We start from the raw sequence: 72,089 nt of genomic DNA on the forward strand, positions 1-72,089 counted from the left end.
CGAAGGGGAGGGCCAGACAGGTGGGGAGTGGGAGGGGGGTCCTGAAACAAAAGGGGGGGTCAAGAACGACACGGGGGTGTCCTGAAACTACAAAGGGGGTCCTGAAAAGACAGAGGGGGGGAAGGGGTCCTGAAGCAACACGGGGGGGGGGGGATTACTGGAAATCCACTGGAAGGGGAGGGGTGGGTCTGAAACTGGAAGGGGAGGGAGGTCCTGGATCAGGAGGTAGCGGGGGGGAAGGGGGGTCCTGGAACTCAGAGGGGGGGGAGTGGCGAAGCGGGAAGGGAAGAGGGGGGATGGGAAGAAGTGGGAGGGGATCCTGGAACTCGGATGGGAAGAAGTGGGAGGGGGTTCTGGAACTCGGACAGGGGTGGAAGGGGGGAAGAAGAGGGGGAGGGGGTTCTGCAAACTCTCGTTCTCATACACTCTCGGTCTCACAAAGAGTCTGTGTATCGCACATATACTCTCACACTCACTCTCTCACACACACTCTCTCTCACACACACATTGTATCTGTGTGAAACACACTCTCTCTCTCTCTCTCACACACACACACTGTATCTGTGTGAAACACTCTCTCTCTCTCTCTCTCACACACACTCACTGTGTCTCATATACGCACTCGCACACACTGTCATTCTCACACACACACTCGCACCCAGTCTCACTCTCTCTCTGTCACACACACACACACACACACATTCGCACAGTCACTCTCTCACTCACTCACACAGTCACTCTCACACATACAGTCTCTAAAACATACACACTCCGAGGAAAACCTTGCTAGCGCCCGTTTCATTTGTGTCAGAAACGGGCCTTTTTTACTAGTTACTAATAATAGCTCTGCAACTTCATTTTTCAGTACTCTGGCATGTATACCACCTATTCTTGGCGATTTGCTACTTTTTAGTTTGTCAGATTGCCCTATTACATCTTCTAGGTTTACAGAGATTTGTTTCAATTCCTCCAACTCATCACCATTGAATACCATTTCTGGCATGAGTATATCCCCCACATCTGCCTCAGTGAAGACTGAAGCAAAGAATTCATTTAGTCTCTCTGCTATGGCTTTGTCCTTCCTGAGTGCCCCTTTTACCTCTCCGACATCTAGTGGTCAAACTGATTCTTTTACCAGCTTCTTGCTTTTAATATAAAACATGGTGCAAATATATACACCTAAATTAGGTGCGTATCACTGTTATTCTATAACAACACTCGTAAATGCTAGGAATGGGCATGTTCCACCCATGACCCTCCCATTTCTGCACCTTTTTTTACTTGCACGTAAATTTAGGTGTGAATCCCATGCCTAAATTTACGACATAAGTTCCAATTAAATTTAATTGGTGCTAATAATTGCTGTTTAAAAGGTCAATTATTGGCACTAATTGACTTGTTATTTAATTAAATTGCATGTGCAATTTGGACTTGTGTCCAAATTTGCATGTCCAATTTTTGGCAACTTTTATAGAATTAGGGAGAACATATGCAGTTATTAAAATGCATTAACTGCAAATTTTAGAACACTTTAGTAAAAAGGGTCCCTTTTGAGCTTATTTTCAAAAGAGATTGCTGGCCATCTTCCAACACAAATCGGGAGCTGGCCGGCGATCTCCTGATCCCGGCCAAATCAGTATAATCGAAAGCCGATTGTGGCCGGCCCAACTGCTTTTCGTTGCGGAGCCGGCCAACCTTCAAGGGAGGGTACAGAAGGCAGGACGGGGGGCGGGGTGGGGGCGGGATGGGGGCGTGGTTACGATATAGCTGGCTTCACCCCATAATGGAAAAAAGATGGCCGGCTCAGACGAGCATTTCACCGGCTGCACTTGGTCCATTTATTTTTAGGTCCAAGTCACAAAAAAGTGCCCCAATTGATCAGATGATCACCGGAGGGAATTGGGGATCACCTCCCCTGACTCCCCAGTGGTCACCAACGACCTCTCACCCCCAAAAAAAGTTTTTTGCCAGCCTGTATGCCAGCCTGAAATGTCATACCCAGCTCCCTGACAGCAGTATGCAGGTCCCTGGAGCAGTATTTAGTAGGTGCAGTGCAGTTCAGGCAGGTGGACCCAGGCCCATCCCCCCCCCAGCTGTTCCACTTGTGGTGGTTAATGTTGAGCCCTCCAAACCCCCCCAAATCCCACTGTACCCACATGTAGGTGCCCCCCTTCACCCCTTAGGGCTATGGTAATGGTGTAGAGTTGTGGGGAGTGAGTTTTGGGGAAGATTTGGGAGGCTCAGTACCCAAGGTAAGGGAGCTATGCACCTGGGAGCTACTTTTATTTTTTTTTTTATTTCTAGAAGTGCCCCCTAGGGTGCCCGGTTGGTGTCCTGGCATGTGAAGGGGGGCCAGTGCACTACAAATGCTGGGTTTGATATGGCTGGGGCCGGTTTCCATTATGGCTGAAAAATGAAGCCGGCCATCTCCACTACACCTGGTGATCGATTTAGCCGGCCCCAACCATATTTCGAAAATACGGTTGGCTCCACCCCCTTTCGGAGCCGGCCCCGAGGACGGCTGGCCATCTATTTGGCCGGCGCCGTTCGATTATGCCCCTCTTTGCCTCTGTGGTTCATTCCCAAGACATGACTTTTAAAGATTGCATCTGTTCTCTTCAACACCTAACATGTGGTGTATATTTTGTACTTCTTTTTGCATCTTAGTAAAATTCAGTTTTCTGCAGGACAGACATGGCTCCCTGAATTCCCTGCTGTGGGAATAATAAAATTGACTCTGTTTACTGCTGCTTCTGTGGTTTAGTTTAGTATTGATCCGTCATTAGAAAACAAGCATTAGAGAAGTGAAGATCGTGAATTTAAACTGAGGTTCTAGAGAAAATGGATTTTGAAAGTCACCTTTATCAATAATGAATATCACACTTTAAAACTGAGAGCAGGCAATAACTGATTTTGAGAAAAGGCCATTTGATCTAGTTGAAATTTTATTAAAAAAACAAAAACAAAAAGGGTAATACGATGCCAAAACCTGTTTTGGAATAGGAATAAACAATGCTATTAACGGTGCCTGTTTCTTTTAAAGTAATAAACACTGCAAATGGCACAGCATTCATTAAGTGGATCAGAATTGTTATAACATTATGAACTACTGAGAGGGCATTCTTTCCCATTTTGGCCAATTCTATATAGAAGATGCCATCAAATGTAAGTGCCAAAACCACCACAAATAACCAGAATACTAGCATATATGTGTGCATGTATGTGTATATATGCCAGTTATACACTATTCTATAAGATGGCTGCATGTTTTTATATATGTGCAGATATATTTTGACACCATTTCTTCCTTTCATACATTTGTACTGGACTGTTCACACAATAAATGTAATGTGTGTCATATACAGGGCTTTTTTTGAGGGGTACTTGGGGGTTATGAGTACCGGCACCTTTTCCATTGTCTGCTAAAATTGACCCATGGACCCCAAGTTTTAATGAAAGAGCTCAGGCTCTACACACCAATTCTGCCTTGTCGTAGATTCTGTGACTGGTTGCAGGGGGACTGGCTTTTGTGGAGTGGATCCCTCAGTGATCACCCCACCCCTGAAGGATGGCCTAGCATTTGAGTACCGGCACCTTTTTTGCTAGAAAAAACGAATTGGTCATATAGATTTTTATGATTTTATATTTATGTGATTTTATGAATGATTATAGTTTTATACCCCTGAAGCAGCCCATGAGTGGGTGAAACGTGGACCATGTCAGGTTTTGTTGTAATAAAGTTATTGTGTAGACTGTACTCCTAGATCTGCTTGTTTTTCTTGTTGCTGCTGTTGTGGGTCTGAAGTGCCTCTGAGGTACTGCCTAAATACAATGGCAAAAAAAAAAAAATGGAGCAGAACAGACAAAAACAGTCCAAAGTAAGTTTATTAATAATAATCAAACCAACAATGTCCGACACAGACTGTGTTTTGCCCAAACATGGGCTCCTTCAGAGGTATAACACTACAATTAATCGTAAAATCACATAAATATAAAATCATAAAAATCTATACGACACACATTGCATTTATAGTGCAAGCAGTCCAGTACAAATAGATAAGTCCAGTTTACAGCACCGGTTGCCCCTGAAGCAGCCTATGTGTGGACAAAACATAGCCCGTGTCGGGCATTGTCAGTTTGATTATTATTAATAAACTTATTCTGAACTGTTTTTGTCTGTTCTGCTCCATTTTTTTACCATCTTGGATTCTGCCGATAGACTGCCCTGTTGTTTCCTAAATACAGTGGCTGGCAGGTTGAAGGTGTATATACACATGGGTGGAGTCTGGACAGAGCATGGATGGAGCACACATTTACACCAGCTCTATGTAACATATAGGCAGGTATACACCTAGTTACACTGGTACTCTAAAATGGAAAGTAGAAGCATAGAAACATGACGGCAGATAAAGGCCATATGACCCATCCAGTTTGCCCATCCTCTGTAACCCCTAATTCTTCCTGTTCCTAAGCAATCCCACATGCTTATCCCATGCCTTTTTAAATTCATAGTGCTAGTGGAGGAGTAGCCTAGTGGTTAGAGCACTGGTCTTGTAATCCAGGGGTGGCCGGTTCAAATTGCACTGCTGCTCCTTGTGATCTTGGGCAAGTCACTTAACCCTCCATTGCCTCAGGTACAAGCTTAGATTATGAGCCCTCCAGGGACAGGGAAATATCCAGAGTACCTGAATGTAACTCACCTTGAGCTACTACTGAAAAAGGTGTGAGCAAAATCTAAATAAATAAATAAAACTAGCCAATTAACTCAGTACCTAACAAGGGGCCAAACTTCCAATCCACTGAAGGTGGTGATACACTTGCAGTTGTTAAATTCCCTCTTTTGCTAGACACATACCCCTGGATTCTATATAGCATGACTAGATTTCTGCATGGAAAGCTCTGTATGGATTTCATAACGTGCATAACTTAATTGATTTAACAAGGTAATTAGCATTGTTAACAGTTGTTGACAAGCAATAATGAGCACTAATTGCACAAATCCCTAAGCGTATTTTCTGTAATGCAGTGTGACTAAATTGTAATGCATGCAGCAAAAAAAGGGTGTGGTTATAGACAGGGAAATAGGCATTTCATGGGGGTTCCAAAATGGCTTCACGTTGTTATGGAATATGGCCTACTGCAACTAAATCTATATGCAGGGATTTACACCACATTTTCGTTGGTGTAAATGGGTGAGCGTGGTTTTAGTACAGTAGAACCATAGTGCCAACATTTGAAAATGATGATGGGAGGTTGTCAAGTGAAATTTGCTCCACAGCTAGCTCTCTTTTTTGCTGTTGGGCTATTTTTGGTGCTCACTCGAAAATATTCGCATGCGGCAGGGAACACTGCTCAACACAAGCCGCCTTTGAGCCTTATAATAATTGGTGTTAATCAGCACTAATTTGTAGTTATTTGCATAACTGCCCTTTGTCAGTGTTCTACAATTTGAGGTGCCGATGATCAAAAGTAAACGCGGGTGCTAGAGGCCACTATTGCCATACTAGGACCCGCATTTATCAGCGCAGAATGATCAGAGGAGTCTAGCGCAGCAAACAACAAGGGCACCAGGCCTTAGGCCACATAATATGCAAATGTAGTCACGCTCATTTAAATGAGATCGTTTTGTATTCCTCCCCAATGATTAGAAAAGAGCACCCAAAACAAAGGTGACTTACCGCTGTAAAAAATAACATCAGGTGGGAGCAGGCGTTAGGGTGTTGGAAGAGTGGATTTTGTCATGATTCTCATGTTTCTCTCGTGATTCTTTCTGCAAAATCTACCGGTTTTCATTTTTTTGTATAATCAGAAGGAAGCTCGTGCACGTTCCTGAGCGCTGGTTGTGAGACCGAATATGAAGCATACAATGGCATTCTTGTCCTGCATCTAAATTTAAAGCGATCATGCTTAAAAAAACAGAGAACACATTGGCATCTACTACTTGCATCTAAATATAAGCATCCAGAATTTTTTTTTTAAATGATAATATATATAGACTGTAGAAATCAGATGCCAATGTATGCTTCACATTTGGGCTTTGGTGCACAAGGTAGTTGGAATGGAGAAAGGCTAGACAAAACTCAGGAACAATACAATTAAAATTTTATTGCTTAAAATGTGTATAAAGGTAGCATAAATTAAATGCTCAAAATAAAACAATACAACAAGATAAATATGCTAAAAGTCCAGTGACGTCCACTAAAACAATAATATTGGTGCTCAAGACACACTAACAGTTCGATAATGTACACTAAAAAGTGTCAATGCTCAAGACTCAACACGGCACTGTGTTTCGGTATGTAACGTGCCTGCCTCAGGAGTCTGACAATGAGTGTGTCTAAAAAGTCCTGCTGTAGAGAGAATGCAAAGGTGGTCTTTAAAAAGACCATGCATGTGTGTACCAATGCACAATGTGAAGAACAGTGGTGTCAAAAAGACAAAAATTGTGTAAAAAAAAGATGACAGCGTTAACCCATTAGTGCCCGATGTTCCCATATGGCTTATTATGGGAACATTGGGCACTAATGGGTTAAGGGCTGAATCGCTCTGCTTTGAAAAAAACACCTTTGCTCATTCCGTGGGATTTTTTTGTTCAGTTACCTCCTGGTTTTTTCACATTTGGGCTTTACCAGGCACATGCACACAGGAGCTGAGCTTACCGCTGAACTCTTCTGTGCATGCGCCAATCACAATCTTCTCACTGAACCCCTAATGTTCAAAGCTATGAATGTGCCTATATTTGCATCTCATTAGCTTTCAGCTGATCCAGCAGTATTTTTACTGCTATTTGGGCAGTATTTTTATGGCGCTATTCAGAATAGCGCTGGAGTTTTGATCATCAGCCCTTGAGTGCACAAAATCCACAGTGCACAATTGTGAGGCAGTGTTGACTTGGGAGGGGCATGGGTGGGCCAGGGGTGTGCCTAGCACTAATGTGCACAGGTTATAGAATACTATCAGTTAGGCACAAGCACTTACACCAGCCAGTGAGTTAGTGCAAGGGCTCACACCTATAGTTAGGTGCATAACTGCGGACTTACACTAAGGGGGTATTTCACAAAGGCACACTAGTGTTTTTAGTGTGTGCTAAATGCTAGAGACACCCATAGGAATATATGGGCATTTCTAGCATTTAGCGCATGCTAAAAACGCTAGCATGCCTTTATAAAAGGACCCTCAATATTCTACAACGGCAATTGTAGAATTTACACTTAGGACCAGATTCTTGTCTAAAATGTAGGCACACTGGAATAATGTCCATGGCGCTATTCTATAAACTGTGTCTACACCAAGACCGCACTTTATAGAATAGCGCATAAGCCGAAGGAACGCGTATACATTTAGGCACGGCCATTTACACACTGAAAACATGGTGTAAATACCCACACCTAAAGGTATGTGCATTCTATAATAATGCACATAAATTTGATTGATGCCCCCGACACACCTATACTCCTCCTATGGCCACGCCCCCTTTAGAATATGCCTAAAAGGACGCATACAGAAATTCCCATTATTGCTAATTAGTGATGATAATTGGTTGTTATTGGCCAATTATCTCTAATTGGCTCATTACTCAATTGACCATATGCACAATTTAACATTTATTTTATTTATTTATTTATTCATGACATTTATACCCCACATTAGCCCGAAATAGACTCTAGTTCAATGTGGCTTACAAATAAACAATAAAGTGAATAAAACATAATAATGTACAGAATATAACATGCGCTTCTCGGCATACCTTATATAGAATCTGGCCCTTAGTGCACATCATTCTGGTGTCTAATTTTAGGGAACCTGGAGAGAATTATCCCCTTCATGTCGTGGAAGGAGAAATTGAGAGTCCAAGAGAAACTGAAGGCTTATTAAGTTGCAAAGGCATTAGTAATAGCAAGTAACCATTGGGGAAGTGGGAGATAGTTGTGATTCATCTGCACTTGATGGGAGAATGGAGCTGATGCTTGCAGATCCTTAGGGTGGGGATGAAAGACCTGGACTGACCCTGAGGGAGTGAGAAGGAACAGGAAAACAGATATTGTGGATGGGAAAAGTAGGGGAAGATAGAGATAGGGGGGAAGAGAGATGGATGCTGTACCCCACCTTAAGTAATTCCCTTATCCATTATTTGTCCTGTTTGTCCTGATTAGATTGCAAGTTCTGTTGAGCAAGAACTGTCTCTCACATGTTCAAGTGTACAGCGCTGCGTGCGTCTAGTAGCGCTATAGAAATGATAAGTAGTACTAGTAGTAGTAAATGAATACTGGGGAAGAAGATAGAAGGACAGATGCTGGGGAAGTGGAGAAGAAAGTAAAGGGAAGAGGCAAGGAAATGGATGATGGAGACTAGGGGGTGTCAAGAGTAATGGGTACTGGTAAAAGAGAGAAAGAGACAGAGGGCTCTGGAAACCTAGATAAGGGGTTGTTAAAGCATAAGGAAAGGAAAAGCGATGGAGAAGGGATGAGTGACAGGGTTCATGAGGATATTAGAGTCAAAGGTTGATGAGGCTAGGGAGGAAATACAGAAGATGAGACTGGAAAGTGGATAAAGCATAGGAGGCTGGTGAAGAAATGAGAGGCACAGGTGGGAATAAGAGGACTAAGGAGGTGAGCATAGGAAGTAGAAAGTTGGTAAGTAGTTAAAACGTGAAAAAAGGGAGATGAAGGGCTAGAGAGGGAGAAGAAGGAATAATATCTAGATATAAGTAGATGAAAAGATGAAAAAGACATATCAATGTCAAAGATAGATGCAGGGGAGTGAGTGCAGAAGACAGGGAGAGTGGAAATAATGGAAATTAAACCCTGGAAAGTATCCAGGAGCATAAACACAACATTTCAAAATGATTGGGGGAGCCAAACACAATATAATTTACACCTCATAAGTACATAAGTATTGCCATACTGGGACAGACCAAAGGTCCATCAAGCCCAGCATCCTGTTTCCAACAGTAGCCAATCCAGGTCACAAATACCTGGCAAGATCCCAAAAAAGTACAAAAAATGTTATGATGCTTTTCCTAGAAATAAGCAGTGGATTTTCCCCAAATCCGTTTTAATAATGGTCTATGGACTTTTCCTTCAGGAAACTGTCCAAACCTTTTTTAAACCCCACTAAGGTAACCGCCTTTACCACATTCTCTGGCAACGAATTCCAGAGTTTAATTACACGTTGAGTGAAGAAACATTTTCTCTGATTCATTTTAAATTTTCTACTTTGTAGCTTCATTTAATGCCCCCTAGTCCTAGTATTTTTGGAAAGAGTAAACAGACGCTTCACATCTCCCTTTCCACTGCACTCATTATTTTATAGACCTCTATCATGTCTCCCCTCAGCCATCTTTGCACAATGGAGCTAGCTAAATACTAAGGGTGCTCAGCATCCACTGATATCCACAAAGTTGACTTCTATGCTTAGGAAAAAGCAACCTGATGAAGCGGTAAAGAAAGAGAGAGACCAACCCAACTATAAGAATAAAATGATCAGCTAGTAAGGGTATAAAATAATTATTTTCAATTTTTAGAGAACGAAATTTGCCAGTTTTGAAAATGTGCATTCCTTGTAGTTTGATTTGTGCAGGAGAAAACATGTTTCTGTTTCTCCATTATTCCAGAGCTCACAGAGTCTAGTTTCTCAGGTTTTCCATTTTATTTTTTGTCTCCATATTTTATTCTGATTTCTAGTCTCCTGTTTTACTAGGTGATGGTCTATGTTTTTCATGTGTAACCAAAGTGAGGGATTCTGTTAACATGAAAACTCTGTATAGGAATCTGTAGCAATCCAGCTTGTTCTCTTTACCAAACTGGAGTATACTGGTGTTGTAGAATACTTGCAGTGTCAACTTATCATAGGTAGAGTTGGCGCAGTTTAGTGCTTGCCCATGATGCTGGTATGGTATGCTAAGCTTCGGAGTGTCCCTTTGCAAGGCTTTTTATTACTTCACACAGTGTAAAAGTAAAGAGAGAAATTGGAGTGGGAGCTAGGGTTGGAGTTGGGGGCAGACCTTCAACCCCCCCCCCCCCCCCCCCCAACCAAAGACATTCCTCTACTCTGACTTAGGGCATGATGCACAGAACTCCAGCACTGAAGGGAACAGCGCTGGAAAAACACTGGCTGATCACCAAATTGGAATTAACGACCAATGCTCAACACTAATTGTATGCAAATTACATGTATGCTGTTAGTGTTGAGCATAGGTTAGTAAAGGGATCTGAGTGTTCTTGAAGCATGCAAATAAGAGCTGTGTGACTGGACCCCCTCCTGACCCCCTCCCTGCAACCAAACAAATCCCAGTGGTCTGGTTGAGCCCCTCCCCAACCAGACAAATCCTGACCCCCCCACAAGCAAAGAAATCCCTGGTGGTCCAGTGGACCCTCTCCCATCTCCTCAACCAAAATAATGTGGCCATGGTGGTCTAATGAGCTACCCTATCCCATCCCCATATACATTTTGTTGAAGGAAGGAGGAATACCTACTCCCTCCTGCCTCTGGGCCTATCCTTATATACTACTTAGGCCTCTCCTAGTGCATCCCAGGATGCACCGGGCAGGGGGTGGGTGCAGCCATTTTGACAAGGGTGGGCCCAGACCTAGGAGGGAGTAGGCATTTCTCCTGCCTCTGACAAAATGTATGTGGAGGGGTCTGGGGGCTCATGCCACTGTTTTTTGGTTGTAGAGAGGGGATTGGGAGGGGGTCCACTGGATCATTTGTTTTGGTTGGGGGTTGGAGGCTTGGGCTCTGGGAAGGGTTTGGGCCAAGGGGCTGCAGCTGAGCCAATCAGTGCTCAGGTACTGACACTAAAATTAGCACCAGAGCTGTTGGTAGTTTCTAGTCATTAGGGCAGGGGTTTCCCTAAGCCATTTCTCTGTGCATTGCATGGAATCACTAATCATCTTAATTTAATACTTGCAAGCTCAATAGCATGGGAATTTCGGTCACTGCTTCCATGCGTAGTAAAGCATTGGCCAAAAGCCGCTGTGCATTGTGTGCAAAAAATCATTTCATTTAGACTGGCTAAAGCCAGTCTAAATGAAATGTTGTGAGTCCGGTTTGCTTTGTGGGTTGGGCCCTCAGTCACATAGGTGATGACATTTGGCAAGAGATGGGCAAGATGGCCACAAAAGTGTCAGGTATAACTTGACACATCAGATCTGAACAGCTCAAGTTATATGAGGATAATCAGTGGCACCACCTAAACAAAGAACACTGCTGGATATAGGTATAAACTGAAAACCTCTATATTGGATTTAACTGTTCAAGTAGCTACAGTGACATATTTCACTGAGCACTGCAGCCAAGAAAATGCAACAAATTTTAGCCAAGATATTGGGTTCTCTAAAATCCCTGGTGTATCTGCTGGTGCTGTTTTTTTTTTTTTTTTTTTTTAAAGTATGGCCAGTTTTACGCACAGAGAGTGCTTCAGTATTAACATTAGCATTTCCTGTTTCCTTTCTACAGATCATGACAAAGCACTATATTTTCCTACGTGGTTAGGTTGTTTGAACATGGATCATTTACAGTACACACATAGTGTGCAGTTAGGTTATGAACGTGGAGGTTTTATTAGTTCACTTGGAAATCTATAATAAGTTCAGAATGCCCTTCTCTAGAAATTAAAGAGTCATGAACTAGGAGGCAGTACACCGTTTTGTGGATGGCAAACTGGCTAAAAGACAGGAAACAGGAAAAAGTCAGCAGTTGAATGCCCCAATAATTTATTCTGGAACCTAAGCTACGCAACATTTTCATTAAGAAGACCACAAGTATAGTGAATCAATAGATGACACAAAGTTATTCAAAGTCGTTAAAACAGCAGAGAATTATTAGGAATTACAGAAGGATCTTGCGAGACTAGGGGCTCATTTCTGAAATAGAAGAACATCAAAAAAGTGTCTTAAAGAGCATTTGGATGTATTTCTTCTCTAAACTCCAAAATGGTATTTCAGAAACCTATTTTGCAGACATTTATCTATATAATTCATCTGCAGTGCATCCAAACCACAAGGAAGCGTGTCAGGGATGTTCCAGGGGTGGGATTAGGGCAGGCTTAGGGTGTTCCTAACACTTGGACATTTTATGGAACAAATCAAAAACGTCTAGGACTAAAACTTCAACATTTTGATCTAGACCTGTTTTTAGAATGAATAAGGCACAAAAGGTGCCCTAAATGACCACTGAAGGGAATGAGGAATGATCCCCCTTACTCCTCCAGTGGTCACTGACCCCATCTCAACTCTATGACAGCTTCAGGTGTTACAGCCAGGTCTATTAGAGCAGCAAGCAGGTCCCTGGAGCAGTGTAGTGATCGGTGTAGTAGACTGTAGAGAAGGGGACCCAGGCCCATTTCTCGCTCCACCTGTCATACTTGTGGTGAAAAGTGTGAGCCCTCCAAAACTGACCAAAAACCTCCTATACCCAAATATAGGTGACCCCTTCACTCATAAAGGTTATTGTAGTAGTGGTCTACAGTTGGGGATGGTGGGTTTTGGAGGGCTCAGGCGACAAGATAAGGGGGTAATGGTGAGATTTGTACCTGGAAGCTTTTATATGAGGTCCACCTAAGTGTACCCTAGTGTGCCCCATTGCTTTCCTGGGATGTCTGTATGGCTAGTCTACAAAGATTTTTGTCTCCTCCTACATCCCAATGACTTGATTTTGTGCGTACTGCACTTGGACTTTTTTTTTTTTTTTCAAAAATGGACCAAAAAGATAAATGAACAGAGAACAAAACCATCTAGCATGTGACCATTAAAAAACAAACAAAAAAAAAGACTTTTGCTGTTTCAAAAATGGCTATATTTCCTATTTGGATTTGGAACATTTACCCCTAGATTCTATATAGTATACCTAGAGTTTGGCGCTGAAATTGGCGCAGATTCTATAACAATGTGCATAATCTAACAAGCTTAAGAAGCTAATAAGCACTTATAAGAGCACATAATAAGCAATAATGAGCACTAATTGGCACTGATTAGAATTTAAGAGCAAAACTTGCTAAATGTATTCTGTAATGATGTACATTGAACTTCTAACATGCACAGGCAAAAAAGGGGCATGGTTATGGGCAGGGAAGTGGGAGTTTTGTGGGCATTCTGATATTTACACACCTAGTTATAGAATATGGACCAGTGCACCAAAATCTATGCGCTAGGATTTACGCCACATTTTCATTGGTGTAAATGGATATGCATAGATTTAGGGGCTGAAATATCAACTAAGCTTATTCTATAATCGGCACCTAAATCTAGGCACCGATTACAGAATACGCTTAGTCGGCACTGATTTCAGTGCCAATTTTTTTAGGTGCCATATATAGAATCTCCCCCTTAGCACAAAACATCCAAAGTCTGACTTAGACATCATATTGAAAATGCCACTCTAGGCATTTAAATGGAAATGAAATGTAACGTGGACAACTGCAAAGTGATGCCCACAGGGAAAAATAATCTCAACTATAGTTACAAAATGCTCGATTCTGAGTCAGGAGACACCAACCACGAAAAAAGATCTTGAAATCACTGTGAATAATACATTGAAATTTTCAGCCCAGTGCAGCTGTCAAAAACATATGGAATGTTAGCAATTATTCAAAAGAAGATGGCGAACAAAACTGAGAATACTATTATGCCTCTGGATAGATCCATGGTGTGACCACACCTTGATTACTGTGTGAAGTTTTGGTTTCCCTATCTCAAAACGGACATAGAAGATAAGAAGATAAGAACACAAGAATAGCCATACTAGTTCAGACCGATGGTCCATCTAGCCCAGTATCCTGCTTCCAACAGGAGTCAATCCAGGTCACAAGTACCTGACAGGAACCCAATTAGTAGCAACATTTCATTTCATTGAAATTTCATTGGCTCCCTATTGAGAAACAGATCATTTTCAAGTTACGCACACTGGCATTCAAAGCCCACAGATTAGGTCTTCCAGGTTACCTAGCATCACTGACCCATTCCATATTCCCCGACTCATCTTCTGCAGTTGATTAATGATCATCGTCTTGTTCTCTCAAGCCCAAAAGCTGCCTAGTTAGAATTTACTAGACATCATGCCTATTTCTTTGCTGCTCCTTTCATTGGAATTCTCTCCCATTAACCATTCATGCTGAATCGTCCTTCAAAAATGTCAAGACTGCTATAAAAACCAGGCTGTTTAATCAAGCCTTTAATGTTCCCCTGATTCACCATAGGAGGAATTGAATTCAGACTCATGGCCTTTCTTCCTCTCCTCTCCTTCCCTCCCTTTTCATTCATCCCCTCTCTTTTTCCCTTTTGCCTTCTATGACCCTTCCTACTTGCTGCTCTATAGCTCATGCCTCCTTCTTACATGTGTATGATTTATTCCTTTCCCATCTATATCGTAGTTCCTTTCTGCATAGTTTTGTAAACCGCTCAGGTCTGCAAGTTAGGATAAGTGGCATAGTAAATTCTAATAAACTATAAACTATTCCATGCCACCGGTACCGATACAATGAAGATTAAAGTGCGTTAATGATGTATGAAATTACAATATTTTGCTATGCTGATAAATAACCCCTGAGGAAGCCATTGGTGATGGTGAAATAGATCCTGTTGGGTTTTTGTGACTAAAAAGATATCATATTTGTGTATTGCATAGCTTTCTAATTACTTGCACTAAAACATTTGATAAACTATATTAAAATGATTTTGTGGGTTTTTTGAGGGCTGATAAATGACAAAAGGAACCTAAGTTTCGAGCAGACAAGAATGTATATAGGCTGCATTGAAAAAGGTTGTTGAGGTCCTTTTCCCCATTTTTATATAATATTGTGAGTTTGTTTGAAAAGGCAAGACTTCCTATGCATCCAGTTTCTCCTTTTTGGGCAGCCAGCTTTGGAACGCTCTGCCAAGATCCCTCCGAACAATCAACGACCATCTACCATTCAGAAAAATGTTGAAGACCCATCTCTTCAAGAAAGCTTACCCTAATGACCCAGCTTAACTTTTTAAGCCCACCCACATGATTCCTGCCCCGATGATTATTATACCTTTGACCATGTCTCACAATCTCCTTATGCTCATTCCTCAATCTCTTCCTCTCCATCCTTCCTATCCCTTGCCCCTCCCAATCTCTTCTCCTTTTGCTTAGCCTATCTTTGTTTACCTCTCCATGCTCAATTTACATATCCTCAAAACCCCACTACTACTATGTTTACTACAACTTGTAACATTCTCCTTCAAGACGTTGTAATTCTATTTACTATGTAAGCCACATTGAGCCTGCTATGGGTGGGAAAGCGCAGGGTACAAATGTAATTAATAATAATAAGACAATTGCTATCATCTATATGAAAAAATATTGATAATTTTTTTAACCCAGATCTTTGAGAAAGCGAGTCAAGGTTGTTCCCAGGATTTAGGTTCAGAGTTGTAGAATACTTTCATTTCTGCGCCTGACAGTAGTTGGGCGTGAGCATTTTCAAACAGCCTTTGGCAGACATAAATGTTCATGCCTAAAGTTTATTAGGGCCCTGTTTACTAAGGTGCGCTAGCATTTTTAGCGTGTGCACAAAATTAGCACACGCTGTGTAGGCACTCATAGGAATATTGTGGGCACCTACACAGCACACGCTAATGGTTAGTGCACGCTAAAAACAGTAATGCACCCTTAGGGCCCTGTTTAGTAACCAGCATTATAGGCACGTTAAACTTTTTAATGTGCATTAACCATGTACGTGCCTATGAGGAAAGGCTAAAGCGGCTAGGGCTCTTCAGCTTGGAGAAAAAGTGGCTGAGGGGAGATATGATAGAGGTCTATAAAATAATGAGTGGAGCCGAATGGGTAGATGTGAAGCGTCTGCTCACGCTTTCCAAAAATACCAGAACTAGGGGGCATGTGATGAAGCTGCAATGTAGTAAATTTAAAACGAATCGGAGAACATTTTCCTTCACTCAACGTGTAATTAAACTCTGGAATTCGTTGCCAGAGAATGTGGTAAAGGTGGTTAGCTTAGCGGAGTTTAAAAAAGGTTTGGACGGCTTCCTAAAGGAAAAGTCCATAGACCGTTATTAAATGGACTTGGGGAAAATCCACTATTTCTGGGATAAGCAGTATAAAATGTTTTGTACTTTTTTGGGATCTTGCCGGGTATTTGTGACCTGGATTGGCCACTGTTGGAAACAGGATACTGAGCTCGATGGACCTTTGGTCTTTCCCAGTATGGCAATACTTATGTACTTATGTACAATATCCCTATAGGCGCCTACATGGTTAGTGTGCACGCTAAGTATAGGCGCTAAAAAGACTAACGCACCTTAGTAAACAGGGCCCTAAGGTAAACTTGAAAAAAATCATCACTTCCTCTGGAAATGAGCTATCCATACAACCAGGTACCTGTTACATAGACTGACCAGTGTTGGAGATGAGCTGCTGGGCTCCATGAACCCTGTCTGACTCAGCACAGCTCAGTTAATGCTCTTAAACTCTTTTATCTTGTTTCAGCCCAAAATGTGATTAGTTCAGTGAAGTTGTACATATAGACTTTCAAGAGCACAAATGTCCTTTCTTCCAAGAGTTTTATATTTATGTAAAACATCTTGCTCTGTTTTAGCTGCTGGAAAATGCTTCTTGAGTCAATTAAATTACAGGTTTAATCTAGAAACTAATTTTAGAGATAAATTGTTAGTATTTCCTTTGTTTCCTGAAAACCAGATCGCACGGCATCTGTGTTGTTGTTTGACAATAAAACAAAATAATGAATCACATTATTCAGTTCCTGCAGCTGCAGACTGCAGTGTCCCTTTAGAAGTACTGATTGAACCAACACAACACTCGGTTGGAAACAAAAACAAAAAGAAAATGAAAATTCTTCAGAAAAACTGTTTGTTTCATGATGGTTAGTGTTTAGTAAAAGGGAATATCTGCGCATAATTACTGTCTGAAATATCAGTAAGTAGCACAAAGCCATATGTTAGGATGCGATGTAAAGATGCTCAAGATGGGAATTTTAAAAATGCAATTACATAGTAACATAGTAGATGACGGCAGAAAAAGACCTGCATGGTCCATCCAGTCTGCCCAAGAAGATAAATTCCTATGTGCTACTTTTTTATTTGTACTGTCCTCTTCAGGGCACAGACCGTATAAGTCTGGCCAGCACTATCCCCGCCTCCCAACCACCAACCCCGCCTCCCACCACTAGCTCTGGCACAGACTGTATAAATCTGCCCAGCACTATCCTCGCCTCCCAACTACCAGTCCCGCCTCCCGCCTCCCACCACCAGCTCTGGCACAAACCGTATAAGTCTGCCCAGCACTAGTCCCACCTCCCAACCACCAGCCCTGGCACAGACCGTATAAGTCTGCCCAGCACTAGCCCCGCCTCCCAACCACCAGCTCTGGCACAGACCGTATAAGTCTGCCCAGCACTATCCCCGCCGCCCAACCACCAGCCCCGGCACAAACCGTATAAGACTGCCCAGCACTAGCCCCGCCTCCCAACCACCAGCCCCGGCACAGATCGTATAAGTCTGCCCAGCACTAGCCCCGCCTCTCAACCACCAGCTCTGCCACCCATTCTAGGCTAAGCTCCTGAGGATCCCTTCCTTTTGCACAGGATTCCTTTATGTTTATCCCACGTATGTTTGAATTCCGTTACCGTTTTCATCTCACACTCACAATAATGCAGTTGCTCACTCACTGGCATATCATGAGACTAATATCAAATGATCAACTTGGGGATGAAGCAGTATTGAGGAGTCAGATAAACTTAAAGAATGTAAGAAGGACCAGGAAGGGAGAACAAGGAGATCCATGGTGGGAGCAGAGGAATGGAGCTGACCATAAAATCAAAGCGAGAAGTCCCTGCCTTGGTTTCAAGAGGCCAGCGTGAACTGTCTGATACCAAGTAGAAAGAAAAAGCATTCAGTTGTAACTAAAAGTATAAGAAACCATTTCCAAGTTGCTCTAGCCCTTGTCTCTGCTTCTTCTTTTATGTCTTGGACTTCTTATCTGAGGTCTGTTTCCTCATTTCTTTTCATTTTTCAAGTTTTTCTCATGTTTCTGTTTTTCTTTTTGCTTTTCTTCTTCAGTCTCTGTGTATGCTTTGTATTTCTGCCTGGATTCATATTTCTTTCATTCTGTTTCTCTTTTATTCCTTCTGTCCAAGTTTAACTGTCTTCCTTTTAAAATAACTCCCTTCCTTTTTTCATCCTTTATCTTCCCCAGTTCCTTCTTTTCTGTGCCACTATTTTTTTAAATGTAGATTCTTTTTTTTTACCAAGTCATTCAAGGTTCAAGGTTCTGTTTATTTGATGAATTGCCTAAGGCAATGCCATCAAAGTGATTTACAGATAAAAGCATTATCACAGAGTACAGTACATCGTGTCTTACAATTTTACAGTAAAAGTGAAATAAGCAGAAAACAATAAAAATAAAACAATAAAAAGAATAGAAAACAAGGCTAAACAGACAACAAATAAGCAAACCTGCTGTATCTCACAGGACCCCCAAAGGCTAATGCAGGCCCAAAAGCTAACCGAAAAAGATGCACTTTGAGTAAGCCTTTAAATGAGGGAAGGGAAGTCTCTGAACATAAAAGTATGGGCAGGTTATTCCACAGTGTAGGTGCCACTATGCTAAATGTCACTTTCCAAAGTGTGGAAGACGGAATAGTGCGCAGTGAAGGTACAGGTAACAATTGCTGTTGCCTAGAGCAGAGGGCTCGCCCAGGGATGTAAGACTGTAGACAAGGTGACAAAAATGCAGGTAGCCCTGTATGAAATATCTTGAACACCAAAAGCAGTATTTTGTATGTAATACGATATTTCACTGGCAGCCAGTGTTCAGTTTTCAACAGTGGAGTCACATGATCATATTTGGACGCATGAAAAAGTAGCTTTATAGCTACATGTGTATCAGTTGCAGTCACTTGATCTCCCTCTGACCAATGCCCCTGAAAAGAACATTACAATAATCAAGTTGTTGTATTACTAAGGCATGAATTATAATATGTAAAGCCTTTTTGTCAAACAGGTGCTGGATTGAACGTATTTGACGTAACCTAAGAAAACATGCTTTAACCATTGTAGAAATATGTGCCTTAAAAGAGAGGGTAGAATCCAGCAGCACACCCAAGTCTCTAACTGTGTAACTAGGCTGAACCATTAAATTTCAAAGTAAACAATGGAAGTGCTGAGAGAGATTTACCAAAAATTTTGAAACAAGGTTTTTGTAGGTTGAAGACCTGCCTGTTGAAGTCTGCCTACAGCATCCATCGTGAAGGCATCATCAAGCATATCCAAAGGCACAAGAATCAAGTCATTCTAAACCCAACTTATCTCATCCCACTTAACTTTTCTCTGTTTTATTCTCTCCCATTATCTTTTCTCTTTGGTTACAGGTCTCAAATAAATATGTTCAAGCATCTTTGCACTGTTCTTCTTTTGACAACTGTACAGCAAACAGAGGCAATGTAATTTCTTTTTGTTTGGGGGCGGGGCAAGCTCTGCCACCAACTCCACCCCCAGCTCCCACCCTGATTTAAACATAGTTTTATGTGCATCATATAGGGGGCTATTCTATAATAGGGCAGCCCAGTGCTGCACAAGGAGCATCTATTCTATAATTGCATCTGTGCACCCAGATTCCATTACAGAATATATACATAAGCTCGTACTGGCACATCAAAACACAGGTACAACCATTTATACCATGTTAATGGCAGGCCTACATGGGCATAATTAAGTGCACCATACAACACACGTACCTTATAGTATTCTATAAGTTGTATGCATAAGTTGGAGACATGTTCATGCCTGTCCCATGTCCCTTTCCAGTTATATGTTATAGGCAGTATTATTCAAAGTACTAGGTCAAAGTACTTATGTAAAAGTAAAAAAATAAATAAATTAAAAAAATATATATTTGTAATATTTAAGTAAAAGTACAGTGAGGAACACATTAAAAATTTTACTTAAGTGAAAGTATAAAACTTACTGCCTAATATAATAATTTTTGAATAAAAACTAAAAGTACTGCAACCACAATGAATGCAATTATTAACATTTTTATCCCTAGAACTTTATTGCTCTAAAATTCTAAATCCATTTTGCTCTTAGTAAAACTACATTTTGAAAATGGCTGTCACTCATGAAAGTGTGCTGCGAGTCATTAATCTAAAGCTAAAAAGGGGTTCAAGAACTGCACGAGAAGGAAGTGGATTGTTCAGCTTAATCAAAATTTCCTTCAAATCAGACCAGGCTGCCGTATTACTGATGTCTGACTGGGTGTGCAGGTATTGATCAAGGAATTTCTTTCTGAAACACTTGACTTTTGTATAACAACACATACTTTATCATCATCGCTTTCAAGATTTGTACCTTTGTTCACAGAATAATACATGGTCTAGCTCTGAGCTATATGTCTGAACTAATCGACTTACCAGTTAGAAACACAATTGAATCAGCCAGAACGTACTGAACTTTTCACTTCCCAAGTTGTAAAAACCTGAAGTATAAATCAACGTATGCGTCAAGTTTCTCTTACATATGCACACAGCTCTGGAATTCTCTACCAAAATCTACGAATAATCATCTAGAATTCCGAAAAAAACCAAAAACTTACCTGTTCAAGAAGGCATACCTCACAGTATCTGACGTAAACACCAAATAATGAAATATGGCATTTTATCAGGAAACGGACAGTTTTCAACCCCGATGCATGATCACACCCTAACATTTTGTCTGAATCACCCCAACCTCAGACTGGATGGACTGTACAGGTCTTTATCTGCCGTCATTTACTATGTTTTTCTTTACTGTACTTGTCATTGTAATATTACCCCTATACTGTATTTGTTCACACTGGAGTCTGTAACCACCTCTCCGGAGCTATGTAAGCCACTTTGAACCTACTAAAAAGTGGGAAAAGGTGGGATACAAATGTAAGAAACAAATAAATAAATAAAATCATAATTTGCATTAGAAGTAGTGCTGTCTAAATTACATTTGCAGATGTAAATAGTGGGTTTGTAGATGTAAATGGCCCTAAAGGTATAAATTGCAGTTTTATAAAAGTAGTAATTTTCACTTGCATATACGCGGGATGCACAGTTTTGAAGGGGGTGTGCTATGGAAGTGGTTTGGGCAGGCCTAAAAGGATTTATTAACCATCTTTATAATAAGGTTCATCCAATGTGGTATACAACAGGTACATCTGGATCTGCATCAAGAGGAAGGCATCTATCCTGGGTTGGAGAACAGGAAGACTATTCCATGAAGTGGAAGAAGTGAAACTATTACAAGGAAATCCTACTTAAAGATAAAGACAAATGATGATCCTATACTTGCTTTTCAAGAAGGCTTAGCAGAAAGAAAAGGCCAAAGCAACATGAAGTATGCTAAAGGGTCCTTTTACCAAGCTGCGGGGGCCATTTTTACTGCGCGCCAGGGTCATTTTTTCCGCAGCCAGTAAAAGCCCCCCCCAAAAATGGCCACACGGTGAGATAGATCTTACCACATGGCCATGCAGCAGGGAGCCCTTACCACCACCCATTGAGGTGGCGATAAGGGCACTCGTGCTAACCCGGTAGTAACCAGGCAGTGTGCGGTGATGCTTGATTACCACTGGGTTATCGCTGGTCAAGCCATTTCCGAGGGTTTTCATTTCCCCCCAGAATGGTGCACACTCTGGACAGGACTACCGCTGGTGGCCGCGTTGGGTCGACAGTAGTCCCAGAAGACCGAGAGTTAAGCCCATGTTGGGCTTACCGTCGCTGTGTAAAACAACCTCTAAGCGCTGTATTTTTGTAATGATTTAGGGGACATTAAATCCTGATTTAGGGTTTAGGAAGAGGATTTTCTTTTGTTTTATTTTTACTTGGAATAATAGCTTTGGAGTGAGAACTTTTATGAATGGCTGTTATCCCCTAAAGCCTAAGAGCTGGTTTCTTCTCCCATGTCATCTGGTTAGATAGCGGCAAGAAAGCTGGGAAGAGGAAAGCCAGCAGCAGGCCTTAAACTTCTGTCATCTCTCTGAGACAAGGGTTTAAAGGTTTGCTTAGGCAGCTTCTTAAAACATTAGTGTGAATTTTGCCTTCCATCTTTAGATTTATGGAACACTATTTCAATTAAGATAGCAGTCATCAGTTAATTAACATTAAGCAGATTTTACCCTTTTGCAAAAGAAGGAAAATTAATTATCAGCACAGAGATTGACTCAGGTTCCCTCTTTACTGAGGAGTAAGGGGACTTAACAAGTGTTTATCTTCTAGTGTAAAATTTTTCTCTAGTCTCTGAATTCACTTACAATATTAACAAAACAAATCATGAAAATATTTAAAAAACAAGTTTAAATGTGCACATGTGCAGTGTTTTAAAAGGTCAAAACAGTGTTAACGTGTGTTGTGGCACAAGTGTGTGTTACAGGAGGAAAAAGCCTCGAGAAAACTCCTCTTGTATGCAAACAAATGCTTTAATCGGAGTTGGACTTCCTCATCATCGGCTAAAATACCCCCCAGATGTTACAAGTTGAACAATAAAGTTTTTCTACTTAACTTTTTATGTCCTTCAATGGTCTTGAACTTCACGTCTAGACTACATACAATGGCTGTGAACGTTGGCTGTGATCTACGGCGGCCAGCGTTTTGAATCCTATCTGCATCAGGAACACACACCAAGTTTTCTCCGCGCAATATAGCCGGCGGTCGCGAAAAAAGACTGCCAGCTATACTGAAAAAGAAGTTACTATGAGTATTTGTCTCCACAGCAAGTCTTTCTTCATATTCTCTTTTAGCCTTCTTTATTAATGCTTTGCATATAATGGGGTCTGGCCTTCCACCTCCCCCCCCCCCAAAAAAAAAAAAAATCTTTTCAATCTCAGAAGCCCCTGCTGAAGAGGAGGCAGAGACTGGAGATCCTGGTGGCTCCTTCATGGCTTCCGGATGGACCGATGCTCAGAACCTAATGCCAGTATTAAAGGCGATTAGCACCAGACTAGTGATGCTGTTGAATGCTCTAATGGTTTTGCTGAAAACTGTATTTAAAAGCATTTATATGCATTTAAATGCAGTCAGTAAAAACTCCACAGCAATGCTTAAAAAGAATTAAAAATCTCTTAGAAACCTAATGCCTGGTCTGGGGCAGTGTTAAGGGTTGGTTAACAGAAGAGGTGTCTAACGGCACCCATTCTCTCCCACCAACTCAACCACCCTACCCCGGATGTGCTTCCCCAAAATGCCATCGCCCCCCCCCCCCCCAACCTTCAACCTTAAAAAAAATCCCCTGTGGTTCTGTGGACCCCTCCTGGCTTCCTCACAAAAAAATAGCCTGGTGGTCCAGTGGGCCCACTCACCTGACTCAATCCAACCCCCTGAACCCTCCAACCTGACCAGACCTGCCCCAGTCTGGGAAAGCCCTGGACAGGCTGGGCCAGACTGGGTCGACCTCCCTAGTCACCACTGGCCCTAGGGGTCTAGTGGAATCCCACTCTCCCCCAGACCCCTCCATATACCTCTCCTCTTTGCAGGAGGCAGGAGGGATGCCTAATCTTGCCTGTCTCTGGGTGCCAAAATCTTCAAACTGTCGGTGCCCTGCCGCCATCTGGGCAAGGCCTGGTTGGGGGGGGGGGGACCTGATGGAACTCCTGGCTATTTTTTGTGAGGTGGCCAGGAGGGCTCCAGTGGACCACCAGAGATGGGGGTTTTTTTAAGGTTTGGGAGAGCCAATGTTCAGAGGGTCCGTTCCCATTTTTATTTTCTTGCGGGAAGGGGTTAGGGGTAAGGGGCCATGGCATGCTGCTGCATGTTTTGTTTTGGGTTTTTTTTTTTATGTCAACTTTCTTGTCAGTGTCTGAGCCAGTTAGCACTCAGGCACTGACAGGAAAATTAACGCAGAGTAGTGAGCAGCTAATTAATGCGATTTTAATGCAACGTTAATTTGCACGCTATTATGCTGTGCTAGGTTCAGGGCAGAATTTCATTCTACCGTGAACCTTTGAGCATCAGCCGTAATCTTCGTTTCCTTTGAGCCTCAGAAAGTCCTTTAAACCCCAAGCTATTCAGAATGGATTCTTATTCTAATTCTCCTTAATTACTATAGATGCAAATTTCCTTTAATTTTTTTTTTCCAAGATTTTTTTATTGATTTTAGTACAATGTAAATAGTACATAACATTCCTTTAATCCTTGTTCAGCAAGGCCGCTGAAGGGGCTGCTTTTGCTATCAGTGCAGACGATGAATGAACGAAAGAATATCACAACCGTGGCCAGCATCAGTCAATAAAAATTGTCTCTCTTTTTTTTTTTTTTTGCAGCATCCATTATCTTTAAAAACATCACAGACTGACCACATCAGGCTCTAGAACGGCTCTGTAGTTTTTAAAGTTTTCTTTGCAGTGATATATGATTCTCGCTAAAAGCCAGAAGCAGGTGAGCAAGCAAAATACCCTGTGAAGACAAACCCTAAATGCCTATATCTGTCATCCACCAGCGTGTGTCATCATAGCAAGGTTCATCAGAAATGCTAATGCAAGCTCTTACATTAAACAGTACATGGTTAGAAGAACGTGGTCTGTAAATGGAAAACCGTATTGTCTTGTTGTGTGTGTTAGTTTTCACGCCTATAGCCTACCATAAATCCTTTGAACTGGAGGTTGTCAGCGTGTTCCGCAGCTGTGTCTGCCTACTGGAAAAAGGAAACGGGCTTGTGCAGATCATGAGTTGTTTTCATATTCTGTGCCGATGTGAAGTTGCATTTTTAGTCTGCTGGGTGTAACCTAGAAGCGGTGCATCGTAGTGTACGTGTAGATTTTCCCCCCTCCCAATAAGGACCAGCGACCAGCCTGCCAACAGCAGAGGTTCATAAAGAATCTCAAGGTCAAAGAAAAACAGAGGAGAAACTGAGCAGGTAAGATTTATTCATCATATTGCCGGGCTGCTATTTACCTCTGGTCTTACTTAACACATTATTACAGGGACCGGCTCTTAAGCTCTGTATTTCAAGCTCATTACTGTCAGCCCTTCTAATGCTCTTTTCAGTGTGGATCAAACATAGCCAGTTTTAACATCCGTGTAACAAATTAAGGCAGTTACATTACTTGATTGGATGAGTACTGCTCATAATGGACAAAACAGCATTTAATTGATCCGCGGCTCTTCCCAATGCACGTAGCAATCGGTCCGGAAAACTTTCAACAAAACGTTATTTGTGTTTAACTTCTTTAACAATCTAATAATCTTCTACAGCCCTAATAACAGATATCAGCACAGATACTGACTTAAACCAGAGAACTTTTAGACTCCTCAGTCACAGCTCCTTTCTGGTTATTAGCACTGCCGTTGTGGCAGAATAGCTGTCCCCATTCCAGTTAATAAAAAAAAAAAAAAATGTGTCTCGGACAGTCTGACCTGACAGAGCACATAAAATAGGTAAGTTGAAATGTTTTCCTTCAACCTAAGTCAAGAGAACCCCCTGACAAAACTGATGTAGAAATGTCTGTGAAGTTGCAACAGTTCTGTTTACTTAAGAAAATGAAAACCAAGAGATGGGGGTTTCTGATTAAAAAGCTGCTTTCACAGATAAAAGTTAGTCTGTGAAAAAGGAGGTCCATCTGACATAAGAGTTAAAAGATGACGTTTCAATGTCAATAAGAATAAGGATTTTCACTATGTTATCTATTTAGACAAAGGAAAATAAAATGGAGCCTGCAGACTGCTTTAAGGAGGATTAAGAATTTTTTTTTTAATTAGATTTATACCTTATTTGGACTTTATACCAGCTAAACAAGGAGGGAAGTTAGATTTTAGAGAACATTCTTAATGCTTTCTTCTCTTCACACATATGAGAACGTTTTCATAAGCACTGTAGAAAAAGAAATGATAAACTAGCTTAATGAAATTTAATGAATATTTTTAGCCCTAAAGGCTCAATTCAGTGATAAAGGTGGCTGTTAAAGCAAATTTGGCTATTTCACATATCGGTGGCTCTAAAAACCAGACTTCAAAATGCTTAAGGATGTCCACCGACTCTAATATTTTTTGATGAATAAAATCTTAGAGGACTGTGACTTAGAATATATCATTTATAGTTTTAGAAAATGACTTCTTTGGAGTAAGCTGTAGGCCACAAAGTTCCATAACCTACCACTACCACTGTTCTCTGTAAGCTAAGTGGGAGTCCTCCACCTTTGGTCCTGCCAGTGGGGGGAGCTGTTTCACTATCACATTTCCAATAGTGAGAGACAGACAAGCTCTGCAGGACTCCAGGGAACCTACCTGACCCTAATGATTGAAAACATAAAATTGAAGCATCACCCCCCCACCTCCCCCCCCCCCCCCCCACACACACACACTGGCAGCAGTGTAGTTGGAGGACTCTCGCTCAGTTTAGAAGGAACAGTGACCACTGCTGAATGTTTACAATTATGAAAGCATGTGGTTAGGCCTGGGCACCTGCATTTATGTGTCACTCGCACATGTAAATGTACAGAATACCAGCAATTTCACTGGAAGGTGCAGGGCTTTTTTTGAGGGGGGTACTTGGGGGTACTGAGTACCGGCACCTTTTCCATTGCCTGCTAAATGTGACCCAAGGACATCAAGTTTTAATGAAATAACTCAGGCTCTACACACCAATTCTGTCTTGTCATAGATTCTGTGACTGGTTGCAGAGGGCCTGGCTATTGTGGGGTGGGTCCTTCAGTGATCACCCCACTTCTGAAGAGTGGCCTAGCATTTGAGTACCGGCACCTTTTTTGCTATTAAAAAACACACTGGGAAAGTGTATAACAATCACATCTTCAATAGAGGGGGACAGCAAACCTCTGCAGGAATGATTGAAAACACAATATTGAAGCCCCCCCCCCCCCCCCCCCCCCCCCACACACACACATACACTGACCACAGTGCAGTTGGAGGACTAGTTCTCAGCTTACAGGAAAGAGTGGTGTACACTTGCACGTGTAAATGGCATCAAAGTGACTAGGTGCTATTTTGTAACAGGGTCGTAGCCAGACTTCGGCAGTAGGGGGGTACAGAGCCTGAGGTGAGGGGGCACATTTTAGCCCCCACACCATTGCCGCCACCACCAACAACTTTGCCCCCCCTGCTGACAACCCTCTCGACCCCCCCTCCCGTTGCCAACCCGCCGCCATCACCTACCTTTGCTGGCAGGGGACCCAACCCCTGCCAGCCGAGGTCCTCTTCTTCTCGCAAAAGGCTTCCTTCTGTTTCTGATGTCCTGCACGTGTAATCTACGGGGGCCCAGGCCCCCCTAGCCCCTCGTAGCTATGCCACTGTTTTGTAAGGTTGTCCAGAAGTGGTACTCATACTTAGATGCCGGGTAAAAATTTGTGCTGAGGGCTGTCCTATAAATGGCAGTCCAGGCTGAGCACCCTTTATAGAATAGCGCTTAGAGTGAATTCCCACGCCCAACTTTGGGAGCAGTTACTTATGCCAGTTTAAACCTGGCACATATCCTGGCAACTTGGATGCATAACCCCAGTATTCTATAATAGTGTGCCTAAATATTTGGAATGCCCTTGACTCACCCATGCGCTTCCCAGGCCATATTGTATGTGAGACACTTTTCACTGGATTCTATATAGTGTGCTTAGATTTAGGCTCCCAAATCGGCGCAGATTCTATAACACTGTGCATAACTTCATTGGCTTAACAAGCTAATGAACTCTGATAGCAGCACTTAACAAGCAATAATGAGCACTAATTGGCATGGATTAGAATTTAGGCGTACAACTTGCTAAGCATATTCTGTAACGAAGTGCACTGAATTCTAACATGTGGTAGAGGCAAAAAGGGGCAGGTTATGGGCAGGGAAATGGGTGTTTCTTGGGTAGTCCAAAATGTAGGTGCCTAGTTATAGAATATGGCCCTGAGATTTACACCAGGTTTCCATTGGCATAAATAGATGCTTACAGGTGCTGAATTATCAACTAGCCATATTCTATATTAGACTACGTTTAGTCGGCACTGATTTTGGCGCAGATTTTTCAGGCGTGAAATATGGAATCTAGTCCCTCGTGTGCACAGCATTATAGAAGACCGTGTAAGCATTTGATATTACAGAAGGATTTTGGGTTGCATGGTAATGGAATACATGATAATGGTATAGCAGAAGACATTATAAGACATTTTGGATATATGTGGAGAATTTTACATGTGTTGATCTTTGTGGTATACTACTACGGTATATCTTGTCAAAGAGATGGGTCTTCAGTAGTTTGCAGAGGTTGGTCAGTTCATAGATCGCTTTTAGGTTGTGTGGCAACGCGTTCCAGAGTTGCGTGCTCATATAGGAAAAGGTAGATGCGTGCATTAATTAATTAATTAAGCTCAATAATTTGTTATTAGCACCCAATTGACTGTTTAGTTTACGTGCACATCTGAGTTCCATGTCCATATCTGGGTGACCTATATAGATTCTGGGGATAGTGCATAAATGCAAGGAGTTGTTTGCATAGATGAAGCATGAGGGGGCATGGGTGACACCAGGGGCATAGCTATGTGGGGTCACAGGGGCCTGGGCCCCCTTAGATTTGGCCCTGGACCCCCTGCCGACGACCCTCTCAACTTCCCCTCCCACCGCCAACCCGTCGTCAACCCGCTGTCGCCGTCTGCTACCTTTGCTGGTGGGGGACCCCAAGCCCCGCCAGCCGAGGTCCTCTTCTTCCTTTGTTCTGTTTCCGAGTCTGACGTCCTGTACGTACAAGATGCAGGATGTCAGACTCAAAAACAGAATGAAGGAAGAAGAGGACTTTGGCTGGCGGGGGTTGGGGTGCCCCACCAGCAAAGGTAGGTGATGGTGGGGGGGGGGTTGGCGGCGGGAGGGGGGTCGAGAGGGTCGGCGGCGGGGGGATGGTCAAAGTTGTTGGTTGTGGCGGCTGCGGGAGTCGGCGGCGGTGGGGGCAGTCGGCAATGGTGGGGGGGGAGGTCGGCGGTGCCAGGGGTGCTAAAATGTGTCCCCTCACCTCGGGCTCTTGACCCCCCACCCTCCAATGTCTGGCTACGCCCCTGGGTGATGCTACTACTTATGTAAGCAATTCCACAATACTGTCATTTATGTGTTCCCCTGCCACATTTAGACACCCAAAGTCACTGTTCCTTCTAAGCCGAGTGGGAGTCCTCCAACAACACTGCTGCCAGTGGGGATGGGGCTTCAATATTGTGTTTTCAAACAGGGACAGGTAGGTTCCCTGGAGTCATGCAGCACTTGCCTGTCTCTCTCTATTGGAAATATGATCGTGAAACAGCACCCCCCACTGGCCGGACTGTAGCTGGAAGACTCCCGCTCAGCTCAGAGGGAATAGTGCCCACAGTTATGATTGGTCTATGGCTAGTGCAACTGGGGCACCTAAATTTTAGGTGCACCAATGCCAGGTTACACTGATATACTATGATGGTTTCTAGGTACCCAGAAGCCATTATAGAATAGGTTCTCACTGCATAGTACTGGGGCACCTAAAATTAGGTGTTCAGTTATAGAATTGCCGCCCCCCCCCTCCCATAATGCTGGAAATGTAAATCTCATCAGCAGTGTGTTATTTCACATACTGATGAATATTACTGATTTGAATAGTCTAATGCATTTTTAAATTCTAGAACCGTGAAGTTGTTTCCAGCATCTCTTGGAGTAGAACAGCAGGGCCGATGAAACGTTTTTAAATAGCAGAGTTCTCAGAACCAAATACGACTGCTTCCTGAGCAGAAAAGAGAGTGACATAAAGTCTTTTTCTTCCTGATTTCCCGTCCACCCTGCTCTACCCCCCCCCCCCCCCCCCCCCCCCCCCCCCCCCGCTTTCTAAAGACCAGGCAAATGAGGCTCAGGGAACAGGAACCAGGGATTTTATCATTTATTATGTAGGGGGTTTTTTTACAGTACACTCTGTCAAAAGCAAAATAATCTCCCCCAAAAGGCAAAATGCAGCTTACATCTCACTTTATTGCTCTTCCAAAAGTTTAGCAACAAAGAGCTGGTGACAAGCCAACATCACAGAAAACAGCAGGACAATAAGAAGCATCTTGTGGGGCTAATTTTAGAAGAGACTAGACTTGTGCATATAGAGCAGTGTTTTATGTGTTCAAACAGGATTTTATTTGCTGCATTTGTATCCCACATTTTCCCATCTATTTGCAGACTCAATGTGGCTTACATTATATAGCAATGGCATCACCATTAACAGAGTAAGAGGTTCAGCGTATTGTTACAATTAATGTACAAGAATAACAGGTAGGTAGGGTAAATAAAGTGATAATACATAACATACAAGTGAGAGTAGGAAAAAGTGTAATGTTCAATAATGATAATATGATAAAATAATCAAATCAGAAGGGATCAATATTGGTTGGTTCTGGTATAGATTAGGAAACAAGTCATTAAGGAGGATTCTTTTTGTAAGTCTTTTTGAACAGGATCTTATAATGTACACTACATATATGTGCACATAAAGGGATGCCCAAAAGAAATTGGTGCTGAAAAAAGCGCTATTCTGTAAGCTGTGCTTAAAGCTAGGCGTGGTTTATAGAATAGCGCTTATGCCTGGGAATCGCACCTAATTTAAGGCACAGCCATTTGCACCAACTGAAATGTGGTACAAATGTATGCACCTAGGTTAGGTGTGTATCCCCCCCCCCTATTTTATAACAATACGCATGAATGCTAGAAATGCCCCCATGCTGCCCATGACCCTCCCATTTCCACACAACTCTTTGTTTTACTCACAAGCAAATTTTAGGTGCGGATCCCGCACCTAAATTTACACATCTATATTCTAATTAAATTTAATTAGTGCCAATAATGGCTTCATAAAAAGTCAATTATTTGTGCTAATTAGCTTATTATTTAATTAAATTGTGCATGCAATTTTTGGTAACTTTTATAGAATTAGGGGGCAAAAACATAAAAGGCAGTTCTATTAATTTGGGTCTACAGGTGGGCACCAAATATCCCGTCTATTACAAAATGCTAGCACATACGTAAGTAAGTGGTTCCACTAATCAACACTTACCCATGTATGTGCTAGCTGTGATTCTGTAAAACATGTGCATATTCACTTTAGTGTTCACATGAGAACATTTGCAGACAATGGGCCACTCTACCAGATATGCACATATCTTCCAGAATACTGCAAGTTACATGCAAAGGTGGTGCCAAATATCCACAAACACTTATATTTATTTATTTATTATTACATTTGTACCCCACGCTTTCCCACTCAAGGCAGGTTCAATGCGGCTTACATAATAATATGGATTACAGAGAATTGATAAAGAGAAAATATGTTAACTAAAGCAGAATAATAAAAGAGATTTGTAGGTAGAGATGGGCAAGGGTGAAGGGAGTAGGAGAAGCATGAGCAAGGGGTAGGTGAGCACTGGAGGAGGGGGAGGGGGAGGGGGGATGGTATACAGGAAAAGCATAGGGAAATTTGGTAGGAGATGTAGTCTGGGTCATTGTCGTAGTCTCCTGGATATGTGTTAGGTAGATGGGTTCATAGGATTAGTTTGGGTAATTTGGGTAAGCTTGCTTGAACAGATGGGTTTTTAGTGACCTCCGGAAGGGTAGATAGTTGCTGATTGATTGGATGGATCTGGGGAGGGCATTCCAGAGTTGGCTGCCTAAAAAGGAGAAGTTGGATCCATGGTACTGTTTGTACTTGAGTCCTTTACAATTGGGGTAATGTAGGTTGAGGTAAGTACGCAAAGTTTCAGACATGTTTCTGGTGGGAAGTTCAATCAGATTGAGCATATAGCCCGGAGAATCACTGTGGATAATCTTGTGGATTAATGTGTGGACCTTGAAGATGATTCTTTCTCTGATGGGGAGCCAGTGAAGTTTTACACGAAGAGGTGTTGCGCATTCAAATCGTGGTTTGCCAAAAATGAGTCTTGCTGCTGTATTTTGGGCAGTCTGAAGTTTTTTCAGGATCTGGGTCTTGCATCCTAAGAAAATACTATTACAGTAGTCAGCGTGGGTAAGTACTGTGGATTGCACCAAGTTCCGGAATGTTTTCAGGGGGAGATATGGTTTTATTCGTTTCAGTATCCACATCATGTTGAACATTTTCTTTGTAGTGAATTTTGCATGACTTTCAAGCGGGAGATGGTTGTCTAATGTCACTCCAAGGATTTTCAGGTTGTCAGATATGGGGATTGTGATGTCAGAAGTATTAAGATTAGTCGGGAGGAGCGCGGAGTGTTGAGATGAGAGGATTAGGCATTGCGTTTTCTCTTTGTTCATTTTCATCATAAAGGTGTTAGCCCAAGAGGTTAAGATGTTCATGCCCAAGGATATTTTGTCAGAGATTTCTGTTATATTAGATTTAAAGGGAATGAATATGGTGACGTCATCGGCGTAAATGAAAGGGTTGAGACCATGCCTGAATAAAGTTTTGGCTAGGGGGATCATCATAAGATTGAAGAGGATCGGGAATAAAGGGGATCCTTGAGGTACACCGCAGCCAGGTGACCAAGGAGATGAGATAGTTGAGGTAGATTTAACTTGGTAAGATCTTGAGGTGAGGAAGCCTTTTTATCCAATTGATGATATTTCCACCGATACCAAGTTTATCCAGTAGTTTGGTTATAATATTATGATTTACCATATCAAATGCACTGGATAAATCGAATTGTAGAAGGAGGATGTTGTTTCCAATTGAGATTTCTTGTTTGAATTTGGATATTAGAGTGAGTAGGACAGTTTCTGTACTGTGGGCTGGACGGCAACCCGATTGCGATTCATGTAGAATGGAGAATATTTGAATATAGTCATTGATTTGAGAGGTCACCCTGTTTTCCATCACTTTAATTAGCAAAGGGATGGAGGCGACAGGGCGGTAGTTGGTGACATCACTCGCTGGTTTCTTGGGGTTTTCAGGTATTGGTGTAAGTAGAATGCTGCCATGTTCCGTAGGAAATGAACCTTGTTGTAGCAGGAAGTTTAGGTGGGAGGTGAGATCTGTAATAAAGCATTCTGGGGCATCTTTCATTAGGTAGTTGGGACATGGGTCAAGATGGCATGAGCTATTGACACCCCATAAGATATTGCAGCTACATGATCATATGGAAATTGTGCCTTATTCCCATAGTCTACAAACATCAGTTACTTGCTTAAGTGCCCTTATAAACTACTACTTGGCATGATCATTTTTTGCTACCATAGCATTTATGTTTATGTAGTGTACATGGAGGCATTCCTAGGGACAGAGAATAGGCAGATAGAGGGTGAAACTGACCCTAATGTGCATATTTTACAAAATGCATGCATATGTACTTATGAGCACACACATAATTACACCTGCCTCACTGCAGGAATGAATGTGTGCCTCTACTTAAGAACGTAAGACCATAAGCGTTGCCATACTAGGGCAGATCGAAGGTCCATCAAGTCCAGTGTCCTGTGTCCAACAGTGGCCAATCCAGGTCACAAGTACCTGGCAAGATCCCAAAACAGTACAATACATTTTAAGCTGCTTATCCTAGAAATAAGCAGTGGCTTTTCCAAAGTCCATCTTAATAATGGCTTATGGACTTTTCTTTTAGGAAATTATCCAAACCTTTTTTAAACCTTGCTAACTAAGCTAACTGCTTTTACCACATTCTCTGGCAACAAATTCAAGAGTTTAATTTTCCAGAGGTACTTTTCTAAAGGTGCTTAGGCACATATGTTGTCTTTATAATTTCAGTTCAACATTTGCACCTATGTGTTCTTCTTGCCTAGGTGTCTTGCTGTAAGTGGAGGAGTGGCCTAGTGGTTAGAGCACTGGTTTTGACATCCCAAGGTGGTCAGTTCAGTTCAAATCCTCCTGCTGCTCCTTGTGATCTTGGGCAAGTCATTTAATCCTCCATTGCCTCAGGTACAAACTTAGATTGTGAGCCATCCAGGGACAGGGAAATACTCAGTGTACTACTGAAAAGCTGTGAGCAAAATCCAAATAAATGTTCTTTGTATAATACGCAGAAAAAATATCAAAGCAGCCTCTCTGCCCATAAATCCATTGTGTCAGTTTACCAAAGAAAGCCACAGTTTATGCTCCAGGTGGAAAAGGAGGCAGTTGGCCTGCCTCTGTACTCCTCAAGGGAGTATACCTTACCAAACTTCCTCAGACCTATAAAGACTTGGGTCTGCGATTCCTGTAAAACTGCTTGTTCTAGTTAGTTTAAGGCAAATGAGAGCCAAGTTAGATAACAGAGATCTTTTAGAAAATCCTGCTTAGCCACTTCCGCTATTATGTAAAACAGAAGTCTTTAACTACAGCTGCCTTATGCAGAAGGAATGGATCCTCAGAAGCTTAGCTGAAATTGGGTGGCGGAGCAGTTGGGGGGAAGAGGGGGTGGTGGTTGGGAGGTGAGGATAGGGGAGGGCAGACTTACACGGTCTGTAACAGAGCCGGTGATGGGAGGCAGGACTGGTGGTTGGGAGGCGGGAAATACTGCTGGGCAGACTTATATGGTCTGTGCCCTGAAAAGGACAGGTACAAATTCAAGGTAAGGTATACACATATGAGTTTGTCATGGGCAGACTGGATGGACCATGCAGGTCTTTTTCTGCCGTCATCTACTATGTTACTATGTTATGGGCTGTATTCAGGCTGCCAACCAATATTTTCTAGCCTGTGAGAAAAAGTCTGGCCCTGGTAATGGAAGTCAATCAATACTAGGTAGAATCCCCCAGGGAAAGACAAAACAATAAGAAGCCAAAACAAAAAAAAAGAAAAAGTCAAAATTATAACCCCATGGATTAGAGGGTCCTGTATATTTGTTGTGATATTTATTGAAATGACACATGCATTCTTGTATATTTGATTTATTTCACGTCACTTTATTGTAGTGATTTTTTTCATGCATAAATTTAGAGCCGCACAGAGAGTATTCCATGATATATACGGCTTTGTAGTGAGCCGCTCCACGGCAAGTCTCACTGATTTCAAACACTCAGCTGTGGATACAGCCTATTCTGAACTCTCTCAGGCTGTTCACTAAAAATTAATTATATCAAATGTTTACCACACATTAGCTGTGCTTGTGTTTTTCGATAAATATTGGTTATTAGTTTCAAGGGATTGACTTTTTTTGGCCTGGTAATGGAAGAGCATGGCTCACAGTATCCAGCACAGGGGCGTGTCTTTAAATGAGTATCTGCATAAATGCACACAGTTGCCTCAGATATTTCACTTACACCACACAGAGTCAGTTTCTGAAGGTCAGCACCAGTGCCAGAAGCAGCAACATCTGATAATGTGTGAGTCCTGGTCACTCTGAGACTGGTGTGAATTAGCAGGAGTGTGTATGCCAAGTTTCTCCCTCCTCCCCCCAGATTAGAGGAGCAGGTGGGGGGACTTTCCATTCCTCCCCAGACTTTCTCACACACACATATTTTCACATATGCACTTTTTCTCTTTCTTTCTTTCTTTCTTTCTTTCTTTTTTAACTCTCTAACTCACAAACATACACACACCAGCCCTCTATCTCTATTTCTCTTTCTCACTTTTGTTGTCTCTCACCAGAGCTGGCCCCGATCGATCAATCCTTGGGCACCTCTAGGTGGCCATTTAGGGCAGCAGCTCCTTGGAGGCTGCAAGGAGGTGCTGCAGTGAAAATAAACAGTAGGTCTTGATAGCAACACAAACTCAAAAAAACCCATCAGCACGTACTTTAACTTGTATTTTTGTAGGATTATTGTGCTGTGGTCATGATTGTTGAGTTCACTAAATCAAAAATCGTAAGGCAAGGGGCCTAAAATCTAATGGGAAGGGGGGGGTTAAGATTGAAGGGTGCCCTCTACCCTTGCACTAGATCTGCCTTTCTTTCTCTCTCACACACACACATACATATCTTTTGTCTCTAAGAGGTCCTTTTACTAAGCTGCGGTAAAATGTGGCCTGCACTAGTATAGGCGTGGGTGTTGGGCACGCGCAGAATTATTTTTCAGTGCATCTTTTAAAAAGCCCTCTTCTCCCCTCCCCCGAAAATGGACGTGCGGCAAAATCAAAATTCCCGCACGTCCTATTTGGGTCTCTGACCTTACCGCCAGCTATAGACCTAGCTGTAAAGAATTTGTGCGGTAATGACCTACGCGTGTCAGATGCCACTTAGCACGCGTCCACTACGTGCGCCGGAAAATAAAAAAGATTTTTTTCAGATGCACGCCAAAAATGAAATTACCACAAGAGCCACACAGTAGTCGGGCAATAAGTTCATTTTGGCGCACATTGGGCTCGTGTAGACGCTTACGCAGCTTAGTAAAAGGGGCCCTAAGTTTGCTTGTGCGCTTTGCCATTAGGTAACTCACATGAAATTGACTAAGTTTCTGGCTTGGTGGCAAGATATAACAATACTGGCATTTAGCCGGGCCAGTACTTAATTTTATCCATATATTCCAAGATGTGTTCCATGTATTGGAGGAGGAGGAAGGAAGAACAAACTACAGGTGACACGGAGTGGAGGAGTGGCCTAGTAGTTAGATCACTGGTCTTGAAATCCAGAGGTGGCTGGTTCAAATCCCACTGTTGCTCACTGTGATCTTGGGCAAGTCACTTAACCCTCCATTGCCTTCGGTACAAACTTAGATTGTGAGCCTTCCCGGGACAGAGAAATATCCAGTGTACCTGAATGTAACTCACCTTGAGCTAATACTGAAAAAGGTGTGAGCAAAAATCTAAATAAAAGAAGTGCTTGTTTGCTTAACTAAAACCACATAATATTCATCTGACCAGCAACCGTGCAGGTGATTGTTTAAACTTAGGCCTTCTATTGCACTGGCCTAATTTTAAAAGCAGAACTTGTCTGTTTTAACAGCTAAATATTGCCACTAAAAATATGTGCCTTTCCTTTCATTTACAGATAAATACACACATCCACTATCTCAAAGGCCCCTCGCAATCTCCACAGCCTGCCACAAAATGTCCTTCTTGATCTCTGTCCTTCATTTGATCTATCTAACAAAGTATCAAAGACTTCATTAAAATCCCCCCCCACACACACACACATTTCACTATGTAAGCCACATTGAGCCTGCAAATAGATGGGAAAATGTGGGGTACAAATATAAAAACAACAATAAAATATACTGCGGGTCAACTCAATACGTTTGTATTTTACTAAAGGGCAATGGCCACTTCGTGGATTTCCCTTTTTTGACATTTGTTACCTGGGTAAAATGTAACAAATAAATAAATACTGGCTATCTAGTGAGCTAAATGGTCTAATTTTGTCCATTCGAGGGCTGAAAATACATGCATGAGTCATAATAAAGCATGCTGGGCCTGACAAATGCATATCTTTGACACAGTTTACAGTGTTATCTATCAGATTTCTCTGCTCACAGCACAGGGGGAAATTCATTTCTGTTTCCAGCTTTCAGTGTTGCTCTGTAGGTGGGTTCACGTTTCTGAAGGGTTTCCATTTCAGTTTTCATCTGCAGGTTTCTATTATTAGTTTGTGGTCGCTTACACGACATTTGAGGGCACTCTCTGTGTTTTGCATGTGTGACCAGAGTGAGGTATTCTGCTAGCATGTAGTTTCTGTTTAGGGATCTGCAAGAGTTCAGTATGTTTTGTTTTCCAATCTATACTTTCCAACACATGGTATATTGGTACTCTAGTGCCGGTAGCAGTATTTACAATGTTTGTGTTCTAGGAATTAGTGTCAGGCTCATCTCTGTGCTAATCAGTACCCCTTGGAGATCCAGGAAAGTCCAGGAGTGGGGCACCCCTCTTCACATCTAACTGGCTTCAAACTTCCAACCAATTGCAGGGAACGGACCTTCCAGTGATAAAGCCAGACATGGTCTTCTTCTGATCATGCAGTTACATGCTAGTAGCCACAAGAGGTATTAAGGTTGTACTGCCAATGTAATTAGTGGTAGCAGTAGCAGCATTGGCACTTCACCCCCTACCGAGCCCAGTTGACATCCCATGCTATTATTGTATTACAGGTTTGCTTCATGGCTGCAGAGAATTACTTTTTTACAGGGTTTTTTGTTAGTTCACTAGGTTCCTGATCGTGGAGGGAGTTTCTGCTCTTTCCAAGATGATACCAGAGTCTGAATATTCTGCTTGTCTAAGGAGTACTACTACTACTACTTATCATTTCTATAGCGCTACTAGACATACGCAGCGCTGTACACTTGAACATGAAGAGACAGTCCCTGCTCGACAGAGCTTACAATCTAATTAGGACAGACAAACAGGACAAATAAGAGATAAGGGAATATTAAAGTGAGGATGATAAAATAAGGGTTCTGAAAAAGTGAATAAGGGTTAGGAGTTAAAAGCAGCATCAAAAAGATAGGTTTTTAGCTTAGATTTGAAGATGGCCAGAGATGGAGCTTGACGTACCGGCTGAGGAAGTCTATTCCAGGCATATGGTGCAGCAAGATAAAAGGAACGGAGTCTGGAGTTAGCAGTGGAGGAGAAGGGTGCAGATAAGAGAGATTTACCCAGTGAACGGAGTTACCGGAGAGGAGTTTAGGGAGAGATGAGAGTGAAGAGGTACTGAGGAGCTACAGAGTGAATGCACTTATCTATATAAATAATTCCCACCTCCAACGTTCTGAAGCTCACTCCGTGCCACTGAAGCCCTGAAGCCTGCCCCTGAAGACCCCCCCTGTAGTGTTCGTAGGGTCTGAGCACCACTCATGGCCCCGCCCTCAGCCCCGCCCACCCCCACATAATTCGTAACTCCAACATTCTGAAGCTCACTCCATTCCACTGAAGCCCTGAAGCCCTAAAACCCTGAAGCCCTGTAGTCTTCGTAACCTCACTCAGCACCACTCATACAGCCGCCCACAGCCCAACCCCTCTCATGATACCCTCCCCCGCCGCCGCCACCACCAACAACATTGCACCCCCCCCTGCCGACGACCCTCCCGCCACCACCACACCCCCCCCCCCCCCATCGCCTACCTTTGCTGGCGGAGGACCCCAATCCCCGCCAGCTGAGGTCATGTTCTTCCTTCAAAAGGTTTCCTCCTTCTGTTTCTGACATCCTGCATGTTGAACGTGCAGGACGTCAGACTCACAGAACGAAGGCTTGCTGAGCTGATCTTTGTTCTGTGAGTCTGACATCCTGCACGTACAACGTGCAGGATGTCAGAAACAGAAGGTGGAAGCCTTTTGCATGAAGAAGATGACCTCAGCTGGTGGGGGTTGAGGTCCCCTGCCAGCAAAGGTAGGCGACGGCAGGTTGGCGGCGGGAGGGTCATCGGCAGGGGGAGAGGGTCCTGGAACTCGAAGGGGAGGGGGGTCATACAACAAGGAGCACAGCGCGTCAAATCAAGCAAACTCCAAGGGAGGGGGAGGGGTGCCGCTGTGCAACTCGACGGGGAGGAATGCCTGACGACACACAGAGGGACGGAAAGAGGTAGGGAGGGGGCCATGGAAACTTGCTAGCGCCCGTTTCATTGCTAACAGAAACGAGCCTTCTTCTCTAGTAAGTCAATAAGAGGAGTTTGAACTGTATGCGGAAATGGATAGGGAGCCAGTGAAGTGACTTGAGGAGAGGGCTAATATGAGCATAGTGACATTGGTGGAATATTAGTCGTGCAGCAGAATTTTGAACAGATTGAAGAGGAGAGAGATGGCTAAGTGGGAGACCTGTGAGAAGCAAGGTGCAATAGTCTAAGCGAGAGGTGATAAGAGTGTGGATGAGGGTTCTGGTAGTAATGGAAATTGTCACAGTTCTAGTCTGTACATTGTAAAATCAAGGGTCTGTGGATGTAGAATTTTTATGTATGGAAGCGAGGCACACATTTCTATGGGATTCTACTCTATTTAAATCATTTTGGGTTAGTGATCGTTCCCAGGCTTCACCCTATTACAGGAAAATTTATTGATGTTCTCTAGTAATTGTCATAGTAACTTTATTGTGAGATTAACATTGACCACGGGTTTGTTTATTGCATAATAGACTCTTAGGGCATTTCTTGTACTGTTGTTTTAGCCAATTTAAAGCTCCCAAGTGCACTTAATGTCAGTTCATTAAATAATAGTAATGTGAGTAACATAGCAGATGACGGCAGAGAAAGACCTGTACGGTCCGTCCAGTCTGCCCAACAAGATAAACTCTTATGTGCTACTTTATGTGTATACCTGATTTGTATCTGCCATTTTCAGGGCACAGACCGTAGAGGTCTGCCCAGCACTAGCCCCGCCTCCCAAACACTAGCCCCGCCTCCCCCCACCGGCTCTGCCACCCAATCTCCGCTAAGCTTCTGAGGATCCATTCCTTCTTATAACTCTGAAGTATTTATTTATTTATTGTGAACATTTATATCCCACATAATCCCACCAAGGCAGGCTCTATGTGGCTTACAACGTTAAAGGAATAGTACAATACAATAAGGCATATGCAAGATGGAGCAGGAATAGAGGAAGAGAAGAGAGGGGGTCAACAGGGGAGAGGAATGAGGGAGTACAGGGGATCAAGCAGGAGTGGAGTAAGAACGATTACACAGGTAAGTCTTTAGAGATTTCTTGAATAGGCTGTGGTCGGCTGTCTCTTTCAACGGAGATGGTAGAGCGTTCCAAAAACGGGGGCATGTGTAGCTGAACGACGAGGCAAAGAGCAGCTTATATCTCAAGTTCCTGCAGTTAGCAAAGTGCAGAGTCAAATAGGTGCGGGAGGACTTCACGGAATTCCTGGGCGGGAGGTCGATAAGGCTAAACATATAGGATGGGGCCTCCCTGTAGACAATCTTGTGAACGAGAACACAGACTTTGAATTCAAGCCAGTGGAGCTTTTCACGGAGGGACTTTGCTGCCTCAAACCGCGATTTGCCAAATAGCAGTCGCGCCACTGTGTTCTGTGTAGTCTGTAGCTTCTTGAGGACGTGCTCCTTGCAACCAGTATAAATTCCATTGCAGTAGTCAAAGTGACTTAAGACGAGTGAGTATGTACTAGTTCTTGAGTAAGTTAAATATGCATTTGTGTTGAGGACTATTTGGCTGTGGGTTAAATAAGAGAGTTATAATTATAATTTGCTATAAGCATCTAGCAGATTTAGCACCTAATTTCCTGACATACATTAATGCACCTTAATATTCATTAGTTTAAGTGCATAGTTAGTAAAGAGGCACCATTGAAATGAATGGGGCATGCCTTATTTAACGTGTCAAATTGCATTAACACACATTAACACATTAATGTGTGTCAGTAAATAAGGGCCTTTTTAATTTAAACCATCTGGAATAGGGGACAAAATAATCAGATCATATGTGTACAACAAGCATTTGGCTTCTAAGTTATAGTTTCAGTCCTGTGTTTATCCTACAGTAGTAGTATCAGTGAGTGTCGATGGCTCCTGCCATAGGGGGTCTTTTACTAAGCCACAGTAGCGTTTTTAGCTTGCAGTAGAAAGCAGCTGGTGGTAAATGCTGAGACACCCATTATATTCCTATGGGCATCTCGGCGTTTATTGCCAGCTGATTTCTACCATGAGCTTAACACACTACTGCGGCTTAGAAAAAGACCCCCCCCCCCCCCCCCCCCAGTGAAGTGGTGCCACAATTCCTTCACTGCCTTTAAACTTATGCATATACATGGGGGTAGTTCTCAAAATGTCACCTAAAGTTAGGTGCTAGAATGATGCATGCTAAGCACGAATTTTATATCAGAAATTATGCCTGTAATTGCCACTATAAAATACTAGCATAAGTCTGAAGTTATGCACCTAACTTTAGGTCTGAGCCAGCTGAAAGGCTGGTATATCTGCTCTGAAGAGTAACCTAGTGGTTTGTGCAGTGGACTTTGATCCTGGGGAACTGAGTTCAATTCCCACTGCAGTTCCTTGTGACTCTGGGTAAGTCAATTAACCAGTGGTGTGCTGGTAAATTTTTAACAACAGGTTCTCTCCCCGGTCCACCTCGGCGCCCCCCTGTCCACCTCTGTGCCCCCCATCCATCTCTGCACCCCCCCCCCCCCGTCCACCTCTGCGCCCCCCAAAATTGCACAGCTGGCTATAGCGGGGGGAAGGGGGGGGGCAATGCATTACTCTCTCCAGGGGAAAAAAATTAAATGATCCCAGGTTCCAATCTAATTCATGTTTAATATGGGATAAAATGCCATAAATAAGTAAATAAATATAAACTTTTAACATTCAGCACCTGATTCTCAAAGTGGACATACTCCAAGCACTATATAATGAAAATAAAACATTTTTTTTCTACCTTTGTTGTCTGGTGACTTTGTTTCTCTGATCATGCTGGCCCAGTATCTGATTCTGCTGCTCTCTATCTGTTCCCTTGACTCCGTTTCCAGGGCTTCCTTTCCATTTATTTCTTTTCTTTCCTCCTTTCTTCTTCATTTCTGGTCCTCCGCAGACTTGACTGTACAGTGGATCCAGCTTCTGCCTATTTTCTCCATCCATGTGCAGTTTCTCTCCTCACTTCCTTTTCCCTCATCTAATCTCCTTCCTCTATCTTCCCTCCGTGTCCAGCATTTCTTCTCTCTCCCTTGTCCCTTCCCTCCCCTCCATCCATGTCCAGAATTTCTCTTGCCCTCCCCTCCATCCATGTCCTGAAACTCTCCTCTCTCCCCTGCCCCCCTCTATCCATCCATACCCAGCAATTGTCTTCTCTCCCCTGCCCCCCTACCCATCCATGCCCAGCAATTCTCTTCTCTCCCCTGCCCCCTCTATCCATTCATGCCCAGCAATTCTCTTCTCTCCCCTGCCCCCCTCTATCCATTCATGCCCAGCAATTGTCTTCTCTCTCCTGCCCTCCATGTCCAGCAATTGTCTTCTCTCCCCTGCCCCCTCTACCCATCCCTGCCCAGCAATTGGCTTCTCTCCCCTGCCCCCCTCTACCCATCCCTGCCCAGCAATTGGCTTCTCTCCCCTGCCCCCCTCTACCCATCCCTGCCCAGCAATTGGCTTCTCTCCCCTGCCCCCCTCTACCCATCCCTGCCCAGCAATTCTCCTCCCTCCCCTGCCCTCCCCTCCCGCTCCCAAACATGTGCAGCGATTTTCCTTCGCCCCCCACCGTCCCCTCCCGCTCCCATCCATCTTGTTTAGTACCTCTCCGTTGAAGCGCCGCCTTATTAAAGCCCTGCTGCATCTCCAGCCTTCCCTCCCTGCTTGCTTCGATGAGTTCTTTCGTGCCCATAGTCCCGCCTTCTGACGTCCAAAGATAAGAGGCCAAAAAGCACTTTTACAAGTTACTTCCAAATAGACTTGTCACAGGCTAGGTCACACCAATTAATACCAACTAGCAGCTAATTATTATATTAAGGTATGTGTGAAACTGACACTATTCTATAGCTTGTATGCATAATGTTTGTTTACTAAGGGGTCCTTTTACTAAGCTGTGGTAAAAGGGGGCCTGAGTTAGTGTCAGCGCATGTTTTTGGTGTGCGCTGAGGCCCTCTTTTACCACAGTGGGGAAAAAGCTGTCTTTTTTTTCTTGACAAGAAATAGCTGTGTGGTAAGTGAACCACTTACTGTGCGGCCATAGAGAGAACAAAAGACCAGGTCACATGGTGTTTGCTGATCGGTTGGCTGGTCTTTTGTTCTCTCTGTGGATTAACTTGTTTTTATAACCATGTGCATACATAAAGGAATTATTCAAGCCAATCAGCTTCTTCTCAGAGAAGTTTGTGACCCCTGAGGCAGGCGCTTTGGCGCCGAAACATGGACCGTATCGGGTCCTTGATATGAATATTCTGAATAAACTGTTTTTTGATATTACCTCCCTATTGGTTTGCGCATTTGTCAGCCTCTACTTTTCCTGTTTTGCTGCCCAATTACCGCCAGGTAAGCACCAGCACTACAAAAATATTTTTTTAGCACCAGAAATGGCACACGCTGGGGGTGGGAACTACCGCTGGGCTCCTGCGATAGCCTGATGGTAGTTTCAGATTGGCGCATGGCAAGTCCTTTGCCACACACCACCCCGACCATTTTAACAAGTATTTTCAGTAGCATGCACCACCAGCCTCTGCAGAAAGAGTATAGCAAAGAAGAATGCTACTTTCTACACTCTATGAGATGATGGAGTCGGGAGAGCCTCTTATTATGAGTCTAGATATGACATTATAGTGGTTGGACTGAATGGTTGGTAGAGAAATTTCCTACATGGTCCAGCAGTGGTTTATTTTGTGTTAGGAATTCGCAGTTGAAATTGTTTGGGGGAGGAGAAGAGAGATAAGACATAAACCTCGCCACACTGGGATAGACCAAAGGTCCATCTAGCCCAGCACCCTGTCTCCGACAGTGGCCAATCCAGGTCACAATCACCCGACAAGATCCACGGAGCAAAGCATTTTGTACTGCTTGTCCCAGGAATATTGGATTTTTCCCTACGTCCATTTAATAACATTCTATGGCCTTTTCCTTCAGGAAGTCGTCCAAACCTTTCTTAAACTCTGCTAAGCTAACCGCCTTAACCACATTCTCCGGCAACGAATTCCAGAGTCGAATTATGCGCTGAGTAAAAAAAAAATTCTCTTATTTGTTTTAAACTTACTGCACTCCAGCTTCATCGCATGCCCCCTTGTCCTAGTATTTTTGGAAAGCGTAAACAGATGCTCCATATCTATCTTTTCCACTCTACTCATTATTTTATATACCTCTATCATATCACCCCTCAGCCACCTTTTCTCCAAGCTGAAGAGCCCCAGACGCTTTAGCCTTTCCTCATGGGAAAGTCGTCTCATCCCCTTAATCATCCTTGTCACCCTTCTCTGCACCTTTTCTAATTCCACTATATCTTTCTTGAGGTGCGGCGACCAGAATTGAACACAATCGCACCATGGACCGACACAGTGGCATTATAATATCCTCATTTTTGTTTTCCATCCCTTTCCTAATAATACCTAACACTCTCTAACCTTTTTTTTTATTTTTTACATTTGATAATTGTTTTACTACTGTCAGGCAAGTCAAGTGACCTGATAGCAGCTGACCACACATTTAGAAAAACAACCTGAGAAGGCGGCAACTAGGCTTCATCAACTTCTAACTTGATTTTAGAATAAGCCACATTGAACTCAAACTCGTTTGGGATAATGTGGGATAAAAATGTCACAAATAAATAAATAAACGAGTAACTTACAGAATACTGTCGACGCTCACACTAACACCATCTCTACAGCTGGCATAAGCGCTCATGCCTAAATGTTAAGTGTGTATATACCTGATTATGCTAGAATTCTATAAAGGAAAGTTCGGGCCCAATATTCAGAAAAAGCTGTGCTCCTAAATTAACCTCCTAAATCTGTGCCCTATTTTCAGCCCAAATTAGGAAACTAAATTTCACCTGGAAATTCATCATAATTTAGGAGTTTAAAAGTTAAGTTCAAAAAATTAGGCCTCAAAAAGCATAGAAAGGAAAATCTCATTCAAAAAATCTGGAAGAAAATATCATTATAAGAAGCAACAAAAATCCCACAGAGTGCTATCACACAGAAAATCTCCTACGTAGGTATCACAGATCATGCAATACTGTCTTTATTGAATTCTTGCTGCCCACGCTTCATCCGAACGCCTAACATTGAGCGCCATTTACTGAATCTACTCCTTAATGTATAGCTCTTGGCTTTGGCCTGTGGGGTGCCCCCGTGGTCTATTCTATGCCCAGTAATATCCAATGTTTATCTGACTCCCTTGCAGAAGGTCATAAAGCAATATGGGATTATATGTCAGTTGTTCATTAATGATATTCAGTTACGTGAAGAGGTTGACTGAGACCAACTTCAGGCTATGGAGTTCCTTAATGGCTGTCTGACTGGTTTATTCTCAGAACTCCCATGGTAGACCCAACAGCACACATCCCATTTTGCTGAAACAGTGCAGAAAAATAGTCTCCAATGCTCAAAGGAAATGCTATTGCAATTATATGCACACTGCAAATGTGAAAGCAAAGGGAAGGCACGTGCTTGGCACCAGGGGCATAGCCAGACTTCGGCGGGAGGGGGGTCCAGAGCCTGAGGTGAGGGGGCACATTTTAGCCCCCCCTCCCCCGCCATTGCCGACCCCCCCCCCCCCGCTGCCACCACCACCACCACCAACAACAACAACTTTGACCCCCCCACCAACGACCCTCTCGACCCCCCCTCTCGCCACCAATCCTCCCCTGCCATCGCGGTCCCCTACCATTGCTGGTGGGGGACCCATTGTACGTGCAGGACATCAGACTCAGAAACAGAATGAAGAAAGAAGAGGACCTCGGCTGGCAGGGGTTGGGGTCCCCCGCCAGCAAATGTAGCAGACGGCGACGGCGGGTTGACGGCAGGAGGGGGGTCGAGAGGGTCGTCAGCAGGGGGTCCAGGGCCAAATCTAGGGGGGCTGAAGCCCCTGTGGCACATGGGCAGAAGATGTTTACGGTAAGCGCAGGCAAACCTGACCAAGCAGTGCACTTCAGCGCCACTCTTCTGTTCCCTTAAATATACGTGAGTAATATATAGTAAATGCCCAACAAGATAAACTCATTTACATGGTATGTGATACTTTATATGTGTACCCGAGTTTGACTTGTCCTTGCCAGCACTTACAGACTTGCCTGGACTTTCCTCTGTTTCCATAAGAAATCAAAACTAGCAGATTTTAAACAGGAAATCAAAAGAAATCCTATCTTTAAACCTACCGCCAACAGCAAGAGCACAGTTTGTTTGTGCACTGTTCTCTGAGTATTGGAAAGGCATGGCAAATGACGTCATTAGCACACATTTGACTACATTTAAATACTATTTGCGGCCATCTGTGCTGCACAAATTGTTTCCTTCGCTAAATCCCTCTGAATATTCCGTGCACATTTATAGGCGCGCTATTTCTACTAGCCCCAGCGCCTTCCAGGAGAACCCTGATACATGTTGTGGGAGAAAGGGTAACTTCTCAGATGGTCTTGTTATATTAACCCCTGGATTCTATATAGCATGACCAAAATTGCACGCACAATTCCAGTCATGTTCTGGATTTGGACACACAATTTAATTACTTAACAAGCCAATTACCACTTAACAAGCAATTATTGATACTAATTGGCATTAATTTATGCGCTCAACTTGCTAGGTGTATTCTGTAACGTGGTGCACGTAAATTCTAATGCAAGCTGCCTAGAGTTTGGCGCAGGCACGGCTACTAGGCATATTCTATAAACCGGCTAGGCATATTCTATAAACCACACCTAATCTAGGCATGGTTTATAGAATACGCATAGGCGGAAACATTTTCGATACTTATTTTTCAGGCAGCATGTATAGAATCTAGTCTTAAATGCTTTTGGGGCTCCACTGTCATTCCAATGGTTACTGATAATTAAAATGTATTGGAGTGGCGGTGGGGAGAGGGGTTGCCTAATTACAGATGTAAGAACATAAGGGGAAAGGGAAAAGGGACTTGATATACTGCCTTTCTGAGGTTTTTTTTTTTTGCAACTACATTCAAAGCAGTTTACATATATTCAGGTACTTATTTTGTACCAGGGGCAATGGAGGGTTAAGTGACTTGCCCAGAGTCACAAAGAGCTGCAGTGGGAATTGAACTCAGTTCCCCAAGATCAAAGTCCACTGCACTAACCACTAGGTTACTCCTCCGCATAAGTATTGCCATACTGGGACAGATCGAAGGACCATCAAGCCCAGTATCCTGTTTCCAACAATGGCCAATACAGGTCACAAGTACCTGGCAAGATCCCAAAACAGTACAATATATTTTATGCTGCTTATCCTAGAAGTAAAAAAGTGGATTTTCCCCAAGTCCATGTTAATAATGCCTTATGGATTTTTCTTTTTTTAAACCCTGCTAAGCTAACTGCTTTTACTACATTCTCTGGCAGCAAATTCCAGAGTTTAATTACACATTGATTGAAGAAATATTTTCTTTGATTCATTTTAAATTTACTACTTTATAGGTTCAATGCATGCCCCCTGGTCCTAGAATTTTTGGAAAGAGTGAACAAGTGATTCACTTCTACCCATTCCACTCCACTCATTATTTTATATACCTGTATCATATCGCCCCTCAACCATCTTTTCTCTAAGCTGAAGAACCTTTCCTCATAGGGAAATCATCCCATCCCCTTTATCATTTTCGTTCCACATCTCTGTACCTTTTCTAATTCCACTATATCTTTTTGGAGATGCGGTGACCAGAATTGCACACAGTATTCAAGGTGCGGTCACAGCATGGAGCGATACAAAGGCATTATAACATCTTCGTTTTTATTTTCTATTCCTTTCCTAATAATACCTAACATTCTATTTGCTTTCTTTGCCGCTGCAGCACACTGAGCAGAGAGTTTCAAAGTATCATCAACAATGACTCTTACATCCTTCTGGTCGGTGACTCCTAACGCGGAACCTTGCATCACATAACTATAGTTCGGGTTCCTCTTTCCCACATGCATCACTTTGCACTTGCTCGCAATAAACATGATCTGTCATTTGGAAGCCCAGTCTCCCAGTCTCGTAAGGTCGTCTTGCAATTTTTCACAATCCTCTTGCAATTTTAATTACCTCACTAGTTATTCCCATATCTAGATCATGTATAAATATGTTAAAAATCAGCGGCCCCAACACAGACCCCTGGGGAACCCCACTATCTACCCTTCTCCATTGAGAATACTGACCATTTAACCCTATGTTCTCTTTTCTATCTTTTAACTAGTTTTTAATCCACAATAGGACACTACCTCCTATCCCGTGACTCTCCAGTTTCCTCGGGAGTCTTTCATGAGGTACTTTGTCAAACACCTTTTGAAAATCCAGATACACAATATTGACCAGCTCAACTTTATGCACGTTTGTTCACTCCTTCAAAGAAATGTAATAGCATGGTAAGGCAAGATTTCCCTTCACTGGTTCCAATATTCAAAGGCAATTATCTGCTTAACAGATGCTATTAACCAGGTAAGTGCTGGCAAGAGGGATATTCAGTTGCACAAATGCTGAATAAATCCTCTAAGCACCTTGGCACTGCCAAAAAGGTTCATAGGCAGAACTGGAGGTTATCTGGTTAGTGGCCATATAGACTGCTAATCGGATAGCTAACCAGATAAAGTTAGGATAACAAAATGGTTGTCCTAACTTTATCTGGTTAGCAGTCTGAATATTGGCACTAACCGGATAGCACTTCCAGGTCAGCACTGAAAACAGATATTCAGCTGCAGCTGGTACCCAGGAAGGGGCACTGACCATCTAATTTCATTTTAACTGCTGTAGCTAGCATTTTACTTAACAATGACCACCACAGTTAAATATTGGCCTCAGTATCTTTGCATTGCTGTGGCTGGAAATGTGATATTCTTGGCTGTGACAACACAAGAAAATGTTATCATTGGATTCACTGACCTGACCTAAGGGGTCCTGTTTACTAAACTGCATTATCCCCCTGATGCTCTAAAGGTCGCAAAAAATTGTGCATGCAAATTTAGGGGTGTTCCCGATTTGCATGCCCGCAATTTAATAGAATAACGAGCAAATTAGTGCCCATAATTGGCTTTTTAACAAGCAATTGTTGGCACCAATTAGATTTAATTGGGACTAATACATGTAAAGTTGGGCACAGGATCTGTGCCTAAAATTTACGCACAGTCCTAAAAAGGGGGTGCAGAATGAGAGGGTTATGGGCATTTCAGGGCAGAATCAGGGTGTGGTTTTGAGCTGCATGCATAATTATAGAACATGGGTGCTCCATGCATGAATTTAGGTGTGTGCATTTGCACCACATTTTTATTTGCGAATACGGAATATTACAGACTTTAAGGAATTTAAAAGAGAGCTTAAAACTTTATTATTCATGAAATCCTACAGCTGCTACTACTACTACTTAACATTTCTAAAGCGCTACTAGGGTTACGCAGCGCTGTACAATTTAACATGGAAGGACAGTCCCTGCTCAAGGAGCTTACAATCTAAAAGACAGGTGTACAATCTAGAGACAATCTAAACAATCTAAAGACAAGTGTAGAGTCCGTCTGATAGGGCATACTATATTTCTTGAAAGGTTAGGTACCGAAAGCAGCATTGAAGAGGTGAGTTTTAAGCAGAGATTTGAAGATGGGTAGGTAGGGGGCTTGGCGTAGGGGTTGAGGAAGATTGTTCCAGGCAGTGGTGGAGAAGGGTACTGAAAGGAGGGATTTGTCCTGAGAGCGGAGGTTACGGGCGGGAACATAGGGGGAGATGAGGGTAGAGAGGTAGTGAGGAGCCGCAGACCGGGTGCATTTGTAGGTAAGGAGGAGAAGCTTGAATTGTATGCGGTATCTGATCGGAAGCCAGTGAAGTGACTTGAGGAGAGGGGTGATATGAGTATATCGGTTCTGGCGGAATATAAGACGTGCGGCAGCATGCATGATATGCTAATATTTACTTTAGGACTTTGAGTTGTTAAATATTTTGAACTGTCTTTTGTTGTTGTTTTACTTGTTTTTAGATTGTGTATGTAATTATGTAATCCGCTGAGAACGAAGGATCGAGCAGAATAAAAATTTTTAAATAAATAAATTTGCACGTGACCTCTCTGCTTAAGCGGTTAATCTATAAATCATACTGAACTTCAGGCGTGGCTTACAGAATACTGCTTATGCAGGTATTTTTCAGCCCTGATTTTTTAGGCACCATTTATAGAATCTAGCCCTATGTGCAAATGCATGCTTAATGCAGGAAAAATGGCCTAACGCAGGATGCAATAAAACAATTTGTGTTATTTGTGCCACTGGTGCGTGCAAACCATACTTTTTTTGTGGAGGGGGTATGTGAGGGTGGAGAATGAGCGAGTAAGTGATATTGAGCTAGTGCGCTGACATTAGCGCATGCTAACTGAATAACATTGACCTAACGTGAGAGTCCTTAGCGCTTCCTAAATGGAAGGTGGTAAGTGCTCCCAAGTTAATTTTTCAGTGGCTGCAAACTAATGCTAACCAGAAAAAGATATAATTGAATTTGTGGCCATGCTACAAATGGGCTTAACGTGCAGAAAACACATTTACTAGCACAGCTTAGCAAAAGGCCCCTAAGTTTGTTAGCATGAAGTTAATTTTCATTTTCAAGAAAATTTATTATTTGAAATATTGACAATTCTCCTGTTTTTTTTTTTTTTTCTTCCTGCCTCAGCTCTGGTGGCGTGTTCCAGTATGGTCTTTGGGAGATACAACAGCGAAAACTAATCACTATATGATATTAAAAGATGATGCAGCTTCTTGCTATGATAATATTGCTCAAGCTTGGTGGAAAGGATACATTCCTTTCTTTCTAGTCACCACACCTGGCTCAAGTTTACAAGCTCCAAAGACAAATCTAAGTCTTTTGGATATGCCATTGATCAGAAGCCAAGACAAAACCACAGCAGGCCACAATGAAGTCTATGCCAAAGTTTGAAATGATCTTGACTCTGATAGCCTGAGGATTTCAGGAAACTTTTGTACAAGAAGTTGAGTTTTCAGTGATGCAAAATCTCATGATGCCCTTGGCAAGCTCCAATCAGCTCTACTGTGACTGCTGTGCTGGAGCATATGTAAGAATGATCTGATCATTAACAAAAGGAGGAGGAAGTCCTTGATAATGAACATAGAACATGTAATCAAGACCGATTAATTGTCTTTACTGGATTCAACTTTTCTAATATTCTTAATATCTTTAGGTAAAGTAATCACAGAAAATCTCTTCGGTCCCCACATGAATGCGAGACACGCATAGGAGAAGGAAAACAATCATGGAAAACCTCATTATTTATATGACCTTACGATAAAAAAAATCCTATATTAAAATGCCATCTAGTAATGGTACAATATCACCATTACTCTGTGAAGCAGATGCTGATTTCCTAAATTTCTTGTACGCGATCACGTACACTATCATTCTAGTTCCTGGTTTAATTGGAAACATATTAGCTCTGTGGTTATTTTATGCATATATTAAAGAGACAAAAAGAGCTGTAATATTTATGATTAATCTAGCAATTGCGGATTTAGCTCAAGTTCTGTCCTTGCCTCTAAGGATTTTTTATTATCTGAATCACTCCTGGCCGTTTGGTGAAGTGCTCTGCATGTTCTGTTTCTACCTGAAGTACGTAAATATGTATGCAAGCATCTACTTCTTGGTGTGCATCAGTATACGACGTCTCTTGTTCCTACTTTACCCCTTCAGGTACAGTGATTGCAGACGCACCTATGATGTATACATTAGCTTTGCCGGGTGGATTGTTGTCTTTGCTGCCTGCTTGCCTTTCCCTCTCTTAAGACTCGATAGTGACAACAATCAGACATGTTTTGTAGACCTTCCTCTAAAGAATATTGGCACCGTTAATTCCATTATGATGATGACCCTAGGTGAGCTCTTTGGGTTTGTCACGCCCCTCGTCACAGTTTTGTATTGTTCCTGGAAGACTATATACTTATTGAAAGAAACCAATTCAATTTCTCATGACCTGGGAGAGAAAAAGAAAGCTTTAAAGATGATCTTGACCTGTACTGTGGTGTTTTTGATCTGTTTTGCACCCTACCATATCAGCTTTCCTTTGCACTACTTGGCCAAATCCAGTCAAATAAGCGACTGCTCCAGTAGGAAGGCAATATTGACATTTCATCCCGTGGCACTGTGCCTTGCTAGCATGAATTCGTGTCTAGATCCCATCATTTACTACTTTACCACTGATGAGTTCAAAAGGAGGCTTTCAAGGCAAGACAGTATGGAACTACATAACAAAGACACTGTGAAAAAGCAACTCAAAGCTGAACAGTAGTAGTTTCATGTGAAGCAACAAGATTGGACTCGCTGTCTTTCCCAGACCACTTCAGCTATGTTATTGTAAAGAGTACACTGAAAAAAAACAAAACACTTTGTGCATTTTCTGTGAATTTTGAATTTATGCATTCAGCATTTTCTTGGAGAGGGGGAGTTTGTTTTTGAAATTGTAAAATTGATATACTGTAGGTATTCAGCATGAACCAAAGGAGCAAGCTTACCATTGACTTGACTTGAACAGATAATCCTTTGCTGATTGCGTCTTACCACACTGTGATAGAACTAGTGAACCCAAAAGAATGAACAGATATCTGGAATCAGCAGTTTTACTAGTATTCCACTGTATAAATAAATGTGTTTTCATAATATCACAAGCACTGCTGCACAAGAAGCTAACATGAGTCTACATATTTAGAAAGTTATTTATATACAGACCTTCTGAGATGTATCTACTCCTGTAAGGTTAACATTAAAATGTTTTCAGTATATTGGATCTAGGTTTAATTTACATTAAGTTATAAAACTCTGGATATGTGTTTTGTATGTTCAAAGCTCACATTTGATAATAAAATATTAAACAGCTGAAAGTCTGATTGTATTCTCAAACACAGAATTGGTGTGACTACAGCAAAAAAGATAATGTTGAATCGAGACACATTTGTATACTACTACTACTTATCATTTCTATAGCGCTACTAGACGTACGCAGTGCTGTACACTTGAACATGAAGAGACAGTCCCTCTCGACAGAGCTTACAATCTAATTGGATTCTGGAAAGCAGAGCCCTATCCAAGCGGTCCTTTTACTAAGGTGTACTAAAAAATGGCTTGCGTTAGTGTAGGCGCAGGTTTTGTGTGCACGCCAATCAATTTTTCAGCACGCCTGTAAAAAAGGATTTTTTTTTACATTTTTGCTGAAAATGGACGTGTGGCAAAATCAAAATTGCCACATATCCATTTTGGGTCTATGACCTTACCGCAGCCATTGACCTAACGGTAAAGTCTCATGCAGTAACCGGGCAGTAATGACCTACGTGTGTCAAATGACACTTGGCGCGCATCTGATATACGTGCATCCGAAAATAACATTATTTTTTGGATGCGCGGCAAAAACAAAATTACCACAACAGCCACACGGTAACCGGGTGATGACTCCATTTTGGCACACGGGCGCACGTAGACGCTTACGTAGCTTAGTAAAAGGGCCCCTAACTAAGCAATATTGCATTTGACCTTCTTTCACAGGTCTGCTCTATGTTCAGCAAATGGGGTGTGAAGATTCACTTGGCGTGTGCACACACATGCAATATTATCTTTCCAAAATTTAGAGGGCAGTTTTCAAAAGCTGTTTACCCATAGAAATGGATAATCACCAGGGTAAATGGGTTCTTGACAAATTACCCACCCTATACAGGGGTAAAATTATATATCTTATGAAGAATGCTTATATTGTTTACCCACATTCAATGAAGGCATTTCCAGGGGCAAGAAAAGGGTAAGGAATACTAAAATGCATGAAATTGTAGTTTGTATGTTCAAATCTAGGAATGTTATTTTGTTTATGAAAAAAGCGCCTGTAGAAAAGCAGGTTCAAATGTCTGGGGATATTTATTTATTTGTTGCATTTGTATTCCAAATTTTCCCACCTCTTTGCAGGCTCAATGTGGCTTACAATACATCATGAGTAGTGGTAGTAGTAGTAGTAGTAGTAGAAATAAAGTATACATTTAGTGATAACAGAAGGATTTTTTTTCCTGACAATTTTCTTAGGGAAAGTAGACAAATATTTTCCATGTGAAAACTGAAGCAAATTCAATGGGTAAATGTACCTGTGTGCTTTTACCTCAAAACACAACTAGGCACCCGCCTTTACATGCCTCTTGTGGGCATAAATGTATACAAAACTAGTATTTACCCATGAAAGTGCCAGCTAGATGCCTAACCAGCTCATTTTTGAAAGAGAAGGACGCCCATCTTCCAACACAAATTGGGAGATGGGCGGCCTTCTCAAAAGGGCGGCCAAATTGGCATAATCAATAGCCGATTTTTTGACACCCTCACCTGCTTTCCATCGCGGGTTCGACCAAAGTTCATGGGGGCGTGTCGGCAGGGTAGCTAAGGAAGGACTGGGGCGTGATTAGGAGATGGGCATCCACGGCCGATAATCAAAAAAAGAAGGGCGTCCCTGACGAGCACTTGGCCGACTTTACTTGGTCCATTTTTTTTCATGACCAAGCCATGAAAAGATGCCCGAACTGACCAGATGACCACCGGAGGGAATCAGGGATGACCTCCCCTTACTCCCCCAGTGGTCACTAACCCCCTCCCACCATAAAAAAGGTTTAAAATACTTTTTTGGCAGCCTCTATGCCAGCCTCAAATGCCATACTCAGGTCCTTCGCAGCAGTATACAGGTCCCTGGAGCAGTTGTAGTGGGTGCAGTGTACTTCAGGCAGGTGGACCTGCGGGGGGGGGGGGGGGGGGGGGGGGGTTGGGGGGCTCAGCACCCAAGGTAAAGGAGTTATGCACCTGGGAGCAATTTGTGAAGTCCACTGCAGTGCCCCCTAGGGTGCCCGGTTGGTGTCCTGGCATGTCAGGGGGACCATTGCATTATGAATGCTGGCTCCTCCCATGACCAAATGGCTTCGATTTTGCCGTTTTTCAGATGGAAGTCTTTGGTTTCCAATATCGGCAAAACCTGAGGTCGGCCATCTCTAAGGGCGGCCATCTCTAAGGTCGACCTAAATGTTGAGATTTGGCCATCCCCAACTGTATTATCGAAACAAAAGATAGACGCCCATCTTGTTTCAAAAATACGGTCTGGGACGCCCCTTTACGGGGCCGTCTTTAGAGATGGGCGCCCTTAGAGATGGGCGCTTCCGTTCGATTATGCCCCTCCACGTGACACAGCATGTCAATGCAAGGGGAGTGTACATGGTGTTCAAACATTTGTGCCAAAGAAAATCAGTGATCAATGCTATTCTATAGTGAGCATTGAAAGATGAATGCCTATTACATAACAGCATTGAGTGCCGGTTTCAGTGTCCAAATTTGGGCACCAGGACCAGGTGTAATTCCCAGTGCCCAATTTGGGTGCTCATGCCTGGTATTCTATAACACTGAGTGCAAATTTTAGGCATGCCTCTGACTCGCTCATGCACTTCCCATGGCCATGCCCCTTTCTGGGTTGCGTGCTTGTTGGCTTTACTTGCTCTTCTAACAATATCACTATACACAACTAGCAAGTAACAGTGAGTTTGCTGAAAAATTATATATATTTTATATAGTGATAGAATAGCAAGTAGAAAGATGTGTGCTCAGATTCAAATTGGTGCCAATTAGCACTCAATTATTGGCACAAATTGGCTTCTTAACCAATCTCGTTGGGCACACATCTTGGATAGGCGCCATATATAGAATCCGGTGAATGATTTACAGAATACTGTAAATTATGTATGTCCTTGCTGCATTTTTGTGGCCAGCATCCTCCAGATTCTATATAGTGCACCTAGCATTCCGCGCCCACATCCAAGCGCATTCTGTAACAACGTGCGCAATTTGATTTGCTTAACAAGTCAACAAGCGTTGTTAACGGCACTTAGCAAGCAATAACGAGCATTAATTGGCAACATTTAGAATTTATGCACATAACTTGCTAAGCTTCTTCTGTAAAGCTCCTAATTTCGAATGTGCGCAGGCAAAAAGGGGCATGGTTATGGACGTTTTGTTGGCATTCCAAAATTTACATATGTAGTTATAGAATATGACCCAATGCATCTAAATCTACTCATCAGGATTTACACCACATTTTCATTGGTGTAAATGGAGGCATGTAGTTTTAGACGCTAGGATATCAATTAAGGGTATTCTAAATACCATGCCTAAATATAGGCACCCCTTATAGAATACACATAGGTGGAAATGTTTTCCGCATGGATTTTCTAGGCGCCATATATAGAATCTGGCCCCACATGCCTTTAAGGGGGAAGGTCCAAGAAGGGAAGGGTTACCCAGAGGTAGGCTGTCCGTTGGTTGCAGAAATCTGACTCTGAATATCAGAAACTAAATTACGAAAGAAAGTAAGAGACAAGAATAAGAACAAAAGATAAAGAAAAGTGATTCAGGAAGTGGATTCTCTAGCTAGGATGCTTCAAATTTCAAACAATTTTTCTCTTTTCTTTCTTTGTTTTAATTAACTGCTTTTGACCATATGGCTCTTAAGGGGCCCTTATACCAAAGCTAGGGAATCTAGCCTAGTGGTTAGGGTGGTGGACTTTGGTCCTGAGGAACTGAGTTCGATTTCCACTTCAGGCACAGGCAGCTCCTTGTGACTCTGGGTAAGTCACTTAACCCTCCATTGCCCCAGGTACAAATAAGTACCTATATACAATATGTATGCTGCATTGAGCCTGCCATGAGTGGGAAAGCGTGGGGTACAAATGTAACAAAACAAATATATGACACTTACCATTATCTGCTATTTCTGCGCTGATTTTTCAGCATGGAAAAGCATTGTAATTGAAACATGGTGCTGAAGTGGCCTAAAACAGAAGATTGGCACAAAATCACATTTATGTGCCTAGTTATAAAATAGTACCTAAGTAATTCTGCACAGATCTGAAAAGGGCTTATAACAATGGGAAGCACATAGGTGGGTCAGGAGCATGCCCTTAAAATGCATATACTGCCAGATTCTATATATCGCACCTAGCGTTCCACACCAAATTCCAAGCATATTCTATAAAAAAGCACATAACTTAATTGGCTTAACAAGCTAATCAGCATCTTTAACAGTACTTAACAAACAATAATGGCACTAACTGGCAATAATTAGAATTTACGCACATAACTCACTGAGCGTATTCTGTAATGCATTGTGCCTAAATTCTAATGCATGCAGGCAAAAAAGGGGTGTGGTTATGGGTGGGGAAATGGGCATTTTGTGGGTATTCCAAAATTTATGTGCACTGTTATAGAATATGCCCCTCTGTCCCTAAATCTACACGCTGGCCTTTATGCCATATAAAACGTGCCCTAAATGGACATGACTAAATTTGGTCACGTGGACAGGCACTCGGTGTATTTTTTTACCATGCAGAAAGTTAAGCCTTTTTCTATAAAATGTTGGCGTGGCATGAGGATGGACCATAAGTGTTCTGCCTACCTCTTAGAGTCAGTGATATTTAACCACTGCACATATGGGACGACATTCAATATTTCACACCAAAAAATTCAGCCAAAATGCATATTCTATAAAGTATGCCTTAATTTAGGTGTACTTTATAGAATAAACCTACATTTCCATGCAAATTTAAGCTGGTCCACACGACTAAATTTTGTTGCTGCCATTTACGCCAAGTACAACCTAGCGTAAATCCTGATGCCTAAATTATGCATGGATCGGGTGTATTCTATAACAATGCGCATAGATTTTAGAAACACCCATGACCCACCCATTCCACGCCCATGTCCACACTCCCCTTTCAACTATGCAACTTAGAATTTACGCACAGCATGTTATAGAATACGATTAGACAGTTCTACACATAAACTCTAATTAATGACAATTAGTGCTGATAATTGCTTGTTAACATCCAATTATCAGCACTGATTAGCTTATTAACCAATTATCTTATGTGCATTGTAATGGAATACGCTTTGACTTCCATGCAGAAATCTTGGCGCAATATATAGAATTCAGCAGACGGGTGAATTCTATAAATGACGCAAAAGGTTAGGTGACAAAAAATGGTTTTTTATGCTAGTATTCTATAATGGTAGAGTTGTGCTGCAAATCTATTATAGAATACTAACGTGTCTATTGTTCTGCATCAAACTTTGGGCGCAACCACTTACGCCATGTGTATGGCTGGTGTAAATGCTGGTGTCTATAAGCAGCAGTTGGGTATGCAAATGCAACTATTCTATAAAGTGCACACAGGAATAGTCAGAACAACCCTCACTGCCCATGCCCCTCCCACGTTAATGCCCCCTTTGCAGTTGCATGTTATAGACATTAGGTGCTCAGTATGCAGAATAGGGACACAAGTCAATTACACACACAACTGCTAGTTAGTGCCAATTAGTGCTTGTTATTGTCAATTATTGGTACTTATTTCCAATTAAGTGCCAATGTAGTGCCAAATGACCTTATTCTATAACTGGGCACACAATTGTGCTCTTAACGTTAGGAGCCATTTATAGAATTTGGAGGATAGTGATGCAGTTTCATTACGAGCTTACAGCATTGGCAGAAGAGTTTTTCTAATTCCAATTGAATGAGTTTGTTTCATGGTTGTAGTTCATTTTCAGAACCCTGATTGACAGCTTTCTCTTTAGGTTGGCGACACAATAAGACTCCTGATGCAGGCCATATAAGCCAAAACATGGCCGTGTCGAGTCGTATGCAACTCATTAAAGTACTGCTTTTTATCGTCATCTCAACTGTGTTGTTTGGGTTGTGATTGGTTGTGGAGTGTGATTCTTCTGTGTTTGCTTTGCAGTTTCATTTAGGACAGGAAAAGTCTGTCTTAAATGTAACTATATGGCTAAAACAGAGAGCAGTTGAACTTGCAAGTCTTCAAGAGTTCTCTGAATCTTGACTAAACTGCTTCAGGTCTCAAATCTAATAGTATTCCTTGACCTGAATGCAAGACAGGTAAATGCTGTTTTTTGCATAGTCGCTAATTTTACTTGCTGCAAAGAGCACAATCAACAGAAAAGTACATGAAAACACAATGTAGATGCGAAACAAGGGGCTTGTGTAAAGGAAGTTAATCACGGAGACAATAGAGGCGCATCTTCAAAGCACTTAGACTTACAAAGTTCCATAGGTTGCTGTGGAACTTTGTAAGTTTAAATGCTTTGACAATAGGCCTCTATATGAACCTTGTGGTTGTTACCTTTCATTGTATTCTATGCGAAGATGCTATTCAAAGAATTTAAGATAGGAAATCCTTGTTTTTATGGTTTTTGAAAGCTCACTTCTCAACAGTGGAGAACAAAAGAGTTAAAAGCAGTGTTGTGTTCCAGTTACTTAGCCCCCATCCTCTCTCCCCCCAGCTCCTGCTATCTTGCACATATCTACCCTCACCCAATAGAAGCCTACCCTACTTCTCTGTGGTTTCATAGCGTTAGAACACCTGTTCCTCAGATGTTATACATTTTTCTTTGCATCTTCTAAGTTTCTGTTCTCTGCCTTAAAAAAAATATGTAACTGTAACATCTGTGCACTTGAAAGGAAAACAGCAGCACAGGCATTCTAGTCAGCTAAGTGTTGCATTACAGTTAATACTTTGCATACCAATATGCAGTTGCATTTATGATCTGGGGAAAGCTGTGTCACACCCATAAAGTATGAAGAGAAAGCTGTTCCTACAAAATCAGAAGCTAGCATATGGGGGCCAAAGAAACTTAGTGAGTGAGTGGAGGAGTGGCCTAGTGGTTAGGGTGGTGGACTTTGGTCCTGAAGAACTGAGTTTAATTCCCACTTCAGGCACAGGCAGCTCCTTGTGACTCTGGGCAAGTCACTTAACCCTCCATTGCCCCATGTAAGCCGCATTGAGCCTGCCATGAGTGGGAAAGCGCGGGGTACAAATGTAACAAAATAAACTTAAGGGGTAACATTCAATCAGCTGCAGCCAATAGTTTTGTAAATGGTGGCCACCGCTGCCTGTATTGTGCCTCATTATTTAGTGCTGGCACCTATCCGGGTACCAGTGCCAAATACTGTGCAGTTGGTGGCCTAGTTACCTGGGTACCATTAATGTTCGATACCCAAAGGGCTACCTCATTAATCTACAGCAGCCTTTTTGCTGTCCTAGGTTAACCAAATTGTTATTTGGGTACTGCTGCTGAATATTGGTGGCGCCGGGATAACTCCCAGCTCTGCCCTGACTCCACCCCCTGACCACCCTGGCAATAACCAGATAGTACTGTGGTGGTCTCCCAGGACTTTCAGCTGCATTATCTGTTTATGTGCCACTGAAAATAAAGAGATCACCCAGACAGTGGGAAATAACCAGGTAGGACCATCTACCTGGTTATCTTCCACTAAATGTTGACCCTTTAATATGTCAAAGTAAACATGAACATTATTAACATTATACAAGGGCTTCTCAAATCTGTCCTGGGGACCCGATAGCTAGTAAGGATGGGTAACCAGAATAGTCTTGTTTCTTGTCATTTCTTGTGTTGTTTCTGGGAAGGTTTGATTTGTTCATTTTTTTCTAGGAATTTGTTTGTTTCAGTAGCTATGTCATTGAAATTGTACAGGATCTGCAAAGAGTGATCATTTTTTCCCCCAATAGTGAGCACATGCTTGATGGTTTACATATGTTACAGTTCACACATGTGCACACTAATCAGAAAAGCTTGTGCATTCTTTGCAGAGAGTGCACCAACTTTGGGAAGAGTGCATCCTCTTTGCAAAGAGTATGTACTATTGAATACTTCCCAATCCCCACTCTGAAGAAAAAGGACACACAAAATATAATTTTTTCTACCCATTTTTGTTCTTGATATTTCCCATGTTGTAGCACTCGACAGGCCACCTCTAATACCTAGTTGGATTTTCAGGATATCCACAGTGAATATGTGCTATAAGGTACAGTGGCCATTTTGAGGCCACACCCACAATGGGCAAGAGTGAGTGGGCATTGCTCCTGCCCATCAGTGGCATAGCTACATGGGGCCACAGGGGCCAGGGCCCCCAAAATTTGCTCTGGGCCCCTGGTTTGGCTGGTGGGAGTCCACAACCCCACTAGCTGAAGCCTTCACCCAGCGCTGGTCTCCGGCGCCACTGCATTGCCTGCCCTGCTCTCTCTTCCCCTCATGTCCGGCATGCTCCTTGTAGTGAAATAAAAAGGAGATTGCTGGACCTGAGAGGAAGAGAGAGCAGCGTAAGCAATGCGGTGGCACCAGAGACCAGTGATGGACAAAGGCTTCAGCTGGTGGGTGTTGGGGACCCTCACCAGCCAAGGTATTTGTGGCAGTGGTGCTTCAGCTGGTGGGGATTGGGGACCCCCGCCAGCCAAGATATGTTAACAGTGGTGACAGTGGGTGGGGAGGAGCAGGGCAGCAAGGCAGCGAAAGGGGGGGGCAGCGAGGCAGGGGGGTGGAGAGTTGGGGGGGCAGGCCAAAATGTGCCCTCCCACTTTGGGCTCTTGCCCTCTCCCACCTTGAAGTCTGGCTATGCCCCAGCTGCCCATAATATCCCCCTAGACTACCAGGGACCTTGGAGATAGGACAGGGGGGAGGGCAATGTGGGTAGGAGATGGAGGGCTTGAGCTAGAACTTCAGCTTTGTTTTTGGTGGGAGGGGGTAGAGGGAATTGGAACGTTGGCATCTATGTATCTTATGCAGATCTGGCTGTATATCACTTGGAATCCTTATAAGCCCCCAGTGGCCAGGACATGTAGAATTAGCCCCAAATATTCAATGCTGGTACCCGGATATGACTGGGCCTTCAATATTGAGGGCTAATTCTTCCTGTGATAGTCAGATTTTAAAAAGACACTGACCAACAAAGATGAAATATTGACCAGGTGGTTAATTAAGGAATGTTAAAGATTAGTTATCTCCTTGTTTGGGTTGTCTGCTTAATTCCTCATTGGAACAAGATGTGTTGCAAAATATGCTTAAGCAACCCTATATAGCACATATCCTCAAAGGAGAAATGTGAATAAAAAGGCTTTTTTCAATCTGTTGTCTGTTACACAAATTCTTTTTTTGGGATAACTTATCAAATACACAGGCTTTGGATGTTGTAGAAGAGAGGTATAGTATGAGTGATAGGCAAGTCAGGATTCTAGAGGAACCACAGTACAAAAACTGTTGTTTTCAATTCATTTGTTAATGATACAAGGAGGAGATGGGATAAAGGAAAGGATGCACTACTGGTATTGTTAGATCTTAAAGCATTATCAAACATATAAATGGCAAGTGACCGACTCACCTGCGAATGCACAGTAGAGTCAGAACGCTGAGAGTGTAAAAGTCCAAGCCCCGCCTCCACCAGCAGTACAGCCCAATAGGGAGGAGGGCTTGGACATGGGCGTGGAAATCGGAGGAGGAGGGAGCAGGGAGGGAAGGAGGGGCGGAACTGAGGGAAACAGACGCAGCGATGGAGAACTGACGACACGACGATGGCAGAAAGAGGGGGGCGACACCAGGGGGATGGCAAAATGGCGGTGGCGGGGACAACGAAATGGCGGCAGCGGGGATGGCAGGGCACAGGAGGTCAAAATCGCGGTGGATGGGAGCCCTAGGATGGAGGGTAGGGGAGAGAACAGTTGATGGACACAGGTGGATGGAGCAGATGGGAGGGGGGAGAGGAGGGTTGCTGGACATGGGGGGAGGGCAGGGGAGAGAGCAGGGTTGGTAGACAGGGGGAGGCCATAGGTAAACAAAAAACTAGCCTGTTGTTATGGGCTTAACGGCTAGTTTGACACTATAAATGATAAATTGCTACTCACTAGACTGTCAGAGGTAGGCTTTAATGGACTGGTGAGGAAATAGATTCCATTCTTTTTGGGGGATAGATCCCCAAAGAAAGGGCAATACTCGGAGAAGATGCCTTTTGTCTTTGGTTTGCCTCAGCGTTTGATGTTATCGACTTTATTTTTAAACATCAATCTTGAACAGTGGCAGAGATATTATTAAAAGCCAGGCTATTCTGTCAGATATATGCAGATGATATTCAACTTTAGACTGAAGTTGGAAAGAACAAAATGAAGCATTTTAAAATAAAATGTCTGTTAGATACATCTTTGTGAGTTCAAGAAGCAAAATTGAAGTTAAATCTAGATAAAACCTATTTTATGTGGTTTCCAAAACAAATTATCTTTTTGTCTCAAATTCCTAGCATTCATGGTGTGACATTGATGGATAAAATGATTGTCAAAAATTTAGGTCTTCGATTGGTTTTGTAAATTTAGGTTTACTATGGCATCTTAACCATCTTTAACATCACAGGAACCTGAAACAACAAAGCAAAACATGGTGTCATGTTGGGAAGCTGCCTGAATGAAGCTTTGCGACGTCCTCTTTCAGATAAGTGCTTTAAATACTGATATATGGGAAGCTTTTCAAAATGTTTTATTGTTATTACATACATATATCTATATCTACATATATATAAGAAAACAGATCTATGAGGAATTTTGGTGAACATCATGAATGTGAAGTTTAAATGCTCGTTCAGTTTCTGATGATCTATTTTTGAGAAAGATTGGGGTGAAAAACATAGTACAGTACAGACTCGATTATCCGATGTAACTACGACCAATATGTTGTTGGATAACTGAAAAGTTGGATAATATAGAAAACACTGCATAAACCCTCAAACCATGCATAAACAAAGGCATAGAGTTCCCGATTTTCAACAATTGTTCTACAACAAAGATTTTTACTAGAAATAAATGTGATGATGTTAGATGGCCGGATTAGCAAAGGTCAGATAATCAAGACCGTACTGTAATTGATTGGATTGGATACTTTCACTTCTATGAGTAACTTATTACCACAATTGTGTACGTCTTTATAAAATTAGCAGTAGTGATCAGGGACAATTTATATTCTAGTGGGGGGAGGGGGGATAGCAATAACGTCTATATAAAAATCCTAGCGCTAAAGTCAAATCTGTATCATATTGCTATGTAAGATGGACCATCAGAGGGTAACCCAAACACTGTAATTACTTATAACAATGAAGATACATTTATAAAATTAGCATCCAATTGGTGCCTTTTTGAACTTCTCAGGCAGGCGGTGGTTGTAAGGCAAGCTTGTAGAGGATAATTTTACTTCACACTTAAAAAGGAACGTGGGTGCAGAATTTTACTTCAGTCTTGCTTGCAATAATGCGGTTTATTCTTATTAATCAGAATTTACAGGAAAGCACCTAATATTTTCAACAGCTGAGCTTGCTTCGCCAAAACATGTTTTATGCAACAACAAGTGAAAAATACCCACCAGTTAACAGAAAATCATGTAAGATTCAGCTGTCTTCAGCAAGTTCAAATTTTGCTTTCCTGTTGGTTGAAAAGGACCTGCTATCTACTAAGGCAGTGGTTAAGTGAGTTGCAGAAGACAATAGCTAAACAAAAAGCTAAAAATATTTTCCTTTGGTAAAATTGTACATAATATTTTAATAACTGGGAGAGAAGGTACAGTAGCTTGCTAGTGAGCTCAGGAATTATACAGACACAAAAAAAGGAGATGGATTAGCCATTAGTCAGATCTCAGGTTTTGGGGAGGCCTGATCCCAAAGTAAGGGGGTGGTGGGGGTGGTGGGGGGCACAAAATTTTGTCCTGGCTCACCAGAGGAAGCTCTCCTTCAACTGAAGCCTGGTGCTTTTCCTGGGCCGCTGCACAAAACCCCCATCCCTGTGCATGCTCAGATTTCACACATTTGTGGGTGGCAGGCCTTCCTCGTGCAGACTCAGTTTCACAAATACCAAGCATGTGGTGTGTATGTGGGGGGGGGGGGGGGGGGGGGCTGGTGCTGTAAGCCCAGGAAATGCGGCAAGCTTCTGTTGGAGGAGGGCTTCCACTGGCGGGAACGCCTACCAGCCAAAGCAGAAGACAGTACCTCAATTTGGGGGGGAGGGGCTCAGATACCCCCTCCCATGGCTATGCCACTGGAATTAGCACAAAGCCAGAAAGGAGTGTGCTAATCTGCAATTTCATTGTTGAACACACTTTAGTAAACAGGCCCCAATATTTCTTCTACCCATGCTGCTATCCAAAATTGCCATAGTATACCTTGATGATAGGGGAAGGCAATGGCCAACCAGCCTGATAATAGTCTGCCAAGAAAGTGCTACATTAGTGGCAGCCCCCAATGTACACAGGGTACTACCTACCCTTTGTATATACACACACATATTTAATGATATTTGTGTGTATGTATGTATGTATATATATATATATATATATATATATATATATATATATATATATATATATATATATATATATATATATATATGGCTTTTTTTGAGGGGGTACTGAGTACCGGCACCTTTTCCATTGTCTGCGAAAATTGACACATGTTCCCCAAGTTTTAATGAAAGAGCTCAGGCTCTACAAACAAATTCGGCCTGGTCATAGATTCTGTGACTGGTTGTAGGGGGCCTGGCTATTGTGGGGTGGGTCCCTCAGTGATCACCCCAACCCTGGCCTGGCATTTGAGTAGCGGCACCTTTTTCTCTAGAAAAAAACCAATATATATATATATATATATATATATATATATATATATATGTAGACCAGTACATTTCAACCAGCCGATATGCAACTGGTGACAGGCAGTGTCACTGGCACCAGCTAAATAAGCCCTGGATATTCAGTGCTGGGTCATTGGGGACAGGAGCAAATGCCACACACCCCTGCCCCTTGCATCTTCCCTGAAACAAATGCCTACTGTGACCTCTTGCAGCAGCTCATGATACCACACAAAGCACCCAATTAAGTGATTGATATTCAAAATGATTTAAGCAGGCAGAAGAAGCACCTGCCTGTATAAATTGCACTATGTGGGCCAGCTTCCAATCTGAAGCAGCCCTTGAGTATCAGCACTAACAGGCCATTTTGGTATCTGGCGACACAGGGGTGTTACAAAGGCGGAGTCGAAGATTGCCAGTTATGCTGGTAACATTCAGTGCTGGTGACCACATGGACAAACATTAGCATAGCCAAGTATAATGTGGCCCATATCTCAGTGGTGTAGCCAGACCTGAGATTTTGGTTGGGCCCAGAGCTAATATGGATGGGCACCCACTGTCTATATAAGTATGAGTAGTGTCTCTTGGGATCCTACAAAATAATGCCTTAGAATTCACTTGATGATGGATTTCTAAGTACATAAGTACATAAGTAGTGCCATACTGGGAAAGACCAAAGGTCCATCTAGCCCAGCATCCTGTCACCGACAGTGGCCAATCCAGGTCAAGGGCACCTGGCACGCTCCCCAAACGTAAAAACATTCCAGACAAGTTATACCTAAAAATGCGGAATTTTTCCAAGTCCATTTAATAGCGGTCTATGGACTTGTCCTTTAGGAATCTATCTAACCCCTTTTTAAACTCCGTCAAGCTAACCGCCCGTACCACGTTCTCCGGCAACGAATTCCAGAGTCTAATTACACGTTGGGTGAAGAAAAATTTTCTCCGATTCGTTTTAAATTTACCACACTGTAGCTTCAACTCATGCCCTCTAGTCCTAGTATTTTTGGATAGCGTGAACAGTCGCTTGACATCCACCCGATCCATTCCACTCATTATTTTATACACTTCTATCATATCTCCCCTCAGCCGTCTCTTCTCCAAGCTGAAAAGCCCTAGCCTTCTCAGCCTCTCTTCATAGGAAAGTCGTCCCATCCCCACTATCATTTTCGTCGCCCTTCGCTGTACCTTTTCCAATTCTACTATATCTTTTTTGAGATACGGAGACCAGTACTGAACACAATACTCCAGGTGCGGTCGCACCATGGAGCGATACAACGGCATTATAACATCCGCACACCTGGACTCCATACCCTTCCTAATAACACCCAACATTCTATTCGCTTTCCTAGCCGCAGCAGCACACTGAGCAGAAGGTTTCAGCGTATCATCGACGACGACACCCAGACCCCTTTCTTGATCCGTAACTCCTAACGCGGAACCTTGCAAGACGTAGCTATAATTCGGGTTCCTCTTACCCACATGCATCACTTTGCACTTGTCAACATTGAACTTCATCTGCCACTTGCACGCCCATTCTCCCAGTCTCGCAAGGTCCTCCTGTAATCGTTCACATTCCTCCTGCGACTTGACGACCCTGAATAATTTTGTGTCATCGGCGAATTTAATTACCTCACTAGTTATTCCCATCTCTAGGTCATTTATAAATACATTAAAAAGCAACGGACCCAGCACAGACCCCTGCGGGACCCCACTAACTACCCTCCTCCACTGAGAATACTGGCCACGCAATCCTACTCTCTGCTTCCTATCTTTCTACCAGTTCTTAATCCATAATAATACCCTACCTCCGATTCCATGACTCTGCAATTTCTTCAGGAGTCTTTCGTGCGGCACTTTGTCAAACGCCTTCTGAAAATCCAGATATACAATATCAACCGGCTCCCCATTGTCCACATGTTTGCTTACCCCCTCAAAAAAATGCATTAGATTGGTGAGGCAAGACTTCCCTTCACTAAATCCGTGCTGACTTTGTCTCATCAGTCCATGTTTTTGTATATGCTCTGCAATTTTATTCTTAATAATAGCCTCCACCATCTTGCCCGGCACCGACGTCAGACTCACCGGTCTATAATTTCCCGGATCTCCTCTGGAACCCTTCTTAAAAATCGGAGTAACATTGGCTACCCTCCAGTCTTCCGGTACTACACTCGATTTTAGGGACAGATTGCATATTTCTAACAGTAGCTCCGCAAGTTCATTTTTTAGTTCTATTAATACTCTGGGATGAATACCATCAGGTCCCGGTGATTTACTACTCTTCAGCTTGCTGAACTGACCCATTACATCCTCCAACATCTGCCCAACAGCTGCCCTGCGTCAGTATAACCACATACATAATGGAAAAATTGATATTTTTAAATATAATTACATTATCCCACAATCTCTCCACTGCAAAATGCTATACACAAACTTGTGCAAAAACACACTCATATCCTTACTAAACCATAACAGCACTAATTCCAAGGACAGGATGAGCTACAACCTTATGCTTGAAAAGGCAGAACTGTAATTACAACAGGCTCTAAAACACCAATACGCTACCTCGTGAAAAAAAAAGCAAAACAAAAAGGGCTGCAAATACTACACGCTAGCAGAATACTGCACCTTGATCACACATGAAAAACACATGACACAACACAATGAACATCCATGAGAGAAACCCGCATGCTGTGGAGGCAGTGAATGTAAATCTCTCTCAGGAATATTCACCGTGGACATCCCGAAAACCTGACTGGCTGGGGAGTCTCCAGGACAGGTTTGGGAATCAATACGGTAGACGTTAAAATATGCTACATTTACCTAGGTTAAAATATCAAATATAGAAAATCAACCAATATATCTGAAATGTAAAGGGACAGAATATTTGTGACCATTATGTGCATTACAGAAAAAAAATAAACCAGGGCCAGAGGCGCTAAAAGATTTTTCCCATTTTGGAAATATTTTCAGTCATCCCCATAGTTTCAGGCTCTTTAATACACGGATTTTAGCAAATTTTCAAAGGAACAGTTATCCATTTGAAAATTAGGTAGCAGAAAGTCTGCAAGCTAAAGACCCCTGTTAAGTAGTTGAGCGGGGACAAATACCCTTGTACTTTTTTAAACAGTATAAATACATCGTGCTTAACTCACCTGCCAGCTAAAATCTAGTGAGCTCTCGAAAGAACACTAGTCAATGAATGCAGATAAAGCCTAGTTCCTTAGGTAAACAGATTCAAACACTGACTGTTCTCAGAATGTGTACAGGAAAAACGCTGAACTCTAAAAGCACAAAACTGATTCATTCCATGGCAAAGCTGAAGAAAACATCGAGGCTGGAAAAAGGCCAGGTCCCCCAGCCACCTGCTTGAAGTGCCAGGGAGTGGAATATGGGATCCCAGTACAGTGGCGTAGCCAAGGGTGGGCCTGGGTGGACCCCAGGCCCACCCACTTTGGGCTCAGGCCCACCCAGTAGCAGCACACCTATGATGTGACTGGCAGGGATCCACAAGCCCCCATCAGCCAAAAACTCTCAACAACTGTTCCTCCTGCATACGTTGTAAATAGCAGATCTTTGCCTGCAGCGACTGTTACATATTGCTAGCACTGGCCCCACAGCCTTCCCTCTGATGTATTCCTGCCTATGCGGAAACAGGAAGTTGTATCGGAGGGAAGGCTGTGGGGCCAACATGAGCAGTGTGTATTTGTTGCTGCTCGCTGAAAGTGAAAATCTGCTATTTAAAAGGTATACGGGGGAGGGGGGATGTTTGAGAGACCATATGGCATGCAGGCAAGAGAGGGAGAGACATCATTTGTGGGACAAGGTGGAGTTCTTCTGCCCACCCATCTTGGGCTCAGGCCCACCCAAAATTGGATGTCTGGCTACGCCCCTGTCCCAGTACATCGAAGTCGCAGCGGCGGGCGCCCGTAAAAGCAACAAGTAGCCAGGCTCGACTCTGTCCTTCGCTTCCTGCCCTCTCTCTGCGCCCCACTTTCCTCTGATGTCATTTCCTTTCGGGCAGGCGGGACGCTGAGAGAGGGCAGGAAGCGAAGAACGGAGTCGAGCCTGGCTGCTTGTTGCTTTTACGCCTGCCCCCTCGCCGCTGCAAGAAGACTGTCATCGTCGAGGAGAAGGTCGCAAAAGACTGGGTGGGCCTGGGCCCACCCAGGCCCACCCGTAGCTATGCCCCTGCCATATCTATATGATAGGATGTGCAGTAGTTAGCATGCACTAAGCTTTAGTAAGAGTTCCAAAGTGACTTGCCCGAGGTCAGATGAGGTGAAAGTGGAATTTTAACCCTGCCTCTTCCAACCACACCCAAAATGAAATGGAAAAATAAAAAACAAAAACACATACCCCCAACAACTCAGGCCATACACATACTTTTCAGAATTAATGGGCCCGATATTTAAAAAAATGTTAACTGGGCAGGAAATGCTGTTGTGCCCAGTTTAATCTTATTGAGAGAGTTAGGACGTAGGATATTCATCTGTGGAGTAGTGAAATGATTAGTGCCATAGCCTGTGACCCAGGCGAACTGAGTTCAATTCCTACTGCAGCTTCTTGTGACTAAACAAGTCGCCTAGGGGTCCTTTTACAGAGGCATGCTGAAAAATGACTTCTGGTAGTGTGGGCGCGGGTTTTGGGTGTGCACCAATCCATTTTTTGGTGCACCTGTGAAGGAGGCCTTTATTGGGGGCTGAAAATGGACATGCGGCAGGGTCGGGGTTGCCGCGCGTCCATTTTGGGTCTGGGAGCTTGCTGCCAGCCATTGACCTAGTGGTACAGAATCTGGGTGGTAGTGACCTGCGTGCATCAGATGCCACTTGGCACACATATTTTTCAGATGCATGTATCGGACGTGTGCCAGGAAAGGGATTACCGCAGGAGCCACGCGGTGGTCGGGCAGTGGCTCCATTTTGCCGCATGTTGGGCGCTCTCCCTATGCCCCCTCTCGGGTACTCCGTTCTGTAGATAAATCTCTCTCTTATCTGTCCCCTTCTCCTCTACTGCTAATTCCAGACTCCCATTTCTTTTATCTTGCTGCACCTCACACCTGGAATAGACTACCTGAGCCTGTACGTCTAGCCCCGTCTTTGGCCGTTTTCAAGTCTAAACTTAAAACCCACCTCTTTACCACTGCTTTGGACTCCTAACCACTACTTGTCCTTTTATCCTCACCTCTTTATTCCCTTACCCTTATTGTTCTGTTTACCTGTCTTATCTAGATTGTAAGCTCTTTGAGCAGGGACTGTCTTTTTGCGTATGGTGTACAGCGCTGCGTATGACTTGTAGCGCTATAGAAATGATAAGTAGTAGTAGTAGCACAACCCTGTAGTGTCACTGTGTATCCCCTATGGCACTGTTCAAGCAGTGTCAGTCCGGAGCTGGAGTTATGCAGGTACCAGCAGTATTCAAATTCCACACTTGTTCTGACCTTGGGCAAGTCACGTTGGGGCTTTTTATTTTTTTTACTAAAGCTTAATGTGCGCTAACAGAATTAGCACGTGCTAAATACTGCACAGGCCTCGATGCTTAAAAGTAAATACAGGCACTAGAGACCATTAGCGCCGGACTAGCGCCTGCATTTACTGATGCAGTATGGTGAAAAATCCTTATCACAGGAACCATGCATGTACGCCATCAGCGAAAGTAGCATGCTGATACATGAAAATATGGGACATTTGTTATTCACCCCAATGCTCCAACAACCACGGCCAACACAAGGGTGCCCATAGCGCTCCAAAGCCCATACCAACTTGGAGCTGGCATTAGGATGCTTTAGAAGCAGGAGAAGGTTCCATGGGCCAAAGAGATGCTAGTGAAAACAACGCAGATCAGCAGCCATAAAAAAAGATGTTAAACTTAACATGGTAAGAGACTACAGCTACTTAAAAAAATGTATATATCAAAAACTGTAAAATTAAAGAGCCAAACTTTCCAGAGCACAGAGTCACCTTACTTCCCTTTGGGAGATGACCCTTTTCCTTTGTCTCACCCCAACCCTGTCCCCTTCTGTCCTATGGAATGCAAGGGGGGGGGGCACAGGCAGGGCCGCTGAGAGGGGGGGACAGGGGGGACAAAATTCCCGGGGCCCAGGCCTCCAAGGGGGGCACGCGCGCCACAGTCCCACCCACCACCGCCACCCGGGCCCCTTCCACCCTAACCCCCGCCAGCAGAAGTGCTGTCTTCTGACTCTGGTGTGCGCGGCC

The 72,089-nt window shown here is 42.9% G+C and overlaps 1 protein-coding gene across 1 annotated transcript; it reads left to right on the forward strand.

The window, feature by feature from the left end:
* Nucleotides 1-24,752: 24,752 nt before the first annotated feature.
* On the forward strand, nt 24,753-53,198 carry GPR174 (G protein-coupled receptor 174). Its single transcript, XM_030210547.1, has 2 exons — nt 24,753-24,869; nt 51,020-53,198. The coding sequence occupies exon 2, from the start codon at nt 51,672-51,674 to the stop codon at nt 52,644-52,646; it is 975 nt and encodes a 324-aa protein (XP_030066407.1). The 5' UTR covers nt 24,753-24,869; nt 51,020-51,671; the 3' UTR covers nt 52,647-53,198.
* The last annotated feature ends 18,891 nt before the right edge of the window (nt 53,199-72,089 follow it).

This window comes from Microcaecilia unicolor, chromosome 7, assembly GCF_901765095.1.
Source record: "Microcaecilia unicolor chromosome 7, aMicUni1.1, whole genome shotgun sequence".
NCBI classification, from domain to species: Eukaryota; Metazoa; Chordata; class Amphibia; order Gymnophiona; family Siphonopidae; genus Microcaecilia; species Microcaecilia unicolor.

Bases quoted from the DNA above. Each gene is read 5' to 3' on its own strand.
- GPR174 (XM_030210547.1), top strand. From the start codon at position 51,672: ATGCCATCTAGTAATGGTACAATATCACCATTACTCTGTGAAGCAGAT.